This window comes from Pan troglodytes, chromosome 6 (assembly GCF_028858775.2).
Source record: "Pan troglodytes isolate AG18354 chromosome 6, NHGRI_mPanTro3-v2.0_pri, whole genome shotgun sequence".
Classification (NCBI taxonomy): Eukaryota; Metazoa; Chordata; class Mammalia; order Primates; family Hominidae; genus Pan; species Pan troglodytes.
The window spans coordinates 104085879-104157967 of NC_072404.2; the positions used below are offsets into that span (position 1 = coordinate 104085879).

Genomic DNA, 72089 nt, shown 5'->3' on the forward strand with positions numbered 1-72089 from the left:
AAAAAGGATCATTGACTTAAATAAAGCTTCCATCAAAATATATTCTTTATAAGAAGATTTGCAATATTAATAGCCTTTCTCTCAAGGTATACTAGAAAGCATTCAGTGAGTCTTACTGTATGTCAGGTACATGGCATTTATTATCTCATGAAATCCTCTCAACAGTTTTGTAAATTAAATGCTGTTGTTTTTCTCATTTTAGCAATGTAGAAACTGAGTTACAAAGAAAGTAAATTAACTTGCCAAAGTCAATTACTAGTTAGTAAGGAAGTCAGAATTGCAATTTCTGCAGTCTGACTTGAGAGTCCATGTTGTTACCCATGTTTTACTGTGTCCTATCTAGTAGAATTAGATCCATAAACACTCTTAAGACTCTATGAGCCTTGTTCTCAGTCTTTTCTGGAAAAAAAAAAAGAATTATCAGACATCAAATATAAAGAACATTTATCAGTATTTATTCTAAAAATCTCTGAGAACACTTAAATTTTTTTTTTTAATTAAGCTCATGTCTTCTCTTCTTTGTAATGAACCAGAAGGATTACTGGGTGTCTTCAGTGGAAAACTAGGCAGTTGTCTAAGCACGTTATTACTGTCATCTGATCTATAGGTTCTCTGTATTTTTCCTCATCTTTGAGTTATTTTATAATTCTTGTAAGTTGTAAGTAACTGATAGCAATGCAAGTAATTACTCTACAGAATCACACAAATTAATTTTGTCTTAGGGAAATTAAACTGATTTCTCTCTACTTCCCATGGAATAAGACCATTTTACACCAATTTGTAAATAAATTCCAACATACTTATTGCTTATATATGCGCATATTCTTTAACACTCATTTGGATCAATTGTAACATTTATGGGTCCCTCATTAGTTAATGAGTTAAATAAAATCATTGACAGGTATTCATTTTGTATTTGTATGTCAGCCACAATTATACCCTATTTTAAGCTTCCAAATCTACTTTTCTTTTTTTATTCCAAGCAGTACCCATATTGTATACATCCTACCTTAAATATATTTTAAACTTATCTTTTCTGTTCCTTTTGCCTTATCTTGGCCCTCATTATCTCATCAGGAGTACAGCAACAATCTAACTTGTATGTAAGTGATGAATAAATTCATGAACTCCCAGGTTTAGGATCAGGATTATAACAGTTATTGTCAATAATGGGAACAGCTGAATTGAAAATAGAAGATACCAGGGCTCTAGGAAGGTTACTCTTCTAAAAATGTTTCTGAAATACAGTTTCATTGTATTTCTTTCTCTGATAAAACACGTTAGTGCAATATGCACATTCCTTACTTCCACAATAATATCATTGCTTTAGCACCCAAAATTCAACTGGCTTTGCAGTGGCTTGAAGCCTAGTAACATCTCCTCCATTTTTTAGGCATTGCTGGATGATACCATTTGTTCATCACTTAAAGTAAAAACTATTGGAATATTTAAATTAACAGTAATCAACTTAGGGTTTTTAAAAAAATCTGTAAACTTAATAACAGGATTAGATTTGATTGGTTGTAGCAGGGGGTGGGGAAGGTGGCATCAGCGACATTAACTTCAAGAATGATCGTTGCCCAAAGTTGTTTTGTTGTTGTTCTGCAAACATTTCTTCTGGTAATTACTAAACTTAATGTCCATGTATATTCTTGTGGTGTCATAAAAATAGCATAAACTCTAGCTCAAAATTCTTAAACATGATCTGAATATACTAATTTAAGATAGAGAATATACCAAATTAAAATATGCCTTGTGTAAACTCTTGGACCGCAGAATGACACCTCAATCCACTCTTTGGAATCTAGAGGTCACATGCAGGGGCAGGTGGATAAACACGAGGTTTCCACAGTACATTCTGAAGCTGGAGGGATGCTCAGCAATTACCCAAGAAATACAGAAAATATCCTCAAACAACCTTGTTTCCTGAAGTTTCTTTGATTGTACATACAAATTATTAAAAACAATACACTTGGAAAGGCTCAGAAGCCATGCAGTACTGCCTAAGTATAAAAATAGGAAGACTAACATTCTTGAAAGCCTCAGGCATACTGAATTTGTCATTAACAAAACATTTGAATTCATGAGGACCAAAGGCTGGAGAAAAAGAGAGGCTATCCTGCCCCTACTTAAGTTGAAACTACAAAGGCTATATATGTTTCCATTTTCTGCTGCCGAATGACAATAAGGTAAACAGTGTTAAGAATATCAGTTTGATATGCATTGTAAAATGAATAAGATATAAAAATACTCTTCTGAAACAAAAATTTTAAAATTCAGGTTTTTCTGAAGCAGCTTCGTTCAATACTTTTAAAATGATATTTTGCCACAGATATGAACTTTTATGAATGCCTGGACACAATTAGAATTCATCTATATATGTTTACAAAATGTCCTCTTTTTATTGATAGTTATTTTATTACAAAAATTGTTGGAGTTTCTCTTTAAATAACATAAACCTATTATTAGCTTTCATTAAGAAAATTATCCAGCACATGGTGAAACGGGCAATAAAATGAAAAGAAAATTATCCATAAACATTACATAATTACACCACCTAAGACTTTCCAATCTATTTGGCTTATCAAGTCTCCTTCAAGTTTTTAAAAACCATTTTGCCTGTTTTCTATGGTAGATAATAAAAAATTGAATTTAAGCAAAATATTTTATTTTATATTAGCATATCAATAAAGAATACAAATAACATTTACCTAAAATAGTTTTAAATATTAATATGGGGTCACTGATCACTTTTAAATATATAACATTTACATATATTTATATGTACTATATAAATACTATAATATAAATACACATTTATATTTATATAAATGTCCTATATATTTATATTATAAATATAAATATGTAAATTTATATAAATAGAAATATGTAAATTTATATAAATAGAAATATGTGTATATTTATCATTTATGTAACAATATAATTCATATAAAATATATTACATAAATTTTTATATTCATATTATAAATATATGTATTTATATATGTATATTTTTAGACATAAAATATATGTCTGTGTAAAGATATGAATAATATAAAATATTATGTTATTTTATAACAATATACATTTAGGTGTCTTTCTATTCAGAAAAAATGCCACTTGATTTACTTTAAATTGTGTAAGACAAAAACTGCTTTGTCAAAAATAATATTTAAAATGAAATATGTTTTCTTTGGGGACTGGATGCATGTTAAAAATACTTATTAATACATAACTAAATGTTATGCATCAAAAAGACCAAAACGCCTTTCATAACCTTGCAATTTTAGCATATGCTTTAAAAACTTAACTGGTTTGTATTTTTAGGCTATTTTGAAGATCTTTCCATAAATAAAATATTTCTTAGGAGTACAGTGCTTGTTTTCCAGTACTTGGATGATGTATTATTGTTTTTCTCATTGTGTGTTTTTATGTTTTTATGTATGTATTATGTTTTTCTCAAGTTTTTTCCTTGAAGAACTATTTAATAGTGTAGCTTCTGGATCTGGTGAATACCAGTTTTTGTATTACAATCATGAACAAAGCAGAACTGCCTGCATAATACTATGACTAAATGAATGAGATTGATTTATTCCAGTAACTAACAATATCAAAAGGCAAGTAAACTTTTCCATGGGGGTACAATACATAACCAATTCATAAGAATTTCTTCAATGCTTTTCCTTGGATTAAAATCACATTATGGACAAATGAAGTCATTAACAAATCTCTTGAACCTGTCAACCTATTTTGCAAAATGTACAATTTCAGAAATTTTTATATGAATAACATTTTATCTGTCCAAAATTATGCTTTTATTTTGACAATTCTTCAGAAATATTTCAGAATTCAGAAACAGAGGTATATCAAAGCAATCTAAAATACTTCTAGCATCTCTCTTTTTATGTAGTAAATATAGAAATCGTTGTGATTTCTGCATTTTCCAGGGGGGTCCCTGGGCAATCTAAAAGATAATTGTAATTTTAGAAAACATCTTCGAGTTTGCTTCAGCAGCAAGTGTACTAAAATTAAAACAATATAGAGAAGATTAGCATGATCCCTGCACAAGTATGACACACAAATTTGCGAAGCATTCTATTTTTTTTTCGACAAATGGTTATCTATTTCAACTGGATATCCACATGCGGAAGAATAAAGTTGGACTCTTACATTATACCATATATAAACATTAACTTAAAGTGAATCAAAGCTCCAAGCAGCAAAATCTAAAACTATAAAACTCTTAGAGGAAAACATAGGAGGAAAGATTTATGACATCAGATTTGGCAATGACTCCTTGGATATGACATCAAAAGCACAGACAACAAAAAAAGTAGATAGATTAGACTACATTCAACATGGAAAGCTTTTGTGTAGTATGCTAAGTAAGACTCATCACAAAAAGACAAATACTGTATGATTGCACTTATATAAGCTATCTAGAATAATAAAATGTATAAAACAGCAAGTAGAATGGTGGATGCCAGGGCTGTTGGGAGAGATGAATGGGAGCTATTGTTTAATAAGTATGGAGTTTCAGTTCTGGAAGATGAAAAAGTTCTGGAGATGGATGGTAGTGACAGGTGCACAAACATGTGAATGTACTTAATGCCACAGAACTGCACATTTAAAAATGGTTAAAGTGGCAAATTTTATGTTTTGTATATTTTACCACAATGAAAAAACAAAAAGACAATCTATTCTTTTTTTTTTTTTCTGTGTTTAGAATCTGATCTTGAAGAAACAGAATTATCAGAAAAGATCTGGTCATTTGATTGATACAGTATCACAGTTGCCTGTGAGCAATGACTGATTATAGCTTAATTATACATAAAGTAACAATATTTTATAAAAGATGAAAGTAACACAATTATAAGAAACCTTAGTTCTCCTGAAATGATGAACTTTAAAAAAATTGATAACAAAATAAAATCAGCACAAATTTCAGGAAATTATTCTGGTGATATACAGAATTCCTGCTAACTCTGTAGATTACACAGATGGTAAAAAATAATCTTATTCCCTTTGTTAAAAGCAGATTAAATATTTCAAGATCAATTTATGTTTTAACAGGGAGAAAATAAAATTCCAGGATTGCATTAATGTAGTCTTTTGCAGTAAAGGATATTAAAATATCTTTATAAATAAACCCATTAAAATTAAGCAAACTTCCTCCAAATTTTAATATATTTCATCTTTTTTCCTAGACTAAGATATTATAAAGTATGGTAAATAAAATTCATTTTTCTCAAACCTTATACAACTTGCTATGTACACTCAAGTTTTATCCCTCACTATAATCTTTAATATTCTGGAACAAATTGACACACTATTCTGTTTTTACTTGAAAACCATATCTGGCGGCCCTCTGGTTGTCAAGGGTTGCTTCTTTCTCTATGTGTATGATTTTATTTTTCCTTAATTTATTGAATTTTTCTTTTTCTTTTTTTTTACTTTATGTTCCAGGATACATGTGCAGAACGTGCAGGTTTGTTACATAGGTATACTAGGTATACGTGTGCCAAGATGGTTTGCTGCACCTATCAACCTGTTACCTGGCTTTTAAGCCCCATGTGCATTAGCTATTTGTCCTGATGCTCTCCGTCCTCTTTCCCCCGACCGGCAGGCCCCGCCCAGCAGTATGTGTTATTCCCTCCCGGTGTCCACGTGTTCTCATTGTTCAAATCCCACTTATGAGTGAGAACATGTGGTGTTTGGTTTTCAGTTCCTGTGTTAGTTTGCTGAGGATGATGGCTTCCAGGTTTATCCATGTCCCTGCAAAGGACATGATCTCATTCGTTTTTATGGCTGCATAGCATTCCATGGTGTATACGTACCACATTTTCTTTATCAAGTCTATCATTGATTCATTGATGGGCATTTGGTTCAATGTCTTTGCTATTGTGAATAGTGCTGCAATAATCTTACGTGTGCTAACCTTCTCTCCCTGGAACCTTCTGGAAAGTGAGGAGCACCTCTGCCAGGCTGTAGCACCATCTGAGAAGTGAGGAGCGCCTTTGTCCCACCCCAGTGCAACTCTACAGGTGTGAAGTGGCAGTCTAGTGTGTGATCTTTCTGCCCTCCTCAAGTTTGCATTTTCAACATTAAAGTTTACTTCTAAATTAAAAGACTTAAATTGGGGAAGATTTAAAAAAAATGTGTGCATGTGTCTTTATAATAGAATGGTTTCTATTCCTTTGGGTATATACCCAGTAATGGGATTGCTGGGTCAAATGGTACTTCTGGTTCTAGATCCTTGAGGGATCGCCACACCGTCTTCCACAATGGTTGATTAATTTTTATTACATTAATTTACATTCCCACCAACAACGTAAAAAGTTGTTCTTATTTCTCCACAGCCTCGCCAGCTCTGTTTCTTGACTATTTAATAATTGCCATTCTGACTGGCATGAGATGGTATTTTATTGTCGTTTTGATTTGCATTTCTCTAATGATCAGTAATGTTGACCTTTTTTTTAAATACGTTTGTTGGCTGGATAAATGCCTTCTTTTGAAAAATGTCTGTTCATACCCTTTGCCCACTTTTTGATGAGGTTGTTTTTTTCTTGTAAATATGTTTAAATTCCTTGTAAATTCTGGATATTATACCGTAGTCCTTTGTCGGATGGGTAGATTGCAAACTTTTTTCCCATTCTGTATGTTGCCTGTACTCTCTGATGATAGTTTCTTTTGCTGTGCAGAAACTCTTTAGTTTAATTAGATCCCATGTGTCAATTTTAGCTTTTGTTGCAATTACTTTTGAGGATTTCATCATAAAATCTTTGCCCATGCCTATGTCCTGAATGGTATTGCCTAGGGTTTCTTCTAGGGTTTTTATGGTTTTAGGTCTTACGTTTAAGTCTTTAATCCATCTTGAGTTAATTTTTGTTTAAGATGTAAGGAAGGGGTTCAGTGTCAGTTTTCTGCATATGGATACCCAGTTTTCCCAACACCATTTATTAAACAGGGAATCCTTTCCCCATTGCTTGTTTTTGTGAGGTTTGTCAAAGATCAGATGGTTGTAGATGTGTGGTGTTATTTCTGAGGTCTCTATTCCATTCCATTGATCTATATGTCTGTTTTGGTACCAGTACCATGCTGTTTTGGTTACTGTAGTCTTGTATAGTTTGAAGTAAGGTAGCTGATGCTGCCAGCTTTGTTCATTTTGCTTAGGACTGTCTTGGCTATGCAGGCTCTTTTTTGGTTCCATATGAAATCTAAAGTAGTTTTTCTAATTCTGTGAAGAATGTCAATGGTAGCTTGACGGGAATAGCATTGAATCTATAAATTTCATTGGGCAGTATGACCATGTTCATGATATTGATTCTTCCTATCCATGAGGATGGGGTGTTTTTCCATTTGTTTGTGTCCTCTCTTATTTCTTTGAGCAGTGGTTTGTAGTTCTCCTTGAAGAGGTCCTTCACATCCCTTGTTAGCTGTATTCCTAGTTATTTTATTCTCTTTGTAGCAATTGTGAATGGGAGTTTGCTCATGATTTGGCTCTCTGTTTGTCTATTATTGGTGTATAGGAATGCTTGTGATTTTTGCGCATTGATTTTTTTATCCTGAGACTTTGCTGAAGTTGCTTATCAGCTTAAGGAGATTTTGGGCTGAGACGATGGGGTTTTCTAAATATACAATCATGTCATCTGCAAACAGAGACAATTTGAATTCCTCTCTTCTTATTTGAATACCCTTTATTTCTTTCTCTTACCTAATTGCCCTGGCCACAACTTCTAAGACTATGTTGAATAGGAGTGGTAAGAGAGGGCATCCTTGTCTTGTGCCTGTTTCCAAAGGGAATGCTTTCATTTTGCACATTCAATATGATATTGGCTGTGGGTTTGTCATAAATAGCTCTTATTATTTTGAGACATGTTTCATCAATACCTAGTTTATTGAGAGTTTTTAACATGAAAAATTGTTGAATTTTATCAAAGGCTTTTTCTGCATCTATTGACATAATGATGTGGGTTGTCATTGGTTTTGTTTATGTGATGGATTACGTTTATTGATTTCCATGTGTTGAACCAGCCTTGCATCCCAGGGATGAAGCCAACTTGATTGTGGTGGATAAGCTTTTTAATATGCTGCTGGATTCGGTTTGCTGGTATTTTATTGAGGATTTTTACATCTATGTTCATTGGCGTATTGGCCTGCAGTTTTCCTTTTTTGTAGTGTCTCTGCTAGGCTTTGGTATCAGGATGATGCTGGCCTGGTAAAATGAGTTAGGGAGGAGTTCCTCGTCTTCAATTGTTTGGAATAGTTTCTGAAGGAATGGTACCAACTCCTCTTTGTACCTCTGGTAGAATCTGGCTGTGAATCCATCTGGTCCTGGGCTTTTTTTCTTGGTAGGCTATTTATCACTGCCTACATTTCAGAACTTGTTATTGGTCTATTCAGGGAATTGACTTCTTTCTGGTTTAGTATTGGGAGGGTGTATGTGTCCAGGAATGTATCCATTTCATGTAGATTTTCTAGTATATTTGCACAGAATTGTTTATGCTATTCTCTGATAGTAGTTTGTATTTCCATGGGGCCAGTGGTGATGTCCTCTTTAGCATTTTTTATTGTATCTATTTGATTCTCTTTTTTTCTTTATTAGTCTAGCTAATGATCTATTTTATTATTTGATTCAAAAAACTGGTTCCTGGATTCATTGATTTTTTTGCAGGGTTTTTGTGTGTGTGTGTGTCTCTATCTCCTTCAATTATGCTCTGGTCTTAGTTATTTCTTGTCTTCTGCTAGCTTTTGGATTTGTTTGCTCTTGCTTCTCTAGTTCTTTTAATTGTGATGTTAGGGTGTCAATTTGAGATCTTTCTAGCTTTCTGATGTGGGCATTTTAGTGCTATAAATTTCCATCTTAACACTGCTTTAGCTGCATCCCAGAGATTCTGGTACGTTGTCTTTTGTTCTCATTGGTTTCAAAGAACTTCTTGATTTCTGCCTTAATTTCATTATTTACCTAAGAGTCATTCAGGGGCAGCTTGTTTAATTTCCATGCAGTTGTGTGATTCTGAGTGAGTTTTTTAATCCTGTGTTCCAAATTGATTGCACTGTGGTCTGAGAGACTATTTCATATTATTTCAGTTCTTTTGTATTTGCTGAGGGGTGTTTTACTTCCAATTATGCAGTCGATTTTAGAGTAAGTGCCATGTGGCACTGAGAAGAATGTATATTCTGTTGTTTTGGGGTGGAGAGTTCTGTAGATATCTATTAGGTCCACTTGATGCAGAGCTGAGTTCAAGTCCTGAATATCCTTTTTAATTTTCTGTCTTGTTAATCTGTCTAATATTGACAGTGGAGTGTTAAAGTCTCCCACGATTATTGTATGGGAGTCTAAGTCTCTTTGTAGATCTCTAAGAACTTATTTTATGAATCAGGGTGCTATTGTATTGGGTGAATATATATGTAGAATAGTTAGCTCTTCCTAAAGAATTGAACCCTTTACCATTATGTAATGCCCTTCTTTGTCTTTTTTGATCTTTGTTGGTTTAAAGTCTGTTTTGTCAGAGACTAGGACTGCAACCCTGCTTTTTTCCGTTTTCCATTTGCTTGGTAAATTTTCCTTCATCTCTTTATTTTGAGCCTATGTGTGTCTTTGCACATGAGATGAGTCTCTTCAATACAGCACACCAATGAGTCTTGACTCTTTATCCAATTTGCCAGTCCATGTCTTTTAATAGCCCATTTACATTTAAGGTTAATACTGTTATGTGTGAATTTGATCCTGTCATGATGATGCTAGCTGGGTATTTTGCACACTAGGTAATGCCATTTCTTCATAGTGTCATTGGTCTTTATATTTTGAGTGTCTTGCAGTGGCTGGTACCAATTTTTCCTTTACATATTTAGTGCTTCCTTCAGGAACTCTTACAAGGCAGGCCTGGTGGTGACAAATTCCCTCAGCATTTGCTTGTCTGAAAAGGATTTTATTTCTCCTTCACTTATGAAGTTTAGTTTGGCTGGATATGAAATTCTGGTTTGAAAATTCTTTAAGAATGTTGAACATTGACCTCCACTCTCTTCTGGATTGTAGGGTTTCTGCCGAGAGATCTGCTTCTAGCCTGATGGACTTCCCTTTGTAGGTGACCTGGCCTTTCTCTCTGGCTGCCCTTAACAGTTTTTCCTCCATTTCAGCCTTGGAGAATCTGAAGATTATGTGTCTTGGGGTTGATCTTCTCATGGAGTATCTTAGTGGGGTTCTCTGTATTTCCTGAATTTGAATGTTGGCCTGTGTTGCTACGCTGGGGAAGTTCTTTTGGATAATATTCTGAAGTGTGTTTTCCAACTTGGTTCCATTTCCCTGTCTCTTTCAGGTACTCCAATCAGTCGTAGGTTCAGTTTTTTACATAGTTCCATATTTCTCGGAGGTTTTGTTCATTCCTTTTCATTCTTTTTCTCTAATCTTGTCTGCCTGCCTTATTTCAGCAAGGTAGTCTTCTATCTCTGATATTCTTTCTTCCACTCAATCAATTTGGTTATTGATACTTGTGTATGCTTTACAAAGTTCTTGTGCTGCATTTATGTTCCTCTCCAAACTGGTTATTCTAGTTAGCAGCTCCTCTAACCTTTTATCAAGGTTCTTAGCTTCTTTGTGTTGGGTTAGAATATGCTCCTTTACTTCAGTGAAGTTTGTTATTAACTACCTTCTGAAGCCTACTTCTGTCAATTTGTCATCTTATCTTCCATCCAGTTCTGTGCCCTTGCTGGAGAGGTGTTGTGATCATTTGGAGGAGAAGAGGCACTCTGGCCTTTTGGTTTTTCAGTGTTTTTTTGTTGATTTTTTTTTCATCTTCATGAGTTTGTCTAGTTTCAATCTTTGAGGCTGCTGATCCTTGGTTGAGGTTTTCGTTGGGACTTTTCTTGTTGATGCTGTTGTTGTTGCTTTCTCTTTGTTTTTCTTTCAATAGTCAGGTCCCTCTTCTGTAGGACTGCTGTGGTGTGCTAGAGGTTTGCTTCAGTCCCTATTAATTTAGTTCACTCTTGCGCCTAGAGATGTCACTCGAGGAGGCTGGAGAACAGCAAAGATGGATGCCTGCTCCTTCCTCTGGGATCTCTGACCTCAAGGGGCACCAATCTGATGCCAGTAAGAATGCTCCCATATGGGATGTCTGACAACTCCTTTTGGGGGGTCTCACCCAGTTGGGTGGCATGGGGAACAGGACCCATTTAATGGGAGGACATTTAAAGGACAGCATTTTGACTGTCCTTTGGTGGAGGGGGTGTGCTGCACTGGGGGAAAACCCACTTGTCTGGGCTGCCTGGATTCCTCAGAGCTGGCAGGAGGAAAGATTAAGTCTGCTGGTCCATGGAGACAATGGCCACCCCTCTCCCTAGGGGTTCAGACCCAGGGAGAGCAGAGTTCTGTCTTTGACCCCCTGGATGGAGTTGGAGTTCCTGCAGGGAGGCCCTGCAGCTGCAGTGTTGGCTGCCGCCCCTCCCCCAAGGAGCTCAGACAGCTTAGACGGCAGGTAGCTACAGCAGTGGTGATGGCTACCCCTCTCCCTGTGAACTCCACAGGCTTAGGCTGATTCTAACTGAGTAGCTCTTGAGAATCTGCACAGCTCCATGGTTGGAACCCAAGGCACCGGTGGCATAGGCTCACAAGTGAGATCTTCCGACCCATGCATTGCACAGTTCCATGGAAAAAGCATGGTTTCCCAGGCTGGGTAGCATGCTCACTCACCACTTCCCTTAGCTGGGGGCGGGGGCTCCCTGCCCTGTGCGGCTCTCAAGGGAGCTGCAGCACCACACTACTACTCTTCCTTCCTCTCTGTGAGTCACACCCACCAGCCATCTATTCAGTCCTAATGACAGAACCAGGATACCTTGGTTGCTGGTGCAGGATTCGCACACTGTTTTGGATCTTTTCAATGGGAGCCTCTGATCGCTGCCGCTTCTAGTTGGCCACCTTGTCCCTGTCCCCTGAAATTTTTTATATGACCCATGATATGGTCTACTATTTGGACAATGTTCCATGTTCATTGTCATCTTCCTATATCTCTCCTTATCTCAGATATTATTTTTTGAGGTCTACATTATATATTATAGCCACTACAAATTTCTTTTGACTATTGTTTACATAGTATATTTTTAAAATTATTTTAAACTGTCTATGGTGGAGAGCATGATGAACTGCAAAGGACCATGAGGAAATTTGGGAGATGATGATATTCAGTATCTTGACTGGCAGTTCTGTTACAAGAGTTGTGTATCTGTTTAAAGTTGTATATACAAATTGAGCACAGTTTTTTTGGTACAAAGATTATACCTCTAAATGGTTGATTACATGTGAAAAAATGGTTGATTAAAGATGGAAAATAATAAAATCTAGAAAATCCTCAAGTATTTGGATATTAATACTCTTCTAAATAAACCATTGCAATCATTGTAGGGTTAAAGAAAAATTATAAAATAGAAACAGAAAACAGAAAAGATCATGAAATCTGAAATATTTTGAACTGAAAAATAATGAAAATTCTTTATATCAAAATATGCAGCATGGAACCATAGCAATGGTTAGAGAAGAATCTATAGTTTTAAATGTTCATATTATACACAAAACATTTAACAACATGGATCTAACTTTCTACCTTAGAAACCTAAAAGCAAAACTTAAATATATAGGAAATCAAAAGAAATAAACTATAAAGATAAGAACAGAAATCAATAAAATTGAAAATGACAAATAGAGAAAAGTAACAAAGCAAAAAGTTTGTTTCTATAAAGTATTAATACAGTTAGTAAATCTCTAGATAGGAGACATGTTATTTGTTTTCATCTGGGACATGAACAAACATACCAAAGAAAATTGGATATCTCAATGTTCTTGATTATGTTATTTTTGTACCTTGAGTATTGCCAAGATCACTATGGATATTTATCTTTGTTAACAGCTGTAGGTAAAATTTGAAGGATGCATAGAAGTTTACTGTATAAACAGTGAAAGTAAGGCAAGGACACTATCAGCATCTATGCAATGATATCAAATTAAGAACAAGCATGTTGTGGTCACAGTTTGTGAAAAAACATTTAAAACTTGGATGATTTTATTTATTTACTACAGAGAATGTAGTCTGTCCTTTCAATGTCATACTGTATCATTATTTAATACATATCTATGATATTTCTTTTAGAAAATTAAACTAGCATATTTACTTGTGTTTTACCTTGCTCTTTACTATTTGATTAGATCCTAGACACTACAAAATTCATGTTATCTTGTAGATTTCTGTACAGAAAAGATAACTAAATTTTAATGTTATATATGATAGTCTATTAAAAATTACTTTCTTGTGAAATTTAGTTCAAAAGAACTTTTATATAAGAATTCAAATCCACATAATTAAGGTGAAAACTTGGACAAGTCAAATTGGATTCGTAATTTAGGTTTAAATAATCATTTCTCCACTTTGGCACTATTGACATGTTGGTCTAGATAATAAGAATTCAAAATATTAAGGTATTTCAAAAGATATCTCTCATTACATTTTTAGTTAAACAATTTTTATCTAAAAAAAATCTGTGGAAACAAAAATGAATTACTGGACTCATGAAACAAAGGTAAGAAAACTTAAACATTTAAATCATGAAAAATTAAACTTTTACTAACAAAAATATTTTGCTAAAAATTTTCACATATTGATAAAATTAGTAAGAAGACAGTGTTCATTGTAAAATTAAATTACTCTTAAACTGAAGAATGCATCAGAGACTTGCAATGGCAGAATTGATCAAGCAGAAGAAATAGTGAGCTTGAAGATAGGCTATTTGAAAATACACAGAGGAGATAAAAGAAAAAAGAATTTAAAAGAATGCCACAAGATTTAGAAAATAGTCTCAAAAGGGCAAATCTAAGAGTTATTGGCCTTAATGAAGATGCCAAGAACAGCTCAGTCAGGGAGACCCTAACCCAGCGGCGCTAGAGGAATTAAAGACATACACACAAATATAGTGGGTGGAGTGGGAAATCAGGGGACTCACAGTCTTCAGAGCTGAGAACCCCGAACAGAGATTTACCCACATATTTATTGACAGCAAGCCAGTGATAAACATTGTTTCTATAGGTTATAGATTAACTAAAAGTATTCCTTACGGGAAACAAAGGGATGGGCCGAAACAAAGGGATGGGCTCTGGCTAGCTATCTGCAGCAGGAATTATGTCCTTAAGGCACAGATTGCTCATGCTACTGTTTGTGGTTCAGGAATGCCTTTAAGCGGTTTTCCGCCCTGGGCGGGCCAGGTGTTCCTTGCCCTCATTCCGGTAAACCCACAACTTTCAGCATGGGTGTCATGGCCATCACAAACATGTCACAGCACTGCAGAAATTTTGTTTATGGCCAGTTTTGGGGCCAGTTTATGGCCAGATTTGGGGGTCTATCCCCAGCATGTTCCCCTTCTTGTTTTTGCAGGGCAGTAAAAGCAAAGGCAGCTTTATCACAGTGAGCTACTAACAGGAGTTGGGATCCACATCTGCAGACTACACAAAGACAACACAGATTAATAACACAATCATCACTGAAATCACAGAGCCTCCAAGTGTTTTTATCTGTTTTAATGGGTTACTAGCTGCTAATCTGTCTGCATCTCCTTCAAGCACTCCAGTTCCTGGCATTAAGGTCAGGTGTGCCTGGGATGCTTTTAATATTTGTTCTTTAAATTTGGAATATCCAAAGACAAGTTTGTAGAGTGTCCTTCTAGATGCTTTTTGATTCTTTCCCAAATTTTGATCTTATTAAGAGTCATTAATAGTTTCCACAAAGCCTTATGTTTAGCTCCTACAGCGGGCCATATCATTTGAGGTTGAGGTGCCACTATACCGTCATGTTTCCAGATAATAGGAACTCTTACCATATTTCTTACTATTTCTACCATCTGACCATTTTGTTCAGACCAGCTGAACATAGTGTGGCCATGGTATGCAGACTGAGAGTGGAATTTAAGCTAAACATCCCCTTAGGGGACCAATCAATAATGATTCCATAGGAATCATTGTGCAACACCTCTGCCTGTTCTGCAATGCAATCTTCCAAAAAAAATACATTCATCATTTCTGGCCAGGTCCAATTCTGTTTACAAATAGGCTTTGAGGGCAGTATGCCTCAATTATAGGAGCAGATTTATTATGGTAAAATGAGATCAGAAAGCATGTGTAACTGTGTCATAGAGTGATTACATCCGGGCATTATTGCCAGCCAAGATTGATAAATATGCCCAATAAGTATAATTACACTCTGTGTCAGCCCTTGTTGAAGGAATACTCATGGCAATGGTGATCACCACTATCACAGCTATCATTAAATTACTTATTGTGACTGGTTGTCCTGCTTTCCTCAGGTTTTCTTCTGCCATCTGCAACAGCTTCTTGATCTGTCCCCAGGTAGGTGGCTGTGTTCAATGGGTGTTTCTTGTGACAGCTGCAGTCCTCCTCAGCATCAGTCTCAACATGGCTGCAACCAGGGAGTCCTTGGGATCCTCCTGGAATCTCTTCTTTGGCATCTGGCTCATGATAAGGTTTCAGGTGTCTTGACGGTATCCAAATTGGCTGCCGGTTTTGGCCTGGTGAAACACAAGCAAAACCTCTACCCCAAGTTATTATTTTACCTATTTCCCAACTTTTTGTTATTGGATCTCTCCACCAAACCAGTTGTTCTGCTTCTGTCTTTGCAGCTGGTTTCTGTAGATGCTGTTCAGCTGCTGATAGCATCTGGCCTTTAGGCAGCCTCAAAAAATTTAAGGTCAATAATGCTAGATTCAATTACATATAGGGTGTTCCATAGTCCCTGTTTCCCCCTTTCTGCTTTTGCAATTGCTGTTTTAAGGAGAGATTCATTTGTTCTACAGTGGCTTGTCCTTGAGAATTATATGGGATACCAGTAATGTGTTTAATGTTCCATATAGAGAAAAATGAAACTAGAGCTTGGCTAGTATAGCCTGGGGCATTATCTCATTTAATAGAAGCTGAAATGCCCGTCACCACAAAACACTGCAAAAGGTGACATTTAACACAGGCAGAAGACTCTCCTGATTGGCATGTAGCCCAGACAAAGTGAGAAAAGGTGTCCTCACATGCATGTACATAAGCTAGTCTCCCAAATGAGGGAACATGTGTGACATCCATTTGGCAAAGAGAATTAGGTACCAGTCCTCGAGGATGAACTCCTCCTGTAAAAGATGAGTAATGTACCATTTGGCAAGTTGGGCATCACTGGATAGTAGCTTTAGCTTTTTTCCAGGTAATGCTGTAACTGCATTTGAGACCAGAGGAATTAACATGGGTTAAATTGTGAAAGTGTCTAGCATTATATATTGCAGTAGCAACTAGGCAATCAGCCATTTGATTCCCTGCAGTCAAAGGTCCTGGAAGAGGTGTATGAGCCCTAATGTGAGTGATGTAAAAAGGGTGCATTCTACTCCTGACTGCTGCTTGCAATTAGGTAAATAAAGTCATCAGTTGTTCATCTGCATGAAATCGTAACTGAGCATTTTCAATTAATTGTGTGGAATGAACCACGTATGAAGAATCAGAAATCACATTAATAGGCATATTAAAAACAGTGAATACCTTAATTACAGCTACAAGCTCTCCTTTTTGACTGAAGTATAGGGTGTCTGAAGAACTTTACCTTTTGAGCCAGAATAAGAAGCTTTACCATTGCTAGACCCATCTGTAAAAACATTCGCAGGGCCTTCAATTGGTTTAAATTTAGTGATTTTAGGGAGAATCCAATTGTCAATTTCAAAAATTGAAACAGTTTTGTTTTAGGAAAATGATTATCAAGAATACTCACAAAGTCAGCTAAATGGGTTTGCCAAGTAAGACTATTTATAAAAGCTTGCTGTATTTGTGCCTTTGTGAGAGGGACAATAATTTTTCCAGGATCATATCCATGTAATTTAACAATCCAAGTTCTCCCATTTCCTATCATAGTAGCGATTTGATCCAAATACGGAGTTAGAGTCTGTGAATTAGTATGTGGAAGAAAAAGCCACTCTACAAGATCTTGCTCTTGAACAATAACACCAGTAGGTAAATGCTGAGTTGAAAAAATTAGCAAATCTACAGTCTTCTCTGGATCTATTCTGTTTATTTGAGCTTTGTGGACTTGCTTTTCAGTCAGCTGTAACTCTGCCTCAGCTTCTTTTGTTAATTGCCAAGGGCTAGTGAGACTAGGATCTCCTCTAAGAAGAGAAAATAGATTACTCATGGCATAGGTAGGAATGCCTAGAGCAGGTCATATCCAATTAATGTCCCCTAGTAATTTTTGAAAGTCATTTAATGTTTTCAATTGATCCCTACATATGGTTACTTTCTGTGGCACAATGGTAGTGTCATTTACTAAGGTCCCCAAGTAGGATTAAGGAGTAGTAGTCTGAATTTTGTCAGGAGCTATAATTAAACCAGTGCAAGAAATCAAATTTTGCAAGTGATCATAACATTGGAGTAATATGTCTCGAGTGGGGACAGCACAAAATATATCATCCATATAATGAATAATGTAACACCGTGAAAATTTTTTACAAGGAGGTTCAATTGCTTGCCCTACATACATCTGGCAAATTGTTGGGCTGTTTAACATGCCTTGTGGCAACACTTCCCAGTGAAAACGCTTAGCAGGTTGCAGGTTGTTTACCACAGGAATTGTAAATGCAAACCATTCACAGTCTTGCTCAGCTAAGGGGATAGTAAAGAAACACTCTTTTAAATTTATGACTATTAAAGGCCAATTTTTTGGAATCATAGCAGGAGAAGGCAGTGCTGGCTGCAATGTCCCCATAGGTTGTATAACTGAATTAATGGTTCTTAAGTCAGTTAACATTCTCCATTTACCTGATTTTTTCTTAATTATGAAAACTGGAGAATTCCAAAGGGAAAATGTTGGAGTTATGTGTTCTTTTTCTAATTGTTCAGTAACTAAGTCCTCTAAAGCCTCCAGTTTCTCTTTACTCAGTGGCCATTGTTCTATCCAAATTGGCTTATCTGTTAACCATTTTAAAGGTATAGGTTCTGGAGGCTTAACAATGGCCACCATCAAAAACGATATCCTAAATCTCAGTGGGAACTTTTGTCTTTCCACTTGAAGCAGTTCCTTCAAACCTTGCAAATTTTTTCCTAGTCCCATACCATGGACATACCCCATTTCATGCATCATATGTTGACTATGAGGGCTATATAATTGTTCTGGAATTAGAACTTGTGCTCCCCATTGTTGTAATAAATCTCTCCCCCATAAATTTATAGGTACAGAAGTTACAATTGGTTGAATAGTCCCAGGTTGTCCATCGGATCCTTCACGATGCAAAACATAACTACTTTGATATACTTTAGGGGCTTTACCAACTCCAACTATGTTAAATTGAGCAGGTTGAATTGGCCACATGGATGGCCAGTGCTGTAGAGAAATGATTGAAATGTCTGCTTCTGTATCTACCAAACTTTTAAATTTCTTTCCCTGAATAGTTATTTCACAGGTAGGACGTTTATCAGTAATCTGATTCACCCAATAAGCTGCTTTGCCTTATTTATGCTTCCAAATCCTCCTGTTCATTTAATTTCCCTTTTCTCCATTTCCACATACGGCACAATCAGGAGTTGTGCTATGCGCTCTCCTGGCTCTGCTTTCCAGGGAACAGGAGTAGATATAACAATTTGAATTTCCCCATTGTAATCTGAATCAATGACTCCTGTATGTACTTGCACTCCTTTTACATTTAAACTAGATCTACCTAGGAGTAATCCTATCATCCCCCCAGCAAGGGTCCAGAGACCACTGTTGGAACTTTTTGCAGGGGTTACCCAGGCAGAAGGCTCACAGCTTTTGTGCAGCATAAATCTACTGTGGCACTACCAGCTGTGACAGGGGACAGATATTGTACAGGGGTGAGGGAATGGCCTGAGCCAGAAATGATCCAGTTTGGAATGGGGCCTGGGACGGCCCCCTCATGGCGTTTCCTGAAATTGGGTTCCCATCTTTATCAAATTTAGAGTGACACTGATTGGCCCAATGTTTTCCTTTTTTATATTTTGGACATATTTCAGGCTCAGCAGTTTTCCTTTTTCCCTCTTCTGGTGGCCTGACTTGCTGATTTTTTCTACATTCTTTTTTAGTATGACCATGCTTCCGACAGTTAAAATAAGCTCCAGGAAATGGAGTATTTCCTTTACCCACTCTCAGTCCTGCCATTGCCTGGGCTAGCAGAGTAGCCTTATGCAGATTACCTCCGATACCAACACAGGCCTTGATATAATCAACTAAATGTGCTTTCCCTCTAATAGGTCACAGAGCAGCCTGGCACTCGGGATTAGCATTGTTGAAAGCTAATAACCGCAACACTATATCCTGAGCAGCTGAATCTGCAATCACCTTTTTAAGAGACTCCTGTAACCGAGCTATAAAACCTGTGTATGGTTCTTTTGGTCCCTGTTTTACAGCACTAAAGGAAGGGTATTGTTCTCCACCTGAAGTGATTTTTTCCCCAAGCTCTAATGCACACCCCTCTAAGCTGTTCTATGGCATCATCCTGCATAACCACTTGTGCATCTAAGCCAGCCCAGCTGCCGACCCCCAAAAGTTGGTCTGTAGTTATATTAAATTGAGGTTGGGCCTGGGCATTGTGAGCAGCCTGAATGGAAGCTTCATCTGCCCACCAAGTTTTAAATTATCAGAACTGAGCAGGAGTCAGACAAGCTCATGTAAGAGTGTCCCAGTCAGTAGGAATCATCTGACTGGAAACAGCAACATTCTTTAACAGTCCCATTACAAAAGGAGAAAATGGTCCATATTGATTAATAGCTTTTTAAATTCTTTGAGTAATTTAAAAGGAAAAGGCCCAAATGTAGCTATAATATTTCCCTGTTGATCTTGGGGGGTGTATCCTAAACAGGACTGCCAAGCCTCTATATCACCTTCACGTCTAGCTTGCTGGATTCCTGCCTGAATAGAACTGAGAGTGGTCACTCGAGGCACTGCTCAAACAGTCACTGGGGCAACTACTTTTTGCCCAGTGTCCTCTGGAAAAGAAAGATCTGGAGGGTCAGGCTACTCTTTTTCTTCAAAATAATGAGGGGGTGCAGAAGAGTAGGGACAAACCTCTCCCTCCTTTGCCGCTTTAGCTTTAGCTGGCAAACAAACCTGCTCTGTCACCTCTTCTGTTACTTCATTATACTTTCCTTCCTCCTCATCATTAGTATGTAAAGGTTCCAAGGTGGAATGAACCAGAGCCCACACTTGTTCCATTGTTACCCTGATGCTTCCAAGCTCCCCTTCTTACTCACCATGGGGATTCCTTAAGAGAACTCGGGTGTCCTCCAGCTTCATTCCACATTTTCCAACCATTGCTCTGGTGACCCTTCAACCTGGGTTCGAGCCTCTGTATAGGCACCACTTGCTGAGACCAGCTCGGCTGGGGAGACCCTAACTCAGCGGCACTAGAGGAATTAAAGACACACACACAAATACAGTATGTGGAGTGGGAAATCAGGGGACTCATAGCCTTCAGAGCTGAGAGCCCCAAACAGAGATTTATCCACAAATTTATTGACAACAAGCCAGTGATAAACATTGTTTCTATAGATTATAGATTAACTAAAAGTATTCCTTACGGGAAACAAAGGGATGGGGTGAAACAAAGAGATGGGCTCTGGCTAGTTATCTGCAGCAGGAACATGTCCTTAAGGCACAGATTGCTCATGCTATTGTTTGTGGTTCAGGAATGCCTTTAAGTGGTTTTCTACCCTGGGTGGGCCAGGTGTTCCTTGTCCTCATTCTGGTAAACCCACAACCTTCAGCATGGGCATCATGGCCCATCACAAACATGTCACAGCACTGCAGAGATTTTGTTTATGGCCAGTTTTGGGGCCAGTTTATGGCCAGATTTGGGGGCCTATCCCCAGCATGAAAAGGTAGAGAGAGAGACTGGGGTAGAAATTGTATTCAAAGAGATAACACAGAGCTTTCCAAACCTACAGAAAGATATCAATATTTAAGTACAAGAAGATTGTAGAACACCAAACAGGGTTAACTCAAATAAGACTACCTCAGGACATGTAACAATCAAACTTCCAAATATCAAGGATAAAGAAATGATCCTAGAAGCAGCAAGATAAAAACAAAAACAAAAACAAGTAACATATAATGGAATTGCTCCACTATGTCTGGCTGTAGACTTTTCAGTGGAAACCTTACAGGCCAGGAGAGAGTGGCATGTTATATTTAAAGTGCTGAAGGAATAAATCTTTTATCCTAAAATAATATGTCTGGCAAAAATATCTTTCAAACATGAAGGAGAGGCTGGGTGCAGTGGCTCACACCTGTAATCCCAGCACATTGGGAGGCCAAGGCAGGTGGATCAATTTAGGCCAGGAGTTTGAGAACAGCCCGCCCAACATTGTGAAACACTGTTTCTACTAAAAATACAAAAATTAGCTGAGTGTGGTGGCACACACCTGTAATTCCAACTACTTGGGAGGATGAGGCATGAGAATCACTTGAACCCATGAGGCAGAGATTGCATTGAGCCAGGAGCATGCCATTGCATAAAAAAAGAAAACAGTAACAAGAAAAACAAAACCATGAAGGAGAAAGACTTTCCCAAACAAAAGCTAAAACCTGAGGGATTTCACCAATACCAGAAATGCTAAAGGAAGAAATGATAAAGGAAGTTCCTCCATCAGAAGGGAAAGGATATAACTGAGCAACAGGAAATCATCTGAAGGTACAAAATTCACTAGTAATAGTAAGTACACAAAAAATACAGAATATTATAACACTGTAATTGTAGTGTGTCAACTATTCATATCATGAGTAGGAAGACAAAAAGAGAAACCTATGAGAAATAATAATTAGAACAAATTTTAAATAAATAGTACAATAAGATGTAAATAGAAACAACAAAAAGTTAAAAAGTGGGGGAGACAAAGTTAAAGTATAATTTTTATTAGTTTTCTCTTTACTCGTTTGTTTGTTTTTGCGATCATAGTTAAGTTGTCATCAGTTTAAAATCATGGGTTATAACATGCTATTTGCAAGCCTCATGGTAACCTCAAATCAACAAACCTGCAACAGACACACAAAAAATAAAAAGCAAGAAATCAAAACCAGAGAAAATCACTTTCACAAAAAGGAAGAGGGGAAGGAAGGACGAGAGATCACAAAACAACCAGAAAACAAATTTTAAAATTGCAGGAGTAAGTCCTTACTTATCAACAATAACACTGAATGAAAATGGACTAAACTCTCCAATCAAAAGACATAGGCTGAATGGATTAAAAACAAAACAAAACAAGATTCAACTATCTGCTGCCTACAAGAAACATACTTCACCTGTAAAGACACATAGACTGAAAACAAAGGGATAGAAAAAGATATTTCATGTCAATGGAAACCAAAAAAGAGCAGGAATAGCTATACTCCAATAAAATAGATTTTAAGACAAAGACCATAAAAAGAGACAAAGAAGGTCATTACATAATGATAAAGGGGTCCATTCAGCAAGAGGATATAATTATAAATATATATGCACCAGACACTGGAGTGCCCACATATATAACATCAATTATTATGGGAGCATGGGAGCTAGAGAGAGAGATGATTACCAGAGGCTAGGAAGCATAGTGAGGAGTGGGGTGGGGAGTGGGGATAGTTAATGGTACAAAAGTATGGTTAGATAGAATGAATAAAATCTAGTACTTGATAGCACAACAGGGTGACTATAGTCAACAATAATTTATTGCATGTTTAAAAATAAATAAAAGGGTATAGCTGGAATATTTGTATCACAAATAAATGAAAATGCTTGAGCTGATCAATACCCCATTTATTCTTATGTGATTATTACACATTGTAGCCTGTATAAAAATATCTCATGTACCCCATAAATATCTATACCTATTATGTATCCATAAAAAATAAAAATAATTTTTAAAGTAAATAAATAAGTAAATAAAATTACATTACTCTAATTTGTCCAAAGAATTGCCTATTTAAGTATACCTTTTCCTTTTTCAATTATAGACAATCTTGAATAAAATATCAAAAATTTAAAAGATTAAAATTTTGCGAAAAGCTCTTCAGTGCAGGAACCAAACTATTAGTTGAACTCCCAGTTAACTTTTCTTGAATCACACTTTTGACAAGAAAAAACATACCAAAAAACCCACACAAACAATTTAATATTTTGTCTTTTTTTTTTTTTTTAATTTTGGGAGTTCTCGACCTTATATCTGCACTAGCCATTTCCAGAGTTTACACATAATGACAGAGCAGTGTTCATGAACAAATGAATATCCAAATTTTCAGAGAGATCAGAAGAAGAAAGGGAGAAGAAAGGGAAAGAAGGAAGCAAGAAGAAGCCAGCTTAGGACAGATATGAAATTATTACTGTAACAGGCCAATTACCTAAATTCTACAAAGAGAAGACAAGGGTTAAATGACAGAAAACCTATTTTTACAATATACAATCGAGGAAAAGCATTACAGCTGATTTAAACAATAACTAGAGGTTTCAACCATTCCATGAAATCTTAATGATTAAAAACTTGGCACTTAACAGACCAGTGACACTACAAAGCAACCAAATAAGAAGTCTGCAAAATAACCAACTAACATCATGATACCAGGATCAAATACACACATGTCAATACTAACCTTAAATGCAAATGGACTAAATGCCCCAATTAAAAGAAACAGCATGGCAAGCTGGATAAAGAGCCAAGACCCATTGGTAGGTTATCTTCAAGAGACTCATCTCACATGCAATGATACACATAGGCTCAAAATAAAGAGATGAAGAAAAATCTACCAAGTAAATAGAAAACAGAAAAAAGCAGGGGTTGCAATCCTAGTTTCAAACAAAACAGACATTAAACCAACAAAGATATAAAAAGACAAAAAGGCATTACATAATGGTAAAGGGTTCAATTAAGCAGGATCTAACTATCCTAAATATATATGCACCCAACACAGGAGCACCCAGATTCATAAAGCAAGTTCATGGAGACCTTCAAAGAGACTTAGACTCCCACACAATAGTAGTGGGAGACTTTAACAACTTACTGACAATATTAGACAGATCATTGCAACAGAAAATTAACAAAGATATTCAGGATCTGAAATCAACACTGAATCAAATGGATCTGAAAGACATCTACAGGACTCTTCATGCTCTAAAATCAATCACATAATCAGAAGTAAAACAATCTCCAGCAAATACAAAAGAAATGTAATCATAACAATCTCTTGGACCACAGCACAATCAAATTAGAAATCAAGACAAAGAAATTCACTGAAAACCATATAAGTACATGGAAATTTAATAACTTTCTCCTGAATGACTTTTAGGTAAATAATGAAATTAAGGAAGAAATCAAGAAGTTCTTTACAACTAATGAGAACAAAGATACAACATACTAAAATCTCTGGGACGTAGCTGACGCACTATTAAGAGGGAAATTCACAGCACTTAATGCCCACATCAAAAAGTTAGAAAGATAGCAAGTTAACAACATAACATCACAACTAAAAGAACTAGAGAACCCAGAGCAAACAAATCCCAAAGCTAGCAGAACACAAGAAATAATCAAAATCAGAGCTGAACTGAAGGAGATTGGGAAATGAAAAACAATTCAAAAGATCAACTAATCTAGGAGCTGTTTTTTTGAAAAAATTAATAAGATAGACCACTGGCTAGACAAAGAAGAAAAGAGAGAAGATCCAAATAAACACAATCAGAAATGACAAGAGGGATATTACCACTGACCCCACAGAAGTACAAACAAACATTAGAGAATATCATCAACACCTCTAGGCATATAAACTGAAAAATCTAGAATAAATTGATAAATTCCTGGACCATACATCCAGGAAGGATACATCCAAGACTGGACCAGGAAGAAACTGAATCCCTAAAAAGGCCAAAAATGAGCTCTGAAATTGAACCACTAATAAGTAGCCTACAAACCAAAATAAGTCCTGGACCAGAAAAATTCACAGTTGAATTCTACCAGATGTACAAAAAAGAGCTGGTACCATTCCTGCAGAAACTATTCCAAAAAAATTGAGGAGGAGGGACTCCTCCCCAATTCATTCTATAAGTCCAGCATCATCCTGATATCAAAACCTGGCAGAGACACAACAAATAAGGAAAAATTCAGGCCCATATAATTGATGAACATCAATGCAAAAATCCTCAACAAAATACTGGCAAACCAAATCTAGCAGCCCATCAGAAAGCTTATTTACCATGATCAAGTAGGCTTTATCCTTGAGATGGAAGGGTGATTCAGCTTACGCAAATCAATAAATGTGATTCATCATATAAACAGAACTAAAGACAAAAAACACTTGATTATGTCAATACATACACAAAAGGATTTTGATAAAATTCAAAACCCATTTATGTTGAAAACTCTCAATAAGCTAGGTATTAAAGGAACATACCTCAAAATAATAAGAGCCATCTCTAACAAACCCACAGCCAACATCATTCTGAATGGCCAAAAGCTGGAAGCATTCCCCTTGAAAACCAGCACAAGACAAGAATTCCCTCTCTCACCACCACTCCTGTTCAACATAGTATTGGAAGTCCTAGCCAGGGCAATAAGGTGAGAGAAAGAAATAAAAGGCATCCAAATAGAAAGACAGGCAACCAAACTATCCCTATTTGCAGATGACATGATCCTATATCTAGAAAATCTGAACCCAAAAGCTCCTTAAGCTAATAAACAACTTCAGTAAAGTCTTAGCATACAAAATCAATGTGCAAAAATAACTGGCATTCCTATACACCAACAGTCAAGCACAGAGCCAAATCAGGAAAGCAATCCCATTCACAATTGCCACACGAAAATTTAAAATACCTAGGAATACAGCTAACCAGGGAGGTGAAAGATCTCTAGAAGGAGAACTATAAAACACCACTCAAAGAAATCAGAGATGACACAAACAAATAGAAAAACATTCTATGCTCATGAATAGAAATAATCAATATCATTAAAATGGCCATACCATCCAAAGCAACTTATAGATTCAATGCTATTTCTATTAAACTAGCATCAACATTGCTCACAGAAACAGAAAAGCTATTTTAAAATTCATATGGAACCAAAGGAGAGCCCATATAACAAAGGCAATCCTAAGCAAAAAGAAAAAAAGCTGGAGGCATCACACTACCCAACTTCAAACTATACTACAGGGCTACAGTAATCAAAACAGCATGATACTGGTACAAAAACAGACAAATAAACCAATGGAACAGAATAGAGAACCCAGAAATAAAGCCACACACCTACAACTATCTGTTCTTCAACAAACCTGACAAAAACAAGCAATGGGGAAAGGATTCCCTATGAAATAAATGGTGCTAGAAGAACTGGCTAGCCGTATGCAAAAGATTGAAACTGGACCCCCCTTTCTTACACCATATACAAAAATTAACTCAAGATGGATTAAAGACTTAATGTAAAACCAGAAACTATAAAAACCCTAGAAAACAACCTAGGCAATACCATTCTGGACATAGGAACAGGCAAATATTTCATAATGAAGACACAAAAAGCAATTGTAACAAAGGCAAAAATCAGAAACGACAAGGGGGTTACTACCACTGACCCAACAGAAATACAAGCAACCATCAGAAAATATTATGAACACCTCTGTGCACATAAACTAGAAAATCTAGAAGAAGTTGATAAAATCCTGGACCCATACATCCTCTCAAGACTGAACCAGGAAGAAATTGAATCCCTGAACAGGCCAAAAACAAGCTCTGAAATTGAGTCAGATGTAAAAGAACAAACAAACAACAACAACAACAACAAAAACATGACAAGTGGGACCTAATCAAAATAAAGAGCTTCTGCAGAGCAAAAACAAAAATGAAAACAAAAACAAAAACAAAACTACTTACAGAGTGAACAGACAACCTACAGAATGGGAGAAAAATTTTGCAAACTATGCATCTGATAAAGGTCTAATATCCAACATCTATTATTAATTTGTTTACAGAACTTAAATTTATAAGAAAAAAACACCATTAAAGAGTGAGCAAAGAATATGAAAAGACACTTTTCAAAAGTAGACATGCATGCAGCCAACAAGCATATGAAAAAAAGCTCAACATCACTGATCGTTAAAGAAATGCAAATCAATACCACAATGAGATACCATCTCACACCAGTCAGAATGGCTACTATAAAAAAGTCAAAAAATAACAGATGCTGGCAAGGTTGCAGAGAAAAAGGAACATTTATACACTGTTGGGAGTGTAAATTACTTCAACCATTGTGGAAGACAGTGTGGCGATTCCTCAAAGACCTGAAAATGGAACTACCATTTGACCCAGCAATCCCATTATGGGTATACACCCAAAGGAATATAAATCATTCTATTATAATGGCACGCACACACATATGTTCACTGCAGTACTAGTCACAATAGCAAAGACATGGAATCAACCTAAAAGCCTGTCAATAGTAGACTGGATAAAGAAAATGCGGTACATATACACCATGGAATACTATGCAGCCATAAAAAGTATAAGATCATGTCCTTTGCAGGAACATGGATGGAGTGGAGGCCACTATCCTTAGTAAACTAATGCAGGCACAGAAAAACAAATACTACATCTTCTCACTAATAAGTGGGAGCTAAATGATGAGAACACATGGATACATAGAGGGTAACAACACCCACTGGGGCCTGCTGGAGGGTGGAGGGTGGGAGGAAGGAGAGGATTAGGAAAAATAACTAATGGGTACTAGGCTTAATCCCTAGGTGACTAAATAATCTGTGCAACAAACCCCCATGACAGAAGCTTACCCATATAACAAACCTGCACGTACACCCCTGAACTTAAAAGTAAAAAAAAAAAAAAAAAAAAAAGGTACCTAATCATCATCTAAGTGGGAAACCTTAGAGGGAAGGTAGGGGGTGGTAGAAACCTCTTATGTTAAAAAAGTGATCTCTCGTTTGGACAGACAAACCAGAGAATCTCCTCCCAAAGTGTTTTTCCCCATTTATTCTAGTTTATCACTCAAATAATTCATATTGTTCGTGCCAAAAATTCCCCAATGTGACCACAGTAATTTGTGAAATTAGGCCATGAGTAAAGGCATGTTTGGCCCAGAGTGTCGAAAAACAAATGAACAAAAAAAAAAAAGCAAAAACAAAAACAAATCATGGCAACTGCAATGCTAGGTAAGAATCTGGTCAATCAGCAAGTCTGGCAGTCTAGAAAAAATTAACACCTCCAAGTAAAAGACACTAAATTAAGTAGTTATCAAAGAAACAAAGGCAAGCCTGAGGAATGTTCTTATTAGGTTGAAGTTTGGTCCAAGGCAAAATTTTTTTCTGTAAGGACACTGGTCTGATGAGATCTTCTGGACTTGTCAGCCTTGGGGTGCACTGAGAGACACACTTATTCAACCTATGCTAATCCTTTCTCATCTTATAATTTTCTCCTGGGGACTCACAACAAAAAGAAACAAGAACAGAACAAGGGCCAAAACATTGTGGAATAAGGAAGTTTCCCCACCAAATAAGAGTTTTCAAATCTGATCAGATAATAAAAGGATTCCGAGAGAGGAATTCTCTTTCCCAGCACACAAAATAAACTCAGTATTACAGGGCTTCAAATAAATATATTGGACCTGAGCCCCAATGGAAGACCTACCTCACCATTGCAGCGGGAGAGACCCCTGAACATGAGATTCAGGAAGCTTCAAGGTTATGTACAATTTCCAAGCTATAAGCCTTAAGCCATGGCAGGGACGGTGTTTAAATTATAGCTCGGGACCTCTAGGATCATCAACAGTCAATTCCCTAAAAGACCATTTGAAAAATCCATTGATCAAACAAAGCTAAGTTTATTAGACTTACTGTAATAAGGTAGAGCACCACATTTAAAGTCTTATTTGTGGCTCAAAAAGGAGAGTTTAAGGAATATTATTTGTAGGGTTTAGGGGGCTTGAGCTTATGAGGTTTAGGGCAAATCTTTCATGGCAGGTAACAGATTGTGACAAGTACAATTTTGACATAATAATTTGAAATTGGTGGCACATTAAGGTGTTTTGATGAGTAAAGTTGACAGATAAGCAAGCAGTTTGCCTAAGAGATAAACTTATCATAATAGGAGCTGTTTATGCAAATGAGCAAAGTATTTGACAGGACAAACTTGGTTTGCAGAAATTCCCCTACCAAACAGTAAAATTTACTGGTTTATAGTCTTATTTTCCTGAGCTAGAATTCTCTTGAGCAGTTTTGTTATGATGGCACAGCTGGTCTGAGTTCTCAGAACCTTTCCATTTTGTGACCTCTGCCACAGCTTGCTCAATGGTATACCTGAAAGGTATCATTGACCTAAGATTATTTCCTATAAAAACATCAATTAATATTTCAGATAATTTTTTTATCTGTGGCATTAGAATGTACACTTTCTTTACAATGGTATTATCCTTTAACCTATCTGATAGTATTTCTGTTTCTATTTCCTTGCAAAGGGGGTATTTGTTGTTAACAGATTAGACTTAGAAGTTTTGCCAGGATTCCTTTGCATATGGCCCATAAAGGAAGGCACTTTCTGGTGTATCTTTCCTTAACCTGTTCCCCTTCATGTCTAGCAAAAATTCCTCAAACTTCTAGGGCCAGTAACAATTTTTTTCTGATTTTTAATGTTTTACAGATTTTTCCCTCAAGAATCTATGCGGAAAAACATTAAACAGCTTGCCTTTAAGATTCTTTTGAAAAGCAAACAAGTTGAAGATTTTTCTTCTAACATGATTGATTGGTAAAATCAAAAAAAGATTACAGATGATGGACTCACTCTGGTCACTTTCTAATATAAGCTACTTCATTATTTTGGACCACAGCAAGAATTCCTTTGCCAACAGTGATGCAGTGAAGCAATTTGAACAGAAGCATGAAACACATATTTCATTGCCTACATTTATTAAAACAGAGAAATTAAAACCTAATTTGATTCACTAAATATTAGAAACATTTTTGTCACTCATCTCAAAGGCCTTTTAATTTGACAAGGCAGGTGCAGAGGCAAACATAAACAGACAATGCAAATATACAGAGAATAATCATACTATACATAAAAGCGTCAGTAGAAAGATCTCAGAAGTCGAGTGCAAAAACTAAACAAAGCCATGAAGATGCCTGTAATTTAATTTAATGTCTTCTAATAGTTATAAAAATTATAAATTCTAGAAGACCACTGCCTGGACCTTCACTGACCATGCTGTCCCAGGGGGTACTTTTTGCTGCCACCACACCAGTGCCCTCTCTGAAGAATGCAGCCCTCCTAGGTCCAGGGATATTGCAGGCAACAAGGACCTTTCTTACAGGGCAGCCAAGTCCTACCCTCTACCACCTCTTCCTGAATATGGAGGAAAAGTTTGTCTTGGGCTGATCCTTGAGGAATTCTTCCAGTTTCTTTATCCCAAAACTTGTGTAACAGTACCCTATGTGCTTGGAGCCTGGGCTTGTGTTGTATGTGGTACCCAAACAAATATATGTGATTACTCCTACTCTACAGTATCAGTAGTAGGTTACTGGTCTATGTAATTTAAAAATATGGTGCATCTATTGGAGATTAGCTGATAAACTCAATGAGCAAAAAATTGCCCAACTAGAAGAGGTGAAGCAGGCTTCCATCAAACAAATCCAGGACACGATTCATTTGGAGAAGTTATTCCAGTTATTGGTTCAGAAGTGCCATTACTATTTTAATGTCCAGAGGAATAACATTGCTATGGCTTTGGAGGTTATTTACTGGAAATGGCTGCATAGAGTATATAAGGTAAAGAATCACCTGGACTATCATATGTGTATGTAGAATATGATGCATCAAAAGGAACAAGAGCACATGATCAACTGGGTGGAGAAGCACATGCTCCAGAGGATCTCTGCACAGCAGGAAAAGGAGACAGTTGCCAAGTGCATTGCAAATCTAAAGCTGCTCTCAAAGAAGGCTCAAGCACAGCCAGTTCTGTCAGTGTATCCATCCCAACTGAGACAACTGAAACAACTGACCGACTAAATGAAAGGTAGTCTTTGTGCCAAAATCTTTCTGTATTGCTGTCTACTGAAGTTACAGTTTACTTTTCCTAAAAGTGAAAAGTTTGAGTGTCATTGTAGTGAAAGAATTAAACCTATTGGCCAATCAGATGGGTCTCATCTTTCCTCCTCTGCATGTTGAGTTGTTCCATGATCACTTTTGAATAAACAGTTTGTTTTTATTAAAACTTGCTGCCTGGCTAAAGATTACCAAGATACAGTTTAAACTTGTAATTAATTCTACCATCTTGCAATAAAGTGACAACTGAAACAAGAAAAAAAAATTACAAATTATAGACTATAAAACTCTATCTTCTAGAATTGAATATAAAAAGAATGCAAGCTATAGAATAGAAAATAATATGAAAAGGATACAAGCTATGATCAAGTCCAAAGGGTTTTGAAGCTAGACAGAAAGATATCTAAATATTTTGGGGACAAAGAAGTGAAAATCCAAATAAGATGATGAAGCAAAGTAACAACAATCATGGTGGCGGCTGCACACTTTTTTTAAGAGACACGTTCAGGCATTTCCTGCTTAATGTCAGTAAACTGTTTCTGACAATCTGCACTTGTACACAAAATTGTTAACAGGAGCCTATTTCCAATCATTTTATTTATTTATTTATTTATTTATTTATTGAGACGGAGTCTCACTCTGTTGCTCAGGCTGCAGTGCAAGTAGCAGGATCTCGGCTCACTGAAACATCTGCTTCCCGGGTTCAAACGATTCTTGTGCCTCATCCTCCCAAGTAGCTGGGATTACAGGCTCCCGCCACCATACCTGGCTAATTTTTGTATTTTTAGTAGAGATTGGGTTTCACTGTGTTGGCCAGGCTGGTCTCAATCTCCTGACCTCATGATCCGTCTGCTGTGGCCTCCCAGAATGTTGTGATTACAGGTGTTAGCCACCATGCCCAGCCTATTTATTTTTAAAATTTGATAATTTTGCTAATCTTCTCTGTATCGTTCCAATTTTAGTATATGTGCTGCCGAAGCAAGAACTCCAATTATTTTAAACAGCAAAATGTATAATATGCTCAACAGTAACTCAAAGCCTCCAATTTCTTCAAATACAAAAAGCAGTTGCATATGAGTAACAGACTCTAATGTCAGGATGTGAAATTATTATGACCAAATGTTGCATTGTGTGCAATAATGCTGCAGTGCCTCTCTTTATACCATGGACATAATGAGAGTTGCATCCCTCCTACTGACACTTTGATATGTTTGTCAAGGATTCTATGCTGATTCTGTCATTCTGTCAATTGTATTTGAATCACATCTCATGGCTTTTTCCTCTCATCATTTTGATTAAAAATATTGCATTGAGCTTTGGGGACACAAATATAATTTCCCCCCCTATAAACAAAAACCTCAAATAATGTATTGTGAGATAAATACGTTTTATGAAGTTAGAGGTATTAAAAGCCAAGAGGCATCCTACTGGGAAAATCTTAACTGAGGAGAGAACCAGCAGCATATTGCTGATATTATGAAATATGTGATTTAAATGCATGGACTTGAACTATGCGAAACCCTCTCTACAGGCCTTTTTTAAAGTTATAGTGATTACAATTAAGACTTAATTTGAGCCACTTACTGCTGTCACTAAAAGTCATTCTAAAAGTCAGCCTTAAAAAGGAAGGAAATTCCGATACACACTAAAACATAGATGAATCTTGAGGACACCAGGCTAAGCGAAATAAGCCAGTGACCAAAAGACAAACACTGTGTGATCCCATTTATATGAGGTATCTGGAGCAATCGAATTCACAGAAACAAAGTAGAATGGTGATTGCCAGGAATTGGGAGGGAAATGGGCTGTTGTTGTTTAATGGGTATAGAGTTTCAGTTTCACAACGTGAACAAGTTGGTTGCACAACAACCTGAATATATGGAACACTATTCAACTCTACACTTAGAAATGGTGAACATGGTAAGGTTTATGTTTTGTATTTTGTACCACAATAATAATAAAAAAAAGTATGTGGGGGGAGAGTCATTCTAGAACCTCACTTTACTCAGAAGATGTCTCCAAACATGTCTTGATATGACATAAGTGTCTCTAGTGATTAAGGATGTTTTCACTCAGGAAGAATTAGCAGTATGTGTAAAAAAATTAAGAAAATAAAATCTGTAGTGTTATTATTTTGCATTAAGGAATCTTGTATATCTGCTAGTTTTTTTAATGTTTTATTAGCCTTGTAATTCAATTTTCTAAAATGTACTTGTGTAATTGATTTAGGCTTATGATATTAAATTGAATTCTTGCTAAATATATATGATATATAGACATATATATAGACATCTATACAGACATATATATATGGTCTAGAAAAAAATCTAAGATAACCTGCAGTATTTATGAGTTTAATTTGTGAGATTAATAAGAGTAGTCAGGAAGACTGTGTTAGACAATCATATTGCTGAAAAGAAAACTGAACATTTTAACATAAAATGTGTAATGTAAAAGGAAATTTAATAAACTTAGATGTTTAAGGGAATTTAATAAGGTCCTAAAATCCTCCTTAAAAGGAGTTACAAAAATTTTCTAGATTTTTAAAAAGAATTTAAAGACTAGAAGGTGAATAAAAGCTTAAGAAAGAATCAAGTAAATAAAACATTCATTTAAAAAGAAACCTAAGTAAACCTCTAAATGGCTTCTTCTACACATAAAAGCTGTCCTTGAGGGCATCAAAAAACTCATTTTAACACTGACAATAATATCAAGAGTGACAAAAATCCTTTCCCTGACCAAACTCTAGCCAGGCTCCTCTGAGCAGTCTTCTCAACTAGGCCTCAACCTTGGCCTATAAATGCTTTAATGAACACTTACATAGTTGCTAACAGCTCAAGGCTGAATCCCCAGAATGACCCCAGCCCTTCTTCAAGTGCCTGCCTTAGAAAACTCAAGGCTGTCAAAAGAATTTACTGTTTTCTCTAGCCAACATTTGAAGATAGAAACCCCGTCTCCCAGTCTCTGTGGGAGGGTAGGAGCTTAAGTTTAATAAACACCAGTTAATAAGCCCAGATTGATTTCACATGGACCAACCCCCGTTTCACTTTTTCTAATTTTTCACTTCTCCAGCTCCATTGAGAGCTGGCCTACTCCTGTCACTATTCCCTTACTGCTCCTTTAAAACACCCACTCACTTCTGCACAAATCAAAGCTCAGGTCATTTCACATTGGACCCTTTTCCCTATTGCAATAGAATATTACTGAATAAAACCTGTCCTTACCACTTCAACTCATGTCCAACTTTCTTTATCTTTGACAAAGGTAAAGAAGGAGTGAGACTTGGGTTGCAGCAAGCTAATAGGTAGTTGTTAACTGACATAGTGTGAGCAAGTCAGGTACCCTATAGAACAAACAGAACTAAATTCAAAGACTCCAGAGAGCCATGGCTAAAAATGTAAATGTTGGAGTACTTGTCTTCCTATTTAAGTTATATTGAACCCTTCTCAGTAATTTTTAACCTTAGAGCTTTTACTTGGTTTTTTATTCATTAACTGTTATGCCAGCAGGCAACTCGTGAGTTCTGGGGAAGGCCTGAAACTGTGGAGCGGAGACTATAAGGAACCTTGATAATGAGCAGCCTAATTCTCTCTTCATCTCTGGGACAGAGTAACTTATAATTCTGCTCAGGTGCAAAAGCAGTTTGAAACTGACTGTGGCTCCAGCTCTTAAAGATTTTCCTACAGTCAAAAATAGATTTTATTTTATTTTTAAGTAATCTGCAAAGCACCCTGCTCAGCAACATGTACATTTAATAATTTGGGGGGAAGATAATAAGGATGACCTGGTATGATACCATTTTAATGAGCCAGTTTGTTGCTAAGTAAGCTCTGGTCCTTGGTGCATATAAGGTACATTTTTAAATGAGTCAGAATCACTTATTGATCACCCTCTGTGTGTAGATTCCTGTGTTAGTCTTATTGACAATTTAAAAGAACAACAGAAGAAAAAAGACTCAGACTTCAAAGCGTTTCTACCAGCCTTTTTGGAATAATGAACACTTTTGGGCAGGCAAAGGCCAAGGCAACCTGCTGCAGCCCTGCATCAGTTTCAGGGTACAGGGTCATTCACTAGGATAAGAAGAAAGGAGTTGAGAACTAGAAGTAGACTATAAAAATGAAATTACCTCCAAAGCAATCCTCAGACCAATGATCAAATGAAACCTATCAAGCAGGGAACCAGAGAAGCCCACCCAAAATTATATTTGTTACTTACCACAACACTTGGTCCAACTATCAGTTCAATGAAGAATTTTCAGACTACAAAAAAATCACCTCCCTCCTTGAAAAACTGAAAATACAAACAATGGCCAGACCAAATATGCAATCCACCTCTGACCCACAATTGCTGCAGCAATCAGCCCAAAATGATTAAAACTTGGTCAGTGACTGCCAGCTTCCCCTGATTCTAGCCCCAGCTTCCAACTCGGGACCAACCAGAGAAAGCCAAATGTGCTTTCCAATTCAGTTGCATAGGATGACCGGCTTCTAGCTAGCCCACCTGCAGCTTCCCCACACCATTAACTTCCTATCAAAGCAGACCTGAAGCCTTCCCCCATTTTTTTTTCTTCACTGTAAGGCTTCCCTGGCTGCCTTGGAGTCTCTGCCAAAAGCAAGTGATCGTGGCTGACTCCCTGTCTATAGCAAGGTCTGAAAAAACAGTCTTTTAAATTCTCATCTCAGTGGTCTTCATTTATTTCCACAATTTTACTGGACGCCCCACCTGAATACGTTCTGCACTGTCTGTTGCCATCAACCAGGTGAAGATGCTACAGTAGGAGGCCCCTTGTGCCTCGCTACTCGTGTCTTACAGAGTGCACGCTGATGTGGTAAGTTTGCAGCAGGTCTAAACTTGGCTTTCTTTACGCTGAGTTTCTTACCCATTTATTCAGTTCAATAAGCAGAGTTTGTAACTGGTTCCCCTTTGTTTAGCTTCCTTGGTGGAATCAGGTCATTCTGTTTTGCTGTCTTTTGTGCTTCTGTTCTGTGTTGTGCTGTTTGAAAGTATTGTTCGTTTTAAGGAGAATCACAGGGTAGACACAGGCATAGCCTTAATAAACCTGTTGTTCCAGCTGGCCTCAGAGGCTCATTAATTTGTGGTTCTTACTGGACAGGTGTCCATTTGACAAATTCTGCTGTGGTCACCAAAAACAAAATGAGTTTCTTCTTTTGTCTTGACCTTTTGTCTTAAAAGCTTGGCTTAATGAAGACAGAGTGTTCTCTGGTCTTCAATCTGCAGGGTCTGGGAGTTAGGGAGGTGCAGATTATCGGTTCTGTGCATGGAGGCAGCCACTTTTCAGGTTAGTGACCAGAACATGAGATGTCCAAGGATCACATTTCTACTGACCATGGCCAGCTCTCATGGAGTCATGTGTGTCTAAAATCTCTCCTCCCTAGAAAGAACTCCTTAAATGTACTCATAGTATAATCCTATTTTTTGCACCTGTCTCTCTAAAAGGCATAAGTTTACCAAGAATGATTGGGGCCTTCAATGGCCACTCTGGGGAACATTTGACTTGAACAAAATTGTTCATTTGAGAAGTGCTTTAAGAAAGGGAACAATATTTCTCTGGCCAAATAGGCAACATTTCTTAATGGTATGCAAAGTCCTCTAAATGAAAACCTGAATTAAAAATTGCTTCACTAAAAGATCTTTTGGCCAAAGATAATGAGCAATAAAGCAAACTTAAGCAAATGTAAGCTAAAATAAACTAGACTAATCCCCCTTAAGTGCCCCCCTCCTTATCTCCAGTTGCTTCCCTATATTCAGCTTTTCCTCTTCTCTGTTATCCTCTGATCCTCTCCTTCTGCACCTCCATGGACTCATCCTTCCCTGGTTCAGACCCTCTTTCTTTTGCCAACACTTCTTCAAAGAGCCTGACATACAACTTGCCTCGAATGATCCATTTCTCCCTTGATCCAGGCATACAGGCACCTGTAGAATTTAAACCTCCTCCCAGCCCTTAACTATAACCATTAGGCCCTTAACTGAAAAATGTTCCTTTCTACTCTGTGATACCCTCCCTGCAAATTTAAAATAGAAAGGCTTACTTAGTCATAGAATTGTAATATTAAATGCACAATAGGAGGATTTTGTCTTGAGGTTCCAGAGGACACCTCTATTTATTACCAAGTTGTTTCTAGTCTAGAGATACATTTACTTCTCCATTATATTTGAGGCATATCTCAAATAAGGATTATAACACTGTACCTAACACTTCATGGGCTAAAAATGCCACTGACATAGGAAAAATGATTGGAGCAGAACCTATTTAAATAGATCCTACCAAACCATTATACAAAGTTCACCAAGATCCCTTGAAACCAGAAGCAAAGGAAGGGCTCACACCTATAGTTTAAGGATTTATAGCAAAAGATCTGCAATAGCTCTTGTAACACTCCCATCCTAAGAGTAAATAAATCAAACACAAAAGTATATTTTTTTCACAACCTGAGAATCAGCAGCAAAACTGTTATCCCTCACTTGCTAGTAGTACCTAACCCAAATATCAACCTGTCATTAATTCCACCTGAAACCACTTGCTTCAGTGTAGTGGATCTTTATTCTAACTTATTCAGTGTGCCTCTAGACCAGGACAGTGAATACCTTTCCTTTCACCTGGAGAAGACAACAATATATCAGGACAATCATGCCTAGGAGTTATTGAAGCTCCCTCCTGTATTTCCTGGGTACTCAATCGGGAGTTAAAAGATTTAAATTTCCCTTGTGATTCAGTACTAGTACAATATGTAGACAGTGTCATAATTTGTTGAGAGAACAAAGAATTTCATTTACTTGCTCTTAGCTGTACAAAAAGAGGGACATAAAATTTCAAAAGTTGTTACAATTTTGCCAAAACACTGCCCATTATTTAGGGCATGACCTATCTGAGAAAAACACTTTCTCCTAAGTCCTAACGACTATCCAAACATATCCTATGCCCCTTATAAAATGGCAATTGAGATGATTTCTAAGTTTAACGGGATATTGCAGACATTGGGAATCAAATCCTTTTGAACTTGTGATACTTCTTTATGAATTGAAGAACATCTTGCAATGCAATTGACTATGGAGATGACTAAACAGTCCCCCATCAGTGAAGATCTGGATCCCTAGCCTTTCTGGAATTGGTCAACCTCTTGAAAGTAAGAGAATGACCAAAGGCGGGGGACTAAGAGACTGAATATACAAATGGACAATGGCCAGACCAAATATGCAATCCAACTCTGACCTCTCAAAACCTCACAACCTCTGCTGCAATCAGCCTACAACAATCAGAACATGGTCAATGACTGCCAGCTTCCCTAATTTTTGCCCTGGCTTCCAACTCAGGATGAACTGCTAAATGATCTCCCCCAAACCAATCACATAGGATGCCACATTTCTAGTTAGCCCACCTCCAACTTCCCCATGCCAATAACCTGCAATCAGAGCACATATAGAGCCTCCTTTTTTTCACTATAGAGCTTTTGCACTCACCTGTCTGCCTTCAAGTGTCTGCCAGATGCAAGTGATGGAGGCTGACGGCCTTGCTATAACAAGCCCTGCATAAACAGTCTCTTTTGAGTTTTCTCTTACTTGCATTGTATTTATTTCCATATTCTCCACTCAGAATTTTTTTATTTGAACAATTTTGGTTCCTAGCTATGGTAAGTTCCTGAGCACTACCAATCCCACCTACCGTCAGAATAAGTCTTATGCTACTTAATCTCAAACTGCAGAGTCAAAACATCTATGCAAAAATGCCACTGTCTTGCTCTAAAGAAATATATAGACACTTCACTTTTTCTGTGCCCCCAAATGCAGGGATACTATGAGTTTATCCAAAATGAAGGAGGTCTCAATTCAAAGATTTTAAAAGTCGAGGTGACCGCTCCATGTTTGTCTACCCTGTCTTTAATTAAACCTTGCTATGGTCATCTCATCTCCAAACTGACCTCCAAAAACTGACCCTCGAAACATAGGTATGAATCTTGAGTAGTAAATTCCTGCTGACTTCACAGTCATTTCCACTAGATGGTTTTATAAGGAGGGTTACTATTAAGAGAAGCTTGGGAAACACATTGTCAGTCATGTAGTTTTATAGAAATGTCAAAACTATACCCAGCGAAATACATGCCAGCCCTACAGGAAAACTAACATTTTGTCTCCATGAATGTAATAGAAAAACTCAAAAAATCAGAAATAGGCAAAATTGAGTACTGAGTGTTCTTTCACCTCTGTAGGGGCAGAAGTTAACAGGTAGATTTCTGTTAGAAAAACAACTTCTACTCTGTATCATTTATTGCCCTGTGAGTATTAAACAACTTAGTGTTTACCCAAGCAATCTAATACTAATTTTTTATTAAATTATCTGTAGATTCCTGGCTCCTCAAATGCTCTTTGTACTAGTTTTAACATCTACTAGTTCCCTCATTAACTGGTTGAAAAAAAACTGACACATGTTCATTTGATATTCAACATGAGATATAATTTTATCTTTCTAAAAATTATACTTTAACCATTAAAAATGTAAGCTCCCTGACATTTGGGGCTGACTGATAAAAGAGAAAAAAAATTAAGCTCTTGAAGGAAAGACATTATATGATGGGTTTTTTTTGAGCTATTATAACAATATATATCCTAATATTGAATCAACCTTGCATTCCTGAGATATATAATATACTTGATATTTTGGTGCCAAATTCTATTTGCTAATATTTGTATTTAGGATATTTGCATTTGTAATTATTCCCAGAAAATTTTCAGAAAAAGGGAAAATCATGACTCATATAAACATAAAAATAGCAAATATGAAAACTTTCAAAAGGAAAGCTAAAATGGAAAAAAAAACTATACAGAGTAAAGAGATGGTGAAAGGAATTGCAAATAGGCACAAAACTGGTTTTTCCAAAGAGTTAGTCAAAATCATTATAGAACAAGACAGCAGTCATATATTTATCAGTTACCTACACATAAAAAGAGATCAAATAGCTCAAAGACAATGAACAAGACTAGAATCTGATAAGCTGGAAGGTATGCTGCAAATGATTCATAGTTTCCATTGAAACACACACAAAAAGTTTGACATAATCATTGGTAAAGTTGGTCTGTAATTTAATTTTTTTTTTTTGAGACAGAGTCTTACTCTGTCACCTATGCTGGAGTGCAGTGGCATGACCATAGCTCACTGCAACCTCAACCTGCTGGGTTCAAGTGATCCTCCCACCTCAGCCTCCTAGGTAGCTGGGACCACAGTTGTGCACCCCTACAGCTGGCTAATTTCTTTATCTTTTTGTAGAGACAGGGTCTCATCATGTTGCCCAGGCTGATCTTGAATTCTTAGGCTCAAGCAATTCTCCTGCCTTGGTCTCCCAAAGTGCTGCGATTACAGGCATTAGTGACCACATGTAATTTTGATTTTTTAAAATAAAATATTAATTGCATTTTGGTATTGTAAAAGAAAAAAATACCTTTGAACCCCTTTTATTAAAAAAGGGTTTCACTGGGTGCAACAGTTTGCATCTGTAATCCCAGCTACTTGGGAGACTGAGGTGGGAGGATCACTGCAGCCCAGGGTTCTAGACCAGCCTGGACAATATAGTAAGAACTGGGGGGGAAAAAAAAGAGTTTCAAGACACAGGGAAGTCAGTAAACCAAAAACCTGGCAAAAAATTTCAGAGTCAACTTTATCTCAACTCTAGAAGAGAGACAATGGTTTGCAGCAACAAAGGGAACACTTAATCAGGAGAAAGGCCATTGAAACAAAGTAAAGAACTTTGCAGCAGTTTAACTTAGCCTTGTCCCGTCCCTTTCCTCAGCACAACAGAGGTCTTGAAGACAGTATCTTGTGTTCCTGATATGGGGACATGGTTCCAGAAGGAGGCTAGTGGACCTCTTTCCCAAGAATTACTCTTTTCTCTTTTGACCTGTCTGCGGGTTCCCTGAAAGACTAACACAAGGGTCCTGCCTTTGTTTCATCTACCTTGGAATTCTCTCAAGGTGGAGAATCAGACAGATGTTCCTCTAAAACATTGTACACCATCATACACAGAGTATGTTCTTCTAAATCACTGAAAGCCAAAAGAATGAGCATCTGTCAGCTGAGACAAAAAAGAAAGGTTGGGGAAAACAATTGTTTCCACACAGCGAGGAAGAAAAAGTTGAGAGTAGGAATCTGTAGGGAATAAGGGCTTTGGAAAACTCTTGCCTATAATGGAGAATCTAGGAAGTTACACACAAACTCAGAGCAGGATGCTTGCTCAGAAAAGACCTGAGAAGGCCATAAACTTTCACCTTTGACTGATCTTTAGGGTTAATGAAAGCAGGAAGTGAAGGTTAAGTCAGAGTTGTAAACTGCCTAAGCAATGAAGGAGTGCCTCAACAAACAACCAATCTTCAAAAACCTAGAGGATATCATATTTCTTTCTCTTCTTTTCTTTTTTCATCCCTTTGTTTTCTTTCTTTCTTTTTTTTTTCTTTTTTTTTTATTATACTTTAAGTTTTAGGGTACATGTGCACATTGTGCAGGTTAGTTACATATGTATACATGTGCCATGCTGGTGCGCTGCACACACTAACTCGTCATCTAGCATTAGGTATATCTCCCAATGCTATCCCTCCCCCCTCCCCCCTCCCCACCACAGTCCCCAGAGTGTGATATTCCCCTTCCTGTGTCCATGTGATCTCATTGTTCAATTCCCACCTATGAGTGAGAATATGCGGTGTTTGGTTTTTTGTTCTTGCGATAGTTTACTGAGAATGATGGTTTCCAGTTTCATCCATGTCCCTACAAAGGACATGAACTCATCATTTTTTATGGCTGCATAGTATTCCATGGTGTATATGTGCCACATTTTCTTAATCCAGTCTATCATTGTTGGACATTTGGGTTGGTTCCAAGTCTTTGCTATTGTGAATAATGCCGCAATAAACATACGTGTGCATGTGTCTTTATAGCAGCATGATTTATAGTCATTTGGGTATATACCCAGTAATGGGATGGCTGGGTCAAATGGTATTTCTAGTTCTAGATCCCTGAGGAATCGCCACACTGACTTCCACAAGGGTTGAACTAGTTTACAGTCCCACCAACAGTGTAAAAGTGTTCCTATTTCTCCACATCCTCTCCAGCACCTGTTGTTTCCTGACTTTTTAATGATTGCCATTCTAACTGGTGTGAGATGATATCTCATAGTGGTTTTGATTTGCATTTCTCTGATGGCCAGTGATGATGAGCATTTTTTCATGTGTTTTTTGGCTGCATAAATGTCTTCTTTTGAGAAGTGTCTGTTCATGTCCCTCGCCCACTTTTTGATGGGGTTGTTTGTTTTTTTCTTGTAAATTTGTTTGAGTTCATTGTAGATTCTGGATATTAGCCCTTTGTCAGATGAGTAGGTTGCGAAAATTTTCTCCCATTCTGTAGGTTGCCTGTTCACTCTGATGGTAGTTTCTTTTGCTGTGCAGAAGCTCTTTGGTTTAATTAGATCCCATTTGCCAATTTTGTCTTTTGTTGCCATTGCTTTTGGTGTTTTGGACATGAAGTCCTTGCCCACGCCTATGTCCTGAATGGTAATGCCTAGGTTTTCTTCTAGGGTTTTTATGGTTTTAGGTCTAACGTTTAAATCTTTAATCCATCTTGAATTGATTTTTGTATAAGGTGTAAGGAAGGGATCCAGTTTCAGCTTTCTACATATGGCTAGCCAGTTTTCCCAGCACTATTTATTAAATAGGGAATCCTTTCCCCATTGCTTGTTTTTCTCAGGTTTGTCAAAGATCAGATAGTTGTAGGTAAGTGGCGTTATTTCTGAGGGCTCTGTTCTGTTCCATTGATCTATATCTCTGTTTTGGTACCAGTACCATGCTGTTTTGGTTACTGTAGCCTTGTAGTATAGTTTGAAGTCAGGTAGTGTGATGCCTCCAGCTTTGTTCTTTTGGCTTAGGATTGACTTGGCGATGCGGGCTCTTTTTTGGTTCCATATGAACTTTAAAGTAGTTTTTTCCAATTCTGTGAAGAAAGTCATTGGTAGCTTGATGGGGATGGCATTGAATCTGTAAATTACCTTGGGCAGTATGGCCATTTTCATGATATTGATTCTTCCTACCCATGAGCATGGAATGTTCTTCCATTTGTTTGTATCCTCTTTTATTTCCTTGAGCAGTGGTTTGTAGTTCTCCTTGAAGAGGTCCTTCACATCCCTTGTAAGTTGGATTCCTAGGTATTTTATTCTCTTTGAAGCAATTGTGAATGGGAGTTCACTCATGATTTGGCTCTCTGTTTGTCTGTTGTTGGTGTATAGGAATGCTTGTGATTTTTGTACATTGATTGTGTATCCTGAGACTTTGCTGAAGTTGCTTATCAGCTTAAGGAGATTTTGGGCTGAGACGATGGGGTTTTCTAGATAAACAATCATGTCGTCTGCAAACAGGGACAATTTGACTTCCTCTTTTCCTAATTGAATACCCTTTATTTCCTTCTCCTGCCTGATTGCCCTGGCCAGAACTTCCAACACTATGTTGAATAGGAGTGGTGAGAGAGGGCATCCCTGTCTTGTGCCAGTTTTCAAAGGGAATGCTTCCAGTTTTTGCCCATTCAGTATGATATTGGCTGTGGGTTTGTCATAGATAGCTCTTATTATTTTGAAATACGTCCCATCAATACCTAATTTATTCAGAGTTCTTAGCATGAAGGGTTGTTGAATTTTGTCAAAGGCTTTTTCTGCATCTATTGAGATAATCATGTGGTTTTTGTCTTTGGCTCTGTTTATATGCTGGATTACATTTATTGATTTGCGTATATTGAACCAGCCTTGCATCCCAGGGATGAAGCCCACTTGATCATGGTGGATAAGCTTTTTGATGTGCTGCTGGATTCGGTTTGCCAGTATTTTATTGAGGATTTTTGCATCAATGTTCATCAAGGATATTGGTCTAAAATTCTCTTTTTTGGTTGTGTCTCTGCCCAGCTTTGGTATCAGAATGATGCTGGCCTCATAAAATGAGTTAGGGAGGATTCCCTCTTTTTCTATTGATTGGAATAGTTTCAGAAGGAATGGTACCAGTTCCTCCTTGTACCTCTGGTAGAATTCGGCTGTGAATCCATCTGGTCCTGGACTCTTTTTGGTTGGTAAACTATTGATTATTGCCACAATTTCAGCTCCTGTTATTGGTCTATTCAGAGATTCAACTTCTTCCTGGTTTAGTCTTGGGAGAGTGTATGTGTCAAGGAATGTATCCATTTCTTCTAGATTTTCTAGTTTATTTGCGTAGAGGTGTTTGTAGTATTCTCTGATGGTAGTTTGTATTTCTGTGGGATTGGTGGTGATATCCCCTTTATCATTTTTTATTGTGTCTATTTGATTCTTCTCTCTTTTTTTCTTTATTAGTCTTGCTAGCGGTCTATCAATTTTGTTGGTCCTTTCAAAAAACCAGCTCCTGGATTCATTGATTTTTTGAAGGGTTTTTTGTGTCTCTATTTCCTTCAGTTCTGCTCGGATTTTAGTTATTTCTTGCCTTCTGCTAGCTTTTGAATGTGTTTGCTCTTGCTTTTCTAGTTCTTTTAATTGTGATGTTAGGGTGTCAATTTTGGATCTTTCCTGCTTTCTCTTGTGGGCATTTAGTGCTATAAATTTCCCTCTACACACTGCTTTGAATGCGTCCCAGAGATTCTGGTATGTTGTGTCTTTGTTCTCGTTGGTTTCAAAGAACATCTTTATTTCTGCCTTCATTTTGTTATGTACCCAGTAGTCATTCAGGATCAGGTTGTTCAGTTTCCATGTAGTTGAGCGGCTTTGAGTGAGTTTCTTAATCCTGAGTTCTAGTTTGATTGCACTGTGGTCTGAGAGATAGTTTGTTATAATTTCTGTTCTTTTACATTTGCTGAGGAGAGCTTTACTTCCAAGTATGTGGTCAATTTTGGAATAGGTGTGGTGTGGTGCTGCAAAAAATGTATATTCTGTTGATTTGGGGTGGAGAGTTCTGTAGATGTCTATTAGGTCCGCTTGGTGCAGAGCTGAGTTCAATTCCTGGGTATCCTTGTTGACTTTCTGTCTCGTTGATCTGTCTAATGTTGACAGTGGGGTGTTAAAGTCTCCCATTATTAATGTGTGGGAGTCTAAGTCTCTTTGTAGGTGACTCAGGACTTGCTTTATGAATCTGGGTGCTCCTGTATTGGGTGCATATATATTTAGGATAGTTAGCTCCTCTTGTTGAATTGATCCCTTTACCATTATGTAATGGCCTTGTCTCTTTTGATCTTTGTTGGTTTAAAGTCTGTTTTATCAGAGACTAGGATTGCAACCCCTGCCTTTTTTTGTTTTCCATTTGCTTGGTAGATCTTCCTCCATCCTTTTATTTTGAGCCTATGTGTGTCTCTGCACGTGAGATGGGTTTCCTGAATACAGCACACTGATGGGTCTTGACTCTTTATCCAACTTGCCAGTCTGTGTCTTTTAATTGGAGCATTTAGTCCATTTACATTTAAAGTTAATATTGTTATGTGTGAATTTGATCGTGTCATTATGATGTTAGCTGGTGATTTTGCTCGTTAGTTGATGCAGTTTCTTCCTAGTCTCGATGGTCTTTAAATTTTGTCATGATTTTGCAGCGGCTGGTACCGGTTGTTCCTTTCCATGTTTAGCGCTTCCTTCAGGAGCTCTTTTAGGGCAGGCCTGGTGGTGACAAAATCGGTCAGCATTTGCTTGTCTGTAAAGTATTTTATTTCTCCTTCACTTATGAAGCTTAGTTTGGCTGGATATGAAATTCTGGGTTGAAAATTCTTTTCTTTAAGAATGTTGAGGCCGGGCGTGGTGGCTCACGCCTGTAATCCCAGCACTTTGGGAGGCCGAGGCGGGCGGATCACGAGGTCAGGAGATCGAGACCATCCTGGCTAATACGGTGAAACCCCGTCTCTACTAAAAATACAAAAAATTAGCCGGGCGTGGTAGCGGGCGCCTGTAGTCCCAGCTACTCGGGAGGCTGAGGCAGGAGAATGGCGTGAACCCGGGAGGCGGAGCTTGCAGTGAGCTGAGATCGCGCCACTGCACTCCAGCCTGGGCGACAGAGCGAGACTCTGTCTCAAAAAAAAAAAAAGAATGTTGAATATTGGCCCCCACTCTCTTCTGGCTTGTAGGGTTTCTGCCGAGAGATCCGCTGTTAGTCTGATGGGCTTCCCTTTGAGGGTAACCCGACCTTTCTCTCTGGCTGCCCTTAACATTTTTTCCTTCATTTCAACTTTGGTGAATCTGACAATTATGTGTCTTGGAGTTGCTCTTCTCGAGGAGTATCTTTGTGGCGTTCTCTGTATTTCCTCAATCTGAATGTTGGCCTGCCTTGCTAGATTGGGGAAGTTCTCCTGGATAATATCCTGCAGAGTGTTTTCCAACTTGGTTCCATTCTCCGCATCACTTTCAGGTACACCAATCAGACGTAGATTTGGTCTTTTCACATAGTCCCATATTTCTTGGAGGCTTTGCTCATTTCTTTTTATTATTTTTTCTCTAAACTTCCCTTCTCGCTTCATTTCATTCATTTCATCTTCCATTCCTGATACCCTTTCTTCCAGTTGATCGCATCGGCTCCTGAGGCTTCTGCATTCTTCACATAGTTCTCGAGCCTTCGTTTTCAGCTCCATCAGCTCCTTTAAGCACTTCTCTGTATTGGTTATTCTAGTTATACATTCGTCTAAATTTTTTTCAAAGTTTTCAACTTCTTTGCCTTTGGTTTGAATGTCCTCCCGTAGCTCAGAGTAATTTGATCGTCTGAAGCCTTCTTCTCTCAGCTCGTCAAAATCATTCTCCATCCAGCTTTGTTCCGTTGCTGGTGAGGAACTGCGTTCCTTTGGAGGAGGAGAGGCGCTCTGCGTTTTAGAGTTTCCAGTTTTTCTGTTCTGTTTTTTCCCCATCTTTGTGGTTTTATCTACTTTTGGTCTTTGATGATGGTGATGTACAGATGGGTTTTCGGTGTGGATGTCCTTTCTGTTTGTTAGTTTTCCTTCTAACAGACAGGACCCTCAGCTGCAGGTCTGTTGGAATACCCTGCCGTGTGAGGTGTCAGTGTGCCCCTGCTGGGGGGTGCCTCCCAGTTAGGCTGCTCGGGGATCAGGGGTCAGGGACCCACTTGAGGAGGCAGTCTGCCCGTTCTCAGATCTCCAGCTGCGTGCTGGGAGAACCACTGCTCTCTTCAAAGCTGTCAGACAGGGACATTTAAGTCTGCAGAGGTTACTGCTGTCTTTTTGTTTGTCTGTGCCCTGCCCCCAGAGGTGGAGCCTACAGAGGCAGGCAGGCCTCCTTGAGCTGTGGTGGGCTCCACCCAGTTGGAGCTTCGGGGCTGCTTTGTTTACCTAAGCAAGCCTGGGCAATGGCGGGCGCCCCTCCCCCAGCCTGGCTGCCGCCTTGCAGTTTGATCTCAGACTGCTGTGCTAGCAATCAGCGAGATTCCCTGGGCGTAGGACCCTCCGAGCCAGGTGTGGGATATAGTCTCGTGGTGCGCCGTTTTTTAAGCCAGTCTGAAAAGCGCAATATTCGGGTGGGAGTGACCCGATTTTCCAGGTGCGTCCGTCACCCCTTTCTTTGACTCGGAAAGGGAACTCCCTGACCCCTTGCGCTTCCCAGGTGAGGCAATGCCTCGCCCTGCTTCGGCTCGCGCATGGTGCGCGCACCCACTGGCCTGCGCCCACTGTCTGGCACTCCCTAGTGAGATGAACCCGGTACCTCAGATGGAAATGCAGAAATCACCTGTCTTCTGCGTCGCTCACGCTGGGAGCTGTAGACCGGAGCTGTTCCTATTCGGCCATCTTGGCTCCTCCCCCTCTGTTTTCTTTCTTTCTTTTTTTTTTCTGCTTTTTGTGTGTGTTTGAGGTGGGGAGAGTGTTCCCAGAATTTAAGAAAAATCTCTATGAAGGAATTATGTGACAGTTAAACTAAAAGAACAGAGATTTCTGACAAACACATGATAAAGAAGATAGTCTTTATAAGAAGAGTTTAGGAAAGTCATTAAAACAAACAACTACAACTCATAGCAAGTAAAATCAGCAAATCCTGGAGAGAGAAGAATTTGATTTCCAGAGTTAGTATGTTTTAATATACAAAATGTGGCTGGGCACGGTGGCTCACGCCTGTAATCCCAGCACCTTGGGAGGCCAAGACTGGTGGATCAAGAGGTCAGGAGATTGAGACCATCCTGGCTAACATGGTGAAACCCTGTCTCTACTAAAAATACAAAAAAATTAGCTGGGCGTGATGGTGGGCACCTGTAGTCCCAGCTACTGTGGAGGCTGAGGCAGGAGAATGGTGTGAACCCAGGAGGCGGAGTTTGCAGTGGGCCGAGATCGTGCCACTGCACTCCAGCCTGGGCAGCAGAGCGAGACTCCATCTCAAAAAAAAAAAAAAAGAAGTGCAGTTTTAAACAAAAAAGAAGCAGAGAAAGAAAGAACAAAGAAACTATGGCCCATTTACAGGGAGAAAAAAAGAAATTAATGAAAACTACCCCTGTGGAAGCATAGACATTTTTCTTAAGTAGACAAAGATCTGAAGAAGTTATAAATATGCTTAAAGAGTTAAAGGGAAACATGGGGAAAGAAAGAAAAGAAACAAGGAAAATTATATCTCAACTAATAGAAAATATCAACAAAGGAAAATAGATTTCAAAAATAAATAAATAGAATATTTGGATCTGAAAAATACCATAACAGAAATTAAAAATTCACTGAAGGGGTTCACCTGCAGATTTAAGCCATCAGAAGAAAGAATCAGTGAACTAAAAAAGAAGTCAAATGAAATTATTCAGTCTGAGAAACAGAAAGAAATAAAGATGAAGAAAAATGAACAGAGCTTAAGAGAATTGTGAGACACCATTAGGCATACCAAGTTACGCATAATAGGAAGGAGAGGTGATAGAGAAATGGGCAGGAAGAACGTTTGAAGGATATTTAATATTTCAAGAAATAATTGCCAAAAAATTTCCAAATTTGAAAAAGATATGAATCTATACACCCACAAAGCTTAATAAATTCTGAAATTGAGTATTTATGCTTTAGTAGTCACTTCCATTTTAAAATCTATTACCTGTTCTTTTTTGATCACTTTTATTTTTTCTGATATTTGTGTATTTTTTTCTTTAGTTGTTTTTTTAAATATACTTTTAAGTTCTGGGGTACATGTGCAAAAGATGCAGGTTTGTTACATAGGTATACATGTGCCATGGTGGTTTGCTGCACACATCAACCAATCATCTACATTAGGTATTTCTCCTAATGCTCTCCCTCCCCTAGCTCCCCACCCCCCGACAAGCCCTAGTGTGTGATGTTCCCCTCCTTGTGTCCATGTGTTCTCATTGTTCAACTTCCACTTACAAGTGAGAACATGTGATGTTTGGTTTTCTGTTCTTGCATTAGTTTGCTGAGAATGATGGTTTCCAGTGTCATACACGTCCCTGCAAAGGGCATGAACTCATCCTTTTTTGTGGCTGCATAGTATTCCATGGTGTATATGTGCCACATTTTCTTTATCCAGTCTATCATTGATGGGTATTTGGGTTGGTTCCAATCTTTGCTATTGTGAATAGTGCTGCCATAAACATATGTGTGCATGTGTCTTTATAGTGGAATGATTTATAATCCTTTGGGAATATACCTAGTAATGGGATTGCTGGGTCAAATGGTATTTCTAAGTTCTAGATCCTTGAGGAATCACTACACTGTCTTCCACAATGGTTGAACTAATTTACACTCCAACCAACAATGTAAAGGCATTCATATTTCTCCACATCCTCTCCAGCATCTGTTGTTTCCTGACTTTTTAATGATGGCCATTCTAACTGGCATGAGATGGTATCTCATTGTGGTTTTGATTTGCATTTCCCTAATGACCAGTGATGATGAGCTTTTTTTCATAAGTTTGTTGACTCCATAAATGTCTTCTTTTGAGAATTGTCTGTTCATATCATTCACCCAGTTTTTGATGGGGTTGTTTGTTTTTTCTTGTAAATTTGTTTAAGTTCTTTGTAGATTCTGGATATTAGCCCTTTCTCACATGGATAGGTTGCAAAAATTTTCTTCCATTCTGTAGGTTGTCTGTTCACTCTGATGATAGTTTCTTTTGCTATGCAGAAGCTCTTTGGTTAAATCAGATCCCATTTGTCAATTTTGGCTTTTGTTGCCATTGCTTTTGGTGTTTTAGTCATGAAGTCTTTGCCCATGCCTATGTCTTGAATGGTATTGCCTAGGTTTTCTTCTAGGGTTTTTATGGTTTTAGGTCTTATGTTGAAGTCTTTAATCCATCTTGAGTTAATATTTGCAGTAAGGAAGGGATCCAGTTTCAGCTTTCTGCATATGACTAGCCAGTTTTCCCAACACCATTTATTAAATAGGGAATCCTTTCCCCATTGCTTGTTTTTGTCAAGTTTGTCAAATATCAGATGGTTGTAGATGTGTGGCATTATTTCTCAGACCTCTGTTCTGTTCCATTGGTTTATATATCTGTTTTGGGTAGCAGTATCATGCTGTTTTTGTTACTGTAGCCTTGCAGTATAGTCTGAAGTCAGGTAGTGTGATGCCTCCAGCTTTGTTCTTTCTGCTTAGGATTGTCTTGGCTATAGGGGCTCTTTTTTGGTTCCATATGAAAATTAAAGTAGTTTTTTCCAGTTCTGTGAAGAAAGTCAATGGTAGCTTGATCAGGATAGCATTGAATCTATAAATTACATTGGGCAGTATGGCCATTTTGACAATATTGATTATTTCTATCCATGAACATGGAATGTTTTTCCATTTGTTTGTGTCATCTCTTATTTCCTTGAGCAGTGGTTTGTAGTTCTCCTTGAAGAGGTTCTTCACATCCCTTGTAAGCTGGATTCCTAAGTATTTTATTCTCTTTGTAGCAATTGTTAATGGGAATTCACTCATAATTTGACTCTCTGATTGTCTGTTATTGGTGTATAGGAATGCTTGTAATTTTTGCACATTGATTTTGTATCCTGAGACTTTGCTGAAGTTGCTTGTCAGCTTAAGGAGATTTTGGGATCAGACGATGGGGTTTTCTAAATATACAATCATGTCATCTACAAAAAGACAATTTGACTTCCTCTTTTCCTAATTGAATACCCTTTATTTCTTTCTCTTGCCTGACTGCCCTGGCCAGAACTTCCAACACTATGTTGAATAGGAGTGGTGAGAAAGGGCATCCTTGTCTTGTGTCAGTTTTCAAAGGGAATGTTTCCAGTTTTTCCCATTCAGTGTAATATTGGCTGTGGGCTTGTCACAAATAGCTCTTACTATTTTGAGGTATGTTCCATCGACACGTAGTTTATTGAGAGTTTTTAGCATGAAAGGGTGTTGAATTTTGTTGAAGGCCTTTTCTGAATCTATTGAGATAATCATGTGGGTTTTGTCATTGTTCTGTTTATATGCTGGATTACGTTTATTGAGTTGTGTATGTTGAACCAGCCTTGTATCCCAGGGATGAAGCTGACTTGATCGTGGTGGATAAGCTTTTTGATGTGCTGTTGGATTCGGTTTGCCAGTATTTTATTGAGGATTTTCGCATCAATGTTCATCAGGGATATTGGCCTGAAATTTTCTTTTTTTGTTGTGTCTCTGTCAGGTTTTGGTATCAGGATGATGCTGGCCTCATAAAATGAGTTAGAGAGGATTTCCTCTTTTTCTATTGTTTGGAATAGTTTCAGAAAGAATGGTACCAGATCCTCTTTGTACCTCTGGTAGAATTCAGCTGTGAATCCATCTGGTCCTGGGCTTTTTTTTTTTTGGTTGGTAAGCTATTAATTACTGCCTCAATTTTGGAACTTGTTATTGGTCTATTCAGGGATTTGACTTCTTCCTGGTTTATTCTTGGGAGGATGTATGTGTCCAGGAATTTATCCATTTCTTCTAGATTTTCTAGTTTATTTGCATAGAGGTGTTTATAGTATTCTCTGATGGTAGTTTGTATTTCTGTGGGATCAGTGGTGATATCCCCTTTATCATTTTTTATTGCATCTATTTGATTCTTCTCTCTTTTTTTCTTTACTAGTCTGACTAATGATCTATTTTGTTGATCTTTTCAAAAAGCAGCTCCTGGATTCATTGATTTTTTGAAGGTTTTTTTGTGTCTCTATCTCCTTCAGTTTTGCTCTGATCTTAGGTATTTCTTTTCTTTTGCTAGCTTTTGAATTTGTCTGCTCTTGCTTCTCTAGTTCTTTTAATTGTGATGTTAGGTTGTCAATTTTAGATCTTTCCTGCTTTCTCTTGTGGGCATTTAGTGCTATAAATTTCCCTCTACACACTATTTTAAATGTGTCCCAGAGATTCTGGTACATTGTGTCTTTTTTCTCAGTGGTTTCAAAGAACTTCTTGATTTCTGCTGTCATTTTCTTATTTACCCAGTAGTCATTCAGGAGCAGGTTGTTCAGTTTCCATGTATTTGTGCAGTTTTGAGTGAGTTTCTTAATCCTGAGTTCTAATTTGATTCCACTGTGGTTGGAGAGATGTTTGTTATGATTTCCTTTTTTTTTTTTTTGCATTTGCTGAGGAGTGTTTTACTTCCAATTATGTGGTCAATTTTAGAATAAATGATGTGGTGCTGAGAAGAATGTATATTCTGTTGATTTGGGGTGGACAGTTCTGTAGATGTCTATTAGGTCTGCTTGGTCCAGAGCTGAGTTCACGTCCTGGATATCCTCGTTAATTTTCTGTCCCGTTGATCTGTCTAATATTGACAGTGGGGTGTTAAAGTCTCCCACTATTATTGTGTGGGAGTCTAAGTCTCTCTGTAGGTCTCTAAGAACTTGCTCTGTGAATCTGGGTGATCCTGTATTGGGTGCATATATATTTAGGATAGTTAGCTCTTCTTGTTACATTGATCCCTTTACCATTATTTAATGCCCTTGTCTGTCTCATTTGATCTTTGTTGGTTTAAAGTCTGTTTTATCAGAGACTAGGATTGCAACCCCTGCTGTTTTTCTTTTTTTTTTTTTTTTTTTGCTTTGCATTTGCTTGGTAAATATTCCTCCCTCCCTTTATTTTGAGCCTATGTGTGTCTTTGCACATGAGATGGGTCTCCTGAATACAGCACACTGATGGATCTTGACTCTTTATCTAATTTGCCAGTCTGTGTCTTTTAATTGGGGCATTTAGCCCATTTACATTTAAGGTTAATATTGTTATGTGTGAATTTGATCTGGCCATTGTGATGCTAGCTGGTTATTTTGTCCATTAGTTGACGTGATTTCTTCCTAGTGTTGATGGTCTTTACAATTTGGTATCTTTTCACAGTGGCTGGTATTGGTTGTTCCTTTCCATGTTTAGTGCTTCCCTCAGGAGCTCTTGTAGGGCAGGCCTGCTGGTGACAAAAATCTCTCAGCATTTCCTTGTCTGGAAAGGATTTTATTTCTTCTTCGCTTATGAAGCTTAGTTTGGCTGGATATAAAATTCTGGGTTGAAAATTCTTTTCTTTAAGAATCTTGAATATTGGCCCCCCACTCTCTTCTGGCTTGTAGGATTTCTGCCAAGAGATCCCCTGTTATTCTGATATGCTTCCTTTTGTGGGTAACCCGACCTTTCTCTCTGGCTGCCCTTAATATTTTTTCCTTCATTTCAACCTTGGTGAATATGATGATTATATGTCTTGGGGTTGCTCTTCTCGAGGAATATCTTTGTGATGTTCTCTGTATTTCCTGAATTTGAATGTTGGCCTGCCTTGCTAGGCTGGGGAAATTCTCCTGGATAATATCCTGAAGAGTGTTTTCTAACTTGGTTCCTTCATCCCCATCACTTTCAGGTACACCAATCAAACATAGATTTGGTCTTTTCACCTAGTCCCATACTTCTTTGGGGCTTTGTTCATTTCTTTTCACTCTTTTTTCTCTAATCATATTTTCTCACTTTATTTCATTGAGTTGATCTTCAATGTCTGATATTCTTTCTTTCGCTTGATCGTTTCATCTATTGATACTTGTGTATGCTTCACGAAGTTCTCATGCTGTGTTTTTCAGCTCCATCAGGTCATTTATGTTCTTCTCTAAACTGGTTATTCTAATTAGCAACTTGTCTAACCTTTTATCAGGGTTCTTAGCTTCCTTGCATTGGGTTAGAACATGCTCCTTTTGCTTGGAGGAGTTTGTTATTACGCATGTTCTGAAGCCTACTTCTGTCAATTTGTCAAACTCATTCTTCATCCAGTTTTGTTCCCTTGCTGGTGAGGAGTTGTTATCCTTTGTAGCAGAAGAGGCATTCTGGTTTTTGGAATTTTCAGCCTTTTTGCACTGGTTTCTCCCCATCTTCAAGGATTTATCTACCTTTCATCTTTGAGGTCAGTGACCTTTGGATGGGGTCTCTGAGTGTATATCCGTTTTGTTGATGTTGATACTATTCCTTTCTGATTGTTAGTTTCCCTTCTAACAGGCCTCTCTGCTGCAGGTCTGCTGGAGTTTGCTGGAGGAGGGACAAGGCCTGAAAGCCCTGCTTGCTTTCTCAGCAGGGAGGCATGTAGCCTGGTTCAAGATCTCAGTCCTGAGCACCAGGGGCCTGGATATAAACTTGGCTCTGTTTGCTTTTGGGGGAGCATGGGAGTAAGACTGGCCTTGCTGGCTGTTGGGAAGCTGGGTGAGGCCTGTCACTGCTGGCTTTTTCTTACTTCCCTGGCAACCTGTACAAAGCAGCATAGGCAGCCATAATCCCCCTTGGAACCAAACTCCATTGGCCTGAGAACCACCCCTCATCCCCCACAGTGACCATAGCAAGCCTCGTCTGAGGAGAGTCTGAGCTCAGACATGCCTAACCCTGCCCCCACCTGATGGTTTTTCTCCACCTGCCACAGTAGCCAAAGACAAAAGACATAAACCCGTGGGAGCTCTACAGCCACATCCATCACCTGAGAGACTTGAATACTTATCCAGGTGACCTTAGGGCAAGCTTGTATCACCCCTATACTACCACAACTGATGCCCTCTTGAAAGTGCCACCTCCTGGCTGGAGGCCAACCAACTCGAGCATTTACAAAAACTCATAACAAAACAAACCCTGTTCCAAGGAAGAAGAAAATAATAGCTAATTCCACCACCTGTAACATCCTGGCTAACCAGAGGTCCTGAGTCTGGACACGGGACAACTTCACTGTTAGCATAACCAGCATTTGAGATAACGAGCATGCTAAACAAAACTACAACCAAGGACTTTCACAGAGTCCACTTCACTCCTCTGCTACCTCCACCAGAACAGGAGCTGGTATCCATGGATGAGAGACCTGAAGATGGATCACATCACAGGACTCTTTGCAGATACTCCCCAGTACCAGCCTGGAGCCCAGTAGCTCCAATGGATGGTTAGACCAAGAAGAGAAGTAACAATCACTGCAGTCCAGCTCTCAGGAAGCCCCATCCTTAGGGGAAGGGGAAGAGCACCATATCAAGGATCATCCTGTGGGACAAAAGAATCTGAACAGCAGCCCCTGAGTCCCAGATCTTTCCTCTGACATAGCCTACCCCAATGAGAAGGAACCAGAAAAACAATTCTGGTAATATGACAAAACAAAGTTCTATAACACCCTCAAAGGTTCACACTTGCTTACCAGCAATGAATCCAAACCAAGACAAAATCTCTGAATTGACAGAAAAAGAATTTAAAAGGTTAATTATTAAGCTACTCAAGGAGGCACCAGAGAAAGGTGAAAACCATCTTAAAGAAATTGTTAAGAATGCAGGATATGGATAACAACTATCCAGAGAAATAGATAGCATAAATAAAAATCACAATTCCTGCAAATTAAGGACACACTTAGAGAAATATAAAGTGCATGGGGAAGTCTCAGCAACAGAATTGAACAAGTAGAAGAAAGAACGTCAGAGCTTGAAGACAAGGCTTTCAAATTAACCCAATCTGACAAAGACAAAGAAAAAACTTTTTTTAATGAACAAAGCCTCCAAGAAGTTTGCAATTATGTTAAATTATCAAACCTTCCTGTTCCAGAGGAAGAAGAAAAATATCAAAGATTGGAAAACATATTTGAGGGAATAATCAAGGAAAACATCTTTGGCCTTGCTAGAAAACTACATATCCAAATACAAAGCTTCCCTGGCCTTGCTAGAGAACTAGATATCCAACACCCAGGAAATTCATTACAAAAAAAGTCATCACCTAGGCACATAGTTAACAGGTTATCTAAAGTCAAGAAGAAGGAAAGAATCTTAAGAGCTGTGAGGCAAAAGCATCAGGTAACCTATAGGGAAAACCTATCAGATTAAAAGCAGATTTCTCAGCAGAAACCCTACAAGCTAGAAGGCACTGGGGTCCTATCTTTAGCCTCCTTAAACAAAATAATTATCCAGCAAGAATTTTGTATCCAGCAAAACTAAGCTTCATAAATGAAGGAAAAATAAAGTCTTTTTTCAGACAAACAAATGATGAGAGAATTCACCACTGCCAAGCCAGCACTAAAAGAACTGCTAAAAGGAGTTCTAAATCTTAAAACCTCAAAATACACCAAAATAGAATCTCCTTAAAGGATAAGTCTCACTGGGCTTATAAAACAATAACACAATGGGAAAATAAACCAAGATATTCAAGCAACAATTAACACAATGGATAGAATAATACCTCACATCTCAATACTAACATTGAATGTAAATGGCCTGAATGTTCCACTTAAAAGATACAGGATGGCAGAATGGATAAGAATTCACCAACCAAGTATCTACTGTCTTCAAGAGACTCACCTAACCCATAAGGAATCACATAAACTTAAGGTAAAGGTGTGGAAAAAAACATTCCATGCAAATGGTTGGAAATGAGCAGGAGTAGCTATTCTTATAGCAGACAAAATAGACTTTAAAGCAGCAACAGTTTAAAAAGACAAAGAGGGACATTATATAACGATACATATATATATAGTGATATATATGACATTATATAATGATAAAAAGATTAGTCCAACAGGAAAATATCACAATCCTAAATATATATGCACCTAACACTGGAGCTCCCAAATTTACAAAACACTAAGAAATAAGATAGACAGCAACACAATAATAGTGGGGGCTTCAATACTCCACTGACAGCACTAGACAGGTCATCAAGACAGAAAATCAACAAAGAAACAATGGAATTAAACTATACTGTAGAACAAATGGAATTAACAAATATTTACAGAACATTCTACCCAACAACTGCAGCATACACATTCTATTCATCGGCACACAGAACATTCTCCAAGATAGACCATATGATAGGCCATAAAACAAGTCTCAATAAATTTAAGAAAATTGAAATTATAGCAAATACTCTCTCAGACCACAGTGGAATAAAATTGGAAATCAACTCTGAAAGGAACCCTCAAAACCATGCAAATACATGGTAATTAAATAACCCTGCTCCTGAATAATCTTTGCATCAAAAATGAAATCAAAATGGAAATTAAACAATTCTTTGAACTGAATGATAATAGTGATACAACCTATCAAAACCTCTGGGATACAGCAAAAGCAGTAAGTACTAAGAGGAAAGTTCATTGCATTAAATGCCTACATCAAAAAGTTTGAAAGAGCACAAATAGACAATCTAAGGTCACATTTCAAAGAACTAGAGAAGCAAGAACAAACCAAACCCAAACCCAGCAAAGGAAAAGAAATAACAAAGATCAGAGTAGAACCAAATGAAATTGAAACAAAAAATACAAAAGATTAATGAAACAAAAAAGTGGTTCTTTGAAAAGATAAACAAAATTGATAGACCATTAGTGAGATTAACCAAGAAGAGAGAAGATACAAAGAAGCTTGATTAGAAACAAAACTGATACCACAGAAATACACAAGATCATCCAAGGCTACTGCCACTATTCCACCCTACTAGCCTACTTTCTATTCCCCATGATCACTAAACCTTTTTTCCTTGTTATGTATCAGGTATGATCTCTCTTCAGTTCTTCATGTCAGACAACTTTCATCCTCTGTGTCTCCTCAGACTAGCTTTTCCTGACCAATCTGTCTAAAGATGACTCTCCCAGGTATTCTCCATCTTATTAATCCATTTATTTTCTTTGCATAGGTTTTTAAAAACTATGTTATCTTGCTAGTTCTTTGTGGTCTACTTCAGAATCAGCAAATTTTTTTCATGAAGGATGAAGTAGTGAATATTTTAGACTCTGTGGTCCATATGGTCTCTGTCACAACAACTCAAGTCTGCCACTGTTGTGTGAAAGCAGACATAAACAAAACATAAACAATTGGAAATGGCTATGTTACGATAAACATCTGTTTACAAAATCAGGCAGCCAGACAGATTTGGCTCATAAGCTGGAGCTCATCATTCCTGGTCTATTGTATCTCCTACCTCTCTAGCCCATGAGACGAAGATATCCTGTAGCTCTTCCTTACTTTTGTATTTCCAGTGCCTAGCAAATTGGCTGGTCAATAGCAATGGACAATATTTGCTGAATAGGTAAAATTTTACTTTACGATAAGCATAAATTCAATTAGCTATCTTTTTTACTTTTTTAAGAACTTGAGCATCTGTTTTTATAAATGATGGTTTTTATTTCTGGGTGCTTTAGCAACTTACGGTATTAAAATATTTGGAGAATTTTTTCTTATTCTTCTATACTGTGAATAGTTTGAGTAACAGGATATTCTATTCTTGGGAAGTTACATAAAATAGATATATAACTATACTGGACTGTCATCTTTTTAATTACAGATGAAAAAATGTTTCTTGATTTGTTCTAAATTTTCCAATTCTTTTTAAGGCAATAATTAAAAATTTTCTTAGTAGAAAAACCCTCATTTTTACCCCCACTATACCCCCATTTTGGAGTTTGAGATATATTTCTACATAGTTTGGAAGATATTTCTACAAAGCAGCATATAAAATATTTACTATAGATTGCAAAAATGGACGAAATTCTTTGCAACTGTTTCTGTCACCAAGAAAGGAAATGTATTTCCTCACTGTTTGAACTGGAGATGGCCTTGTGATTTACTTTGGCCAAAGAATGTGAAAGAAATGGTGTTCTATAAATTCAGAACCTGTAATTCAAGAAGATATATGGTGTCTGCTCATGACCTCCAATTGAACAGCCCAGGTATATTAATGGAGGATAAGAAACAAAGCAGGGAGTGGCCCTGCTCAGCTAGTTTATGTCAGCTGAGGTCTCCATAAACCAGCCAGTCTCAATTGTTCCATGAGCTGACTGCAGGAACCTAAGCCCAGCAGAGATCAGATCTCAGTCTAGAGCAGAAAAATCACCCAGCTGGATCCAAGCTCAAGTCATATTGACAAACTGCTGAATTATGAGTTAAGTAAATGTGTTGTTTTAAACACTTACAGTAGAAGATGGTTTGTTCTGTAACAAAAACTAATATACCCTTTAATTTATTTCAAGCTTTAAGTGTAATAATTTTCTTCTCCTTTTATATTTTCTTTTCGTTACTTTAGTTACTATTGTTGTTCTTTTGCCCAGTTTACCAAATTAAATATTTATTTCATTCAATTTAGTATTTCATCCTTAATAAAACATTCAGAATTCTACTCGAAGCATTTTTTTTTAAATTATTTTGAGACAGGATCTCACTCTGTCACCCAGGCTGGAGTGCAGTGGCACTATCATGGCTCACTGCAGCCTCAACCTCCTGGGCTCATTGAGTCTCCTGCCTTACCCTCCTGAGTAGCTGGGACTACAGGTATGCATCACCACACCCAGCTAACTTTTTTTTGTAATTTTTTTATAGAGATAAAGTCTCACCATGTTGCCCAGGCTGCACTTGAACTCCTAGGCTCAAGTGATTTGCCTGCCTCAGCCTCCCATGAAGCATTTTTTAAGCAGAAAATTAGCTGTATTATTTTAGGTTTTTATTTGATACGTTTTTTCCATTACTGTCTTGGTGATTTTACATTTCATTTTTAAAATCCTATTTCTTCTTGATATCATTTTAAAGAGTATTTTCCATTATAAAGCAGCTAAGTTTATATTGTTTTTTATAATTGGTTTTAGTTTTTCACATTTAGTGAAAGAGGATAATTGCTCAATCTATTCATTTTAAAGATTTCCAACTTTTTATCTGCTCATTTTCAGATTGATTTTTATAATTGTTCTATGTATTAAAAATAAGAAATATATAGTGATTGATATAGACAGATACAAAATATCATATGTATGTAATTCATTTGGTTATTGTTTTGTTCAAGATCTCTATTCTTAGTTATTTCACAAATAAATATTAATACTAGTGATTGTTGTATCAATTTTTATTTTACCTTTTATCACTATAAATATCCTTTTTGTTGGATACTTTTGAATTCTACTATATCAATATTAATATCATCATAATTTTTAAATTTGTGTTTGCCTAATATTTTTCTTCATCCCTTTATTTTCATCCTTTGTTTGTGCCTTATGGTGAGTATATGGCTAGATTTTATTTCTTAAACAGATGTGAGAGCCTATCTTTTCTTGGGGAAATTTAATGAAATCAATTAATGTTTGGTTTTGTTTTACCGAGCTTATTTTATATTTATTCTTTCATATAATTTGCTATAGCTTTCTTTTCCTGTCCCATGTTTCTTTTATCCATCTCTTTAAAAATTATTTTCCCTTAGTAATTTATCTGTTACGTAGACTTATTTTAATTGATCAGATTTAAACCACTAGGTGATAGGCCAAAGGAGATATTAACTTTTATGTTACTCTGTTTAATTCCCTCTTGGGCCATTCTTAGCTTTCTGATGCTGCGGATTGCTATACTCTGACTGATGTAGAAAGAGAAGCTATGGAGGCAAGATATCCACTTTGATAATACTCTGGGTCCTTTAGACATCCTAAATGAATGTAGGAAGAATGAGCTAATGGGGAAGAGAACTAGAGAGAGAAGAATTTCCTCCCTCAGAAAGTATCTGCAATGAGGAGGTGGTTTCCAGCCGGTTTCCGTGTTGCTGGCCCCCTTCCTGTCAGAGGGCTGCATCAATTCCCTATTGCACTGTTCAGGGCAAAAGGTCAAGCGTTCATTGGCTATGATTAGAGTTGTTTAAACCTTAACATCTGCTGGTAATTAGTGTAAATCCTTCCAAGATTTTGATATATGATGAATTCTAATCCTTAGTTTCCAGAGGCATTGCACATGTTTTTCTAATTTATGTTTTCATAGATATTTCATAACATGTATTGGGGTTTTTGTTGCCATTGAAAAAGTAACACACAATATTGCCTAACATTTCTAAAATGCAGAAAAGCCCCCCTCAAAAGAAACTACCCATAATTTATCTACAGGAGACAATCACTATTATTAGATTTTTTGTGTGTATTGTTTAAATTATAATTTTATGGCTATTTTTATAAAGCTAGATGCAATTTGTAAACTGTTCTATATTTTTATATCTATATATCATGAACATTTTCATCCATTTAATATTCTTCAACAGCATAATTTTTGTTGCTACTTAGTATTCCATCTATAATTCCCAGAAAATTATTTTCAAATTTATCAGTAGATTTGTGCTGGAAGCAAAAGTTAGCATCCATAGACATTAATCCAACTTCTGAAAGGTAGTGCAATTCTCAGCTAATCAGAATACCAAGGTTAGTAAGGTTACCTTAACCAACAGAATTCATAGCTTAATTCCTTCACTTAGTCAAGGCATAATAATTACATAGTTCAATAAGAGAAAAAATTGCTCCTAAATAACACTCCTGGATAAGTTCCCAAATTTCCTATTTGATAATACTGAGTTTGGGCTATTTCCCTAGGTGTATGAATATTATGTATTACATATTGTACAAAGAAAGAAGGCTTTCTTTTCTTTTTCTTTCTTTCTTTTTTTCTTTTTTTTTTTTTTTTTTTTTTCTTTTTCTCACTCTGTCGCCAGGCTGGAGTGCAGTGGCTGATCTCGGCTCAGTGCAACCTCCATCTCCCGGGTTCAAGCAATTCTCCTGCCTCAGCCTCCCTAGTAGCTGGGATTACAGGTGCATGCCACCATGCCCAGCTAATATTTGTATTTTTGGTAGAGACGGGGTTTCATCGTGTTGGCCAGGATGGTCTGGATCTCTTGACTTTGTGATCCGCCCACCTCGGCCTCCCAAAGTGCTGGGATTACAGGCATGAGCCACCGCGCCCGGCAAGAAGGCTTTCTTTCAACGGCATATCTTACTAGGATATAACCTCGATACTGAAAAACACTAGTTGATATGTGAGTAAACTCTCAATGAGAATGCCCCATAGGCATTCGTATTTCCTAATGCCACAAGAAGCAAGAGGATAAGTAAACAAAAAGATATCATGTATCACTCTGGTTACAGGACAGCCAGTTCCTAGATATAGCTTGTAAGACTGAGATTACAGGTTATCCACAAAAGACGTTCGTCTAATTTCAACCAGGAGCTAAAATTCACTGTAGTCCACAAACAAAACTTAAAGAGCATGAGTCAACACAAAAAGCATGGGGAGCCCTCCTAAAACACCAGAGATCTTCGTTGCTTCAGTTTGGGAACCAACGAATCACAGAAAACAGGAACTCATGTGCTGGTATTTTCTCTTCACCTTTTAGTATCCTCTGGACTGTGCATATATCTACTTTCTCATCCTTAAATTTGTTTATTTGTGCTTACCTTTTTGATTTTTATTAGATTATGTAGAGGATATTACATTTTATCTCTATTTTTTAAAAATCATCACTTTAAATGTTTCTTTGCTAAAACTTTATTTCAAATTTATGTTAAAGTTGAATGAATACGATAGGAAACCCATACATGTGGATTACCCAAATTCATCATTGTTTATATTTTGCCCCATTTGTTGTATTATTTTTATACATGTATATTATATAGAAAATATATATCATATATATATATATATATATTTGAGATGGAGTTTTGCTCTTGTCACCCAGGCTGGAGTGCAATGGCATGATCTTGGCTCACTGCAACCTCAGTGTCCCGAGTTCAAGTGATTCTCCACCTCCCAAGTAGCTGGGACTACAGGCATGTGTCACTATGCCTGGCTAATTTTGTATTTTTAGTAGAGATGGGGTTTCACCATGTTGGCCAGGCTAGCCTCGAACTCCTTACCTCAGATGATCCACCCACCTTGGCCTCCTTAAATGCTGGGCTTACAGGCATGAGCTACCGTGTGCAGCCGTATGTGTATTTTTAGTACTAGTCTATATTCTGTATTTTTCTGAATTATTTATGAGTAAGTTGAAGATACCATGCCTATTTTTCTCTACTTCACTGGTATTTCCTAAGAACAATGATATTTTCTTACTAAACCACAGTATAACTATACTGCAATATAAAAATAATTTATGGGTGAAACAAAACACATTGTCACATCTTCTTATTTAGGACATTACACATTGGTACACTATTTTTGAATCAGTAGTCCATATTCAAATATATCTATGCCTCAATGATCTCCTTCATAGCAATGGAGCACAGTGGTGTGATCACAGCTCGTTGCAACCTCCATCTCCCAGGCTCAAACAATCCTACCACCTAAGATTTCCATCTCTCTGGTTTTTCTTGAGCCTGGAAGAATTTCTCAGCCTTTTTTTTCTTTTTAAACCTTCCTTGACTTTGCAATTTTAAAGAGAGCAGGGCAGTTACTTTGAAGAATGTCCTTCAAGACAGCTTTGTCTGATCTTTCCTCATTAGATTTGTGTTATACATTTTGGTATCAATATCATGGAAATGACGTTGTGTCATTATCAGTGCAAAACGTAAGGAGTAACGTGATGTTGGTTTGTTCCTAAAACATTGATGTTAGTTTTGATCACTCAGTCAGGGCGGTGTTTACAGGTTTCTCCGCTGTAGAGTAATTATTTATCTCTCTGTCAGAAATAAGTAATTTGATAATATGAGGCTGTGAAAATATCCTGATTTTCTGCAGCAGGATAATGTTGAATCCCTTCAACATTTACTTATTTTAACATCTTGATTTTTAACTCAATCACTCCTTCTGCATTTATTAACATTCTATTGTATGAAGGGTATTCATTCTCTCCTTTTTACTTATATCTGTCTGGTCTCATGGATTCTAATTTTATTACCTTGGTTATAATTCATTACTATCATTATTTCTTTTGATCTACAACTTATCCCAAAGTTAGCTGGGATAATTCTCTTGAAACTGTCTTCTTCTTCTTTTTTTTTTTTAATCTTCAAATTGTATTGCATTTTTACTAGCTCTATTAACTGTTTCCTGTTGTTAAATATGTTTTCATGAGTGCCCATTGGTACATTGAATTGTGATGTATAGGAGATCCCTCATTAAATTTCAACCTTTTGCTCCAAGGTGCCCAATCAGAATTATCTTGACTTGATAAGAAATTTTCTGCAGTAGAAAATAATTTACAGGTGAAACAGAACACATCGTCACATCTTCTTAAACACACTAACCCTCTCTCTTGCCTTTCACCATTTGTTAGCTTTTACTGGAGTAGTTTGTGCAAAAGTGCCTATTTTTATCTTTAGGATAACTGTTTTCTACAACATGGGAGGAGGACCATATTGTATTAATTAATGTTTTAATAGCACAACTCTAGTGTATGGGCCTTGGGTCTGTGTCATCCATCACAAACTTTTGATTTTCAGTAACTTTTCACTTTCACTCACTGTAAGACTTTGTAGATCTTTATTCTCTATACTTTCTATGTTTTCATTTCGAAAATATTAACAGGATTTTTTTTGGGTTCATCTATGCATTTGTAAATATCCAAAGATGATATAATTTTCTCCAAGATTTCCATCCCAGATACACTAGAAAAAGTGGAAGAAGAGTCCAGACCTGCTTATATAAATTTGTGATGATAATTTCTCTGTTGCTTTTCATTTTCCTCTTCATGAATTTTTCTAACCCTTTTTGCATGTATCTGGAATCCTTTTTTCCATAGCCTATATTGTGGCTTTGTCATGGTAGTTGTTTTATTTATTATTTAGATGCATTCTGGAAAAGCCTGCTGAAGACACCTAAGAACCAGTATTTGTTGGAGACTGTGCTCCCTAGGAAGCCTTTCTCAGCTCCTGTCACTGCTTCTCAGCCTTTCTATTCCACAGTGGGGACAAGAGCTGTGGTCCATGACTCTACTGAGGCACCTTTTTATTAAACACTTTCTTACTTTCTGGTGGAATGAGGTGTTTCAGGCTTATCTTGAACTTTCTCTATCCCAGGCCTGGAGTCCACCATTTTCCCTAGGAATCCTGGTTTCTTTCAGTGGAGAAGAGTATTTAGATACCAAGATCTACATGTGAAGTGTGTTCATTACTATACATGTATCATTGCTGCTAGTGCCTTTTGGCAAAGAGAGCTAGGGAATCTTGACCTGTATATCTTTCTACATCTACATCTATACACTATTTCTATATCTAAATAAAAAACTATGAGTTCCAATTCCAATTCAATATCATGGGGCACCTTTTTGTTCACCCATTTCCATAGTTTTATTCCTTTTTCACTCTTCCAAACAGTGAGAAACCAGAATCCTATTAGCCTTTATATTTTTACTAATTTTCCCAAGTCTAGAACACACATAACTTAGCTTCAGAATTATTAACCTATACCTCTGAGAAAAGCAAACCTACTTGTAAGAACCTTGTTCACAGTTTTATTTGTTTTTAGGTAAAATTTATGTACAGTAAGCTGCATAAAACCTAAGTCTACCAATTGATGAGTTTTGACAAATGCAAACATAGATGCAATCTGCATCGTAACAAAATAAAGAAGATTTTTATCACTTTCCATCATTTTCTGTCAAGTCCCCTCAGGCCCTTGTCCAGTCAAGTCTCACACCCAACACATACAGGCAAGTGACATTCTGATTTTTTCCCACCATCTATTAGTTTTGTCTGATATGAAATTTAGTATGTTTAAATGGAATCAAGGCCAGGTATGGTGACTCACACCTGTAATCCTAGCACTTTGGAAGGCCAAGGCAGGAGGATCCCTTGAGCCCAGGAGTTCGAGATCAGCCTGGGCAACATAGGGAGACCCTGTCTGTATAATAAAATAGTAATAAATACATAAATGGAATCATACAGTATGTATTCTTTTCTGTTCAACTTCTTTCAGCCTAACGTCTGTGAGATTCATTCATGTTGTCATATGCATCACTATGAAAGAATAAATTCTTGGATTTATTTATAATTTTATTTTTCTTATAATTTAAAATTCTTTTACCTTTATTAATTTCTCATTTCTATTGTCTTAGGAATTGATATTTTTTAACTCCTTGAATTTAGCTTATTTTATTTACTTTCAATTCTACCCACTTCCTCCTTACTATGCCAAAAGCATATTTAGAATTATTGATATAAATTTTAGAATTATTGATATAAATTTTGTCCCTGGATCTCCCTAAGGTTATATCTTCTCTTTTCTTTCCTTTCCTTTTCTTTTCTTTCTTTTCTTTTCTTTTCTTTCCTTTCCTTACCTGTCTTTTCCTATCTTTTCCTCTTTTCTTTTCCTTTATTTTCTTTTCTTCTTTCTTTTCTTTTTCAGACAGGAGCTCACTCTGTCACCCAGGCTGGAGTACAGTGGTGTGATGATAGCTCACTGCAGCCTCGACCACCCCGGGCTCAGGTGATCCTCACACCTCCGTCTCCTGAGTAGCTGGGACAGGCACTTGCCACCACACCTGGCTAGTTTTTTTGTAATTTTTGTAGAGACAGGGTTGCACCATGTTGCCTGGGCTGGTCTTGAAATCCTGGGCTCAAGTGATCCACCTGCCCTGGCCTCCCAAAGTGCTGGGATTACAGACATGAACCACCATGCCCGGCACATCCCATATTTTAAAAGGAAAAGTATCTTATCTTAGATGTTTTTATTGATACTATTTGCAAAATACTTTATTTGTGAAAAAACTGTAATAGCAGTTGTTCCCTAACGTATTTTGTCTATTCCTATAAGGATTTTAAATGACTGCCTACTACCTCCACACACCTCACAATCTAACACTTTCACATCCTTCAAAATTCTAGGTTGGGGGCTGAGTGAAATTCTTTGGGGATTCTTTTACTTCAGCCCAAAAGCATCACATCCTTTTCTTGGGAGGAGCAATTAAAATTCAGCTCAATATTTACCCTCGATATAACCCCATCTTCATTATGTCTAATAGAATTTATTTTATTTCTGTGACATGAATGTATCATTCTTCCCTAGTTTTCAGTGGTGTGACAGATCACTTCAATTTTTATGATCCTTTTGTATAAAAGAAAAACAGAGATGCCAAGACACTGGTGTGAGTGATGAGCTGAATTCACTGTTGGACAGGCAGGGAAAACTGGATCCAATACAAAGGAATGAAGCTGTAAATAATAGGGCCTCTTGAATATCAAAGAATAACTCTAAGACAGTTAGTTTAAAATATTGGAGATTCGCTTATATATAGGTGTATAGGAAGGAGAGCAGCTTCTGTGAAAACTGCCTCCTCAACCAAGAGCAAAGATAGGGTTTATAAATGCAAATCTATAAAATTCACCAAAAAGAGTGATGAGTCAGCTGAAATAAGGACTTGGCTTCTTACTTTAGATTAGGTGATTGTGCTGGAGCTTAGCATACACCAATTTCTGTCACCTAGGTTGAAAATCAAATCAATTAAGTTCAGTCAGTATAATACAGTTGAGTCAAAATGTATTAGCCTGTTTTCCTGCTGATTCTGGTCAGTTATCCAAGAAAAAAATGCTATAGTTTTTTCCTAAATCCCATCTGCTCTTCTATCTTTCAACCATATGCACACTTCAAGGTCAGGATCATGCAGCAAACAAGTTTGTGTTTACACACTCAAAACTCAGCAACAACTTCCTTCATTGCTTTGTCCATATTAGAAAGGATTTAGGAAGAATAAGTTAGATTGTTGGGCTCAAGGACCTATGTCACTATGTCGTTTTGAATATTTTAGACAAAATTCAAGGAAGGAAAAAAACAGCAGATGCTGCCATTATCCTTACTTTATTAGAAATTATTCATCATATTTAAACGATTTAGATCTGTCTTCAAAAACATTTATTTGAATTAAAATTACCAATCACAGTACCTGCTATCATAAAATCACAGATTCTAAGTTAACCTCTTACCTAATCCAATGTTACTTTCCACCAGATACTTGAATCCCTTGAACCAAATCACTTATTAGTGATCTTCAAAAGTGGTAAAAATCCAGCAAAAGAAATAGTATAGATATAGCTTATTCTACTTTTGTATGCTTCTGAATTCACCACGGATCCACTGATTATCTGTTTTGTTTTGTTTGCTATGATTTTTCCCACCCTGAAAAAAAATTTAATAAATGCCTTAATGAGAGAATTAACTTTTTTAGCCCAAGCTGCCTCTTTTGAACTTCTCTTTTTCCTTATTAATCACATTAAAAGGGAGAAGTTAATTATTGTATCTAGATATTGCCAACCAACAAAATCGTATACCTAGAAAACTAAAAGGTCTCCTGCTTTGATCAACCAAATAATATTAGCCCAGCAATTGTTCAAATGAGTCTATTATAAGAATTTTTTAAAAAGCAAAACAGATAATGTTAAAATCAAACTCAAAATTGTAGCTTAACGGGGATTTGAATTGCATAACTTCTTTACATTGAAAAGAATTTCTTTACTTAATAAAAAGTATGTTTTGCGATAAGCATTGGAGACATCAGTATGAACTGATATTTAACTTCATATAAATACAGATGGTTACATATGGAAATATTTATAGATTTGTATATATACAGTGGTTATTAGGCACATATATATTTCCTTGCTCTGTCAGCTGAGAGATCTAGTAACAATAACACCCCAGTAGCAAAAAGGACACCTAGTATCCAGATCTTGGTTTCTAATAACATTCTGCAGTAAAAGTAATCAAGGCTCCTAAAAGAAATAACTGGTTCTAGGGCTAGGACAAAAAATAGACAAGATGATCCTTCAATATTTTGTAGTGTCAGAATGTATGGAAATTCTAAACAAGCAAGCAGAATGGATATCTCACATGATGGGGGCATGTCAAAGGGACACATAGCAAGCTGAAAGATCTCCCTGTGGTCAAAATTCCAATAATTTGAGCAATAGAATTTAAAAATAATACTGGCTTATAACACAAAGTGTAAAATAAATATCCATGAGTCCATACCAATAGGACTAAATGATTAAATAAGTAAATGGAGCAGAAAAGACAAATTTTCCCATGGTGAAGTTTTCAAAATAATTCGTGTAGATACTCTGCCATCAAGAAGGGAGAGTAAAACTCACCACTCCTTTAATGTGGACTGTGTGTAGTAACTTGCTTCAAAAAAATACATTATGGAAAGGGAGAGGAAAAAAAAACCAGTGACTTTACAGTGGATAAATCTGTCAAACACTACATCAGCCGGGTGATCAAGGTTAACATCAACAGTGATAAATAATATTAACACTAAGTATCTTTGATATAAGGTGATGAAAATGGCACTTTACCTCTGTAGTCTTCCTTCCAAAAACTCATAATCCCAGTCTAATAATGAGAAAAATATCACACAAATGCTAATAGAAGAGCATTCTACAGAATTCATGACCAGCATTTCTCAAAACCATCAAAGTCATTAAAAACAAGACTAAGAAACAGTCACAGCCAAGAGGAGTATAAGAAGATTGGACAATGAAATGTTTATGGTGTCCTAAATAAAATATAGTAACAGAAAAAAGATATTGGGTTAAAAATAATAAAATCAATCTACTAAATAATAGCATTCGTAGCAACCTGGATGGAAGTGGAGACTATTATTCTAAGTTAAATAACTCAGGAATGGAAAACCAAACATCGTATGTTCTCACTCATAATTGGGAACTAAGCTATGAGGATACAAAGACATAAGAATGATTCAATGGACTTTGGGGAAAGGGTGGGAAGGGGGTGAGGGATAAAAGACTACTCATTGGGTACAATGAATACTACTTGAATGAGCTTATTAAATATTCCAAAAGTAGGGAAACAGGACTTGACTGTATGTATGGTGAGCAGGCCCCAAAATATATTCGTATGCCATATTGAGAAATTCTGAAAAAAGTGAATAGCTGTATTATAAATAATATGTATAATATTTATAAATATTTTCAACCCATGATGTTGAAAAATCTCAGAAATCACCACTAAAGAACTTACTCATGTAACTGAATACCCATTCCCCAAAAACCTATTGAAATAAAAGATTTTTAAAAATTCAGAAAGAATATATATTCAAAAAAATAAAGTCAGGGATTTTCTCTGTTTCTGTAAAGGATGAGGATTACATTTCCATTTCTCAGAAAGACAGAGGGATTGGTGTGGTTAGGCTGTGTCCCCACCCAAATCTCATGTTGAATTGTAGCTCTCATAATTCCCACATGTTGTGGGAGGGACCCAGTGGGAGGTAATTGTATCATGTGGCGGTTTTCCTCATCATATTCTCATGGCAGTGAATAAGTCTCACGAGATCTGATGGCTTTATAAGGAGTTTCCCCTTATGCTTTGCTTTCATTCTTTCTTGCCTGCTGCCATGTAAGACGTGACTTTCACCTTTTGCTATGATTGTAAGGCCTCCCCAGCCACGTGGCACTCTGAGTCCATTAAACCTCTTTTTCTTTATAAATTACCAAGTCTTGGGCATGTCTTTATCAGGAGTGTGAAAATAGACTACTGCCATTAAATTGATACCTGTAGAGTGGGGTCCTACTGTAAAGATACCCGAAAATGTGGAAGGGACTTTGGAACTGTGTAACAGGCAGAGGTTGGAACACTTTGGAGGGCTCAGAAGAAGAGAAGAAAATGTGAGAAAACTTGCAACTTCCTAGAGACTTGTTGAATAGTTTTGACCAAAATGCTGATAGTGATATGAACAATAAGGTCCAGGCTGAGGTGGTCTCAGATGGAGATAAGGAACTTGTTGGGAGCTGTAGTAAAGGTGACTCTTGCAATGTTTTAGCAAAGAGACTGGTGGCATTTTGCCCCTGCCCTAGAGATTTATGGAACTTGACTTGAGAGATTTGATTTGATTTAGGGTGTCCGGCAGAAGACATTTCTAAGCAGCAAAGCATTCAAGAGGTGACTTGGGTGCTGTTAAAAGGATTCCATTTTAAAAGTGAAATAGAGCAAAAAAGTTTAGAAAATTTTCAGACTGATGATGTGAGAAAAAAGAAAAAACCATTTTCTGAGGAGAAATTTGAGCCTGCTGCATAAATTTGCATAAGTAACAGGGAACCAAATGTTAATCGCCAAGATAATGGGGAAAATGTCTCCAGGGCATGTCAGAGACCTTTGTGGCAGCCCCTCCCATTACAGACCTGGAAGACTAGGAGGAAAAAATGGCTTTGTGGGCTGGGCCCAGGACCTCTCTACTGTGTGCAGCCTAGGGACTTGGTGCCCCACATCCCAGCCTCTCTAGCCATGGCTAAAAGGGGGCAAAGTACAGCTTGGCCCATGGCTTCAAAAGGTGCAAGCCCCAAGCCTTGGCAGCTTCCACATGGTGTTGAGCCTGCAGGTGCACAGAAGTCAAGAATAGAGGTTTGAGAACCTCCACCTAGGTTTCAGAGGATGTGTGGAAACAACTGGATATCTAGGCAAAAGTTTGCTTAAGGGGTGAGGCCCTCATGGAGAACCTCTGCTAGGGCAGTATGAAAGGGAAATGTGGGGTGGGAGCCCCCACACAGAGTCCCCACTGGGGCACTGCCCAGTGGAGCTGTGAGAAAAGGGCCACTGTCCTCTAGACCCCAGAATGGTTGATCCACTGACAGCTTGCACCATGCACCTGAAAAAGTTGCAGACACTCAACACCAGACACTCAACACTCATACTGGGAGGGAGTATGTACCCTGCAAAGCCACAGGGGTGGAACTGCCCAAGACCATGGGAACCTACCATCAGCATGACCTGGTTGTATGACATGGAGTCAAAGGAGATTGCTTTGGAGCTTTAAGATTTGACTGCCCCACTGGGTTTTGGACTTGCATGGGGCCTTTAGCCCCTCCATTTTGGACAATTTTTCCTGTTTGGAAAATGTGTATTTATCCAATGACTGTACCCCCATTGTATCTAGGGAGTAAACAACTTGCTTTTGATTTTACAGGCTC

At 37.4% G+C, this 72089-nt stretch overlaps 1 non-coding gene and 1 pseudogene across 1 annotated transcript; both read left to right on the top strand.

Moving 5' to 3' along the window:
- Positions 1–4002: 4002 nt before the first annotated feature.
- LOC112209987 (U6 spliceosomal RNA) lies at positions 4003–4105 on the top strand. The gene has a single exon (XR_002944957.1). It is a non-coding gene; the product is annotated as a U6 spliceosomal RNA (small nuclear RNA).
- A 26135-nt stretch (positions 4106–30240) lies between these two features.
- Positions 30241–31044, top strand: LOC100611226 (ATP synthase F(0) complex subunit B1, mitochondrial-like; annotated as a pseudogene).
- Positions 31045–72089: the final 41045 nt, after the last annotated feature.